Source organism: Cyanistes caeruleus, unplaced genomic scaffold (assembly GCF_971803275.1).
Source record: "Cyanistes caeruleus unplaced genomic scaffold, bCyaCae1.hap1.1 HAP1_SCAFFOLD_202, whole genome shotgun sequence".
NCBI classification, from domain to species: domain Eukaryota; kingdom Metazoa; phylum Chordata; class Aves; order Passeriformes; family Paridae; genus Cyanistes; species Cyanistes caeruleus.
Window position 1 is genome coordinate 11106 of NW_028255989.1, and position 71075 is coordinate 82180.

The 71075-nt window shown below is 49.5% G+C and overlaps 2 long non-coding RNA genes across 2 annotated transcripts; both read right to left on the reverse strand.

Annotated features, from left to right (window-relative positions):
* Nucleotides 1–32633: 32633 nt before the first annotated feature.
* On the reverse strand, nt 32634–36161 carry LOC147645655 (uncharacterized). The gene is made up of 3 exons (XR_015282230.1): nt 33524–36161; nt 33201–33434; nt 32634–32909 (listed from the first exon to the last, which is right to left on the reverse strand). It is a non-coding gene; the product is annotated as an uncharacterized LOC147645655 (long non-coding RNA).
* Nucleotides 36162–38120: 1959 nt separating this feature from the next.
* LOC147645656 (uncharacterized) lies at nt 38121–43027 on the reverse strand. Its single transcript, XR_015282229.1, has 3 exons — nt 39832–43027; nt 39504–39737; nt 38121–39212 (listed from the first exon to the last, which is right to left on the reverse strand). It is a non-coding gene; the product is annotated as an uncharacterized LOC147645656 (long non-coding RNA).
* Between the last annotated feature and the right edge of the window lie 28048 nt (nt 43028–71075).

Genomic DNA, 71075 nt, shown 5'->3' on the forward strand with positions numbered 1-71075 from the left:
ATTAAGAGCAAGAAAGGCAGAAGCCTCGATTCCGGAGTTCGCAGAAGGTAACCGCAAGAGGCGAACCTACCTCGGCAGAAGCTGCTTTCCGGAGTTCTTGGCAACCGGCCGAAATACCATGTGTGTCTGAGAGAGAGTGCCGGTCAGCGCGCGGGCGGTGGAAAGCGCGAGCGCTGCGGGCAGGCGAATAAGGAAGGTGTTTAAAAGGCATCTGGTGCGCGAGACTTTCAGACTGCAAGTGTAAAGCGTCTGCCACTCGCACGCTTGCTGATTAGTAGCTAGTTGTCGTGTGGAAGAAGTAAGATCACTACTTCCTTCTGCTGCTCCCTACTGCTGTTGCTGCTCTCTGCGACAACAATTGCTCTTTCCCTTTACTTCCAGATGCAGAGAAATGCCCTGCGCAGCACAGAAACCTGTCACACCATGAGTGGCATAGGGTGTTGCAAATTCGGGCTTACATCAGTGGCAGGGGTATACTGCACAAACATGTGCTGTCCTGTCACACGTTCTCCTCGCTAGACACAGTGCAGAAGCTTTCCGCTTGCTCTAAGAGCAAGAAAGGCAGAAGCCTCGATTCCGGAGTTCGGAGAGGGTAACCGCAAGAGGCGAGCCTCCTTCGGCAGAAGCTGCTTTCCGGAGTTCTTGGCAACCGGCCGAAATACCATGTGTGTCTGAGAGAGAGTGCCGGTCAGCGCGCGGGCGGTGGAAAGCGCGAGCGCTGCGGGCAGGCGAATAAGGAAGGTGTTTATAAGGCATCTGGTGCGCGAGACTTTCAGACTGCAAGTGGAAAGCGTCTGCCACTCGCACGCTTGCTGATTAGTAGCTAGTTGTCGTGTGGAAGAAGTAAGATCACTACTTCCTTCTGCTGCTCCCTACTGCTGTTGCTGCTCTCTGCGACAACAATTGCTCTTTCCCTTTACTTCCAGATGCAGAGAAATGCCCTGAGCAGCACAGAAACCTGTCACACCATGGGTGGCATAGGGTGCTGCAAATTCGTGCTTACATCAGTGGCAGGGGTATACTGCACAAACATGTGCTGTCCTGTCACTCGTTCTCCTCGCTAGACACAGTGCAAAAGCTTTCCGCTTGCATTGAGAGCAAGAAAGGCAGAAGCCGGGACTCCGCAGTTCGGAGAAAGTAACCGCAAGAGGCGAGTCTCCTTTGATCCCTGAGGTGCATCACTGGAATTGCTGCAAGTTTTACTTACCACAATTTTAACCAAAATCTGTCTTAAATCATGTTATATCTCTTTAGATGGAGGAAGACAGACACGAACAAAACAACCCACAAACAAAAAAAAAAAAAAAACAAAGCCCCAAAACCACAAATACTTCACAGCCCAGTAATACATAGAAAGGCACCTGATAATATCATTAGTAGCTGATATCTACAGCATCCTAAGTGTACTTAAGGAATCAAGATGAATTTTAAAAATATCATGAAATACAAGAATTGCTGGCATTCAAAATGTAACTCTAGCCTATGTAGCAAGTCACTAAAATGACGTGCAGTTGTAAATCATTAAGTGTGCAAAACTATACAGTTTTGCATAAAGTGCTGTATGTACCCCAGTTTGCTAAGCTTGACAATATGACACAAAATGATGAAGTTAAGGATGTATCTTACCTATCTCATCTATCCTTTTCCTTTCCCTCCATCACCCACTGTCCTTTAAACTGTACATTTAAAAATTACACAAAGACCTTTTCAGGAATTGTAGTTCAGAAAAATGTTTCAGGTATATTTATCTTTCAGTGTAAACTTAGGGATACTATGGTTCAATTTTCACAAGCTCTACATACTTACAGCTTCTCTTGATTCAATTTGATTTGCAATTATTTCAGTCTGTTCAATACTTCTGGCAAAGGAGTATTTCCTATTACTCATTTTACTCCTATTTAAGGAGTGCTGAAATCCATGCTGTAACTTGTCCAGATTTAAATCTAAACATGACACAATTATAGAAAAACAGAGTAATACTTTATCTGATCACTTGGGCTCACAAAACCAAGTCCTACCATATCTGTTCATACAGACTCATTCTAGGCATTGTACACAGATCTTTAACACTTGAATTCAAGTTACTATAGTACAGCAGTTTCTCTTGCAGGAATTGTGCAGTACACTTAAAAGTATACAACGGGTCTCTTCTTTACTCTGTATTTTAGTGATCCGTATCGTATCTGAGGGGAAAAACAAAATTATAATGAAGTACTAAGTCACATGAAATGGAAATATAATTCAGCTCCCCACTAATCCTATTTAGCAAATGTTTTCCAATGTGCTTTGGACACCCGGTTTCACTAAGAGAATCTACCTATGACTGAATAAGATAAAGTTTCAACAGAATTGGGCAAGAAGAGTAAGTATCAATTGTTTTCCTGGAATGACCCAAAAACTTTTATGAGACTTCACAGAGATTTATACTAGAGTATCTTTAAATTTTGTGATGCATGCACTAGGATGCTAACTAGGATCTTCTCTTTGTAAATCACAAAGAGTCAGGCTGTTTGTCTATGGCAACTAAAAAATTCTGAATATTCTTTATCTATTAAACAGCAGATGTTTAAGTGTGCACAACACACAGATAATATTATTGTTATTCATACCCTTTTCAAGGCGAACACTTCCTGAAATTAGGCTTGGTGGTGCCAAAATTAGCATTTCAAATACAGAGTCTGTTTCGTCTCCTCTCCCTTGCTCCTTGCTTCATTAATTTCATACATATATTTCCCCTAAACACATCAAACTACAAAAGCTCCAAACTTAGATATTGTTGTCACATGCTTTCTTCCCCATTTAGCATTCTGGAACCCAGTTACTGTTGACAAATTCTCCAATATTAAAAATAAAAATAAATTTCTGCACTATGAATAATGCCAATATACACTGAAAGAACAAACTCAATTAACCAGGATTATACTTGCTTCTTTACGGCCTTTAATAGTTTTCACAGACTTCCTACTCTGAGTTCTGCGAAGGCCTCTCTGAGCAAACATTTCATCCTCTGAATGTGTCCCCTCCATCTCTTCATCTGTTTTATCATCTCCAGGATTTTTTTCCAGTGGGGTTTTGTAACCTTTAGAAAAAAAATATTTAAAAAATAGTAGCTGTAACTTTTTGACTTCTAAGAAAGCAGCGATTTTTATCTTGATTTATGCTTTTAGATGATGTGCTTATTTCAAAACAGAAACATCTCCTTTGCCACGAGTTTGGTACTTCTAATCCTGCCACTTGGTTCCACAGGTATGTAATGCAGTGCTTCTTCAGTTGTCAAGACTGAAATCACAAGTTTGCTGACATCTTCTGCTTTACACTGAACTGCAAAAACTTGAGTGATCGTCTAAAGAAGTACCTAAGATTTTAGGACACAATCCACATGAGAAGGTGGTTACACTTATAATAAACCTTTAAAGATCCCTCCCAATACAAACCACTTGATGACTTGTATTCATAGGATCTTTCTTCATACACTCATCCTCCTGCATTTTTAATACCAAAGCTACTTTCATTTCGGTAACACACCAAAGTACTGTTAAGAGTTGTTAACATACTACAAAACCAGGACCAAGATTATTACCTAAGACTCTCACTAGAGGGCACTAACTGCTTAAAAATACACTCCGAAAGCTCCTTGGGGTCCAACAGCCCCGAATCTCCACCACAGACCTATCGCAAAGCTACCAAATCCAGTCTGATTCCTTCCTCCACTGAACACTCCTTTTATCCCAGAATCTACTGGCTGTAACACTCAGGAACACCTTTTAGACTCTAAACCAAATTTTATCAATGACCTGTGTACATTTTATCTTAAGCCAATATTTTATTTAGGCTTATCTAATATTTTTCATCAATTTTTTTCCCTAGAAATTAGAATCACATCATCCATTCCACAGCTACTTGAGACAAACATCCGGTCATTCTCTTCTGCCATTTTAGAGGCAACATGTCTCTGCTTCCAGTACAGTTTCAATTAATGTTTTTCAATACAGAAGATTTGAATCACATCTCTTACTCTGTTTCAGAGTAGCAGTGTTTGCAGTGACATCAATACTTTTTTATCTGCATTTGTAATACCTGATGCATCGGCATCCCATCTGCCTTTTTCAGAGCAAGAGTACTGCCAGCTCAGCATCATCCTATAATCCACATCCTACAACTAGGCCTTTTAAATCAATTTGCACAGAACTCCTGGCCCAGACAAAAAATAAGATCCAGCTCAGCACAAGAGAATATTGCTACACAGTGTTCCTAAATCTATGTATACTTTTGATCTTTTTTAAGTTCCTAATGCTGAAGAAAATTCAAAGAAAACATGAGAGGTGTATGCTAGATGAGACCAGGACCAGAAAAAATAAATTAAGTTTAACTAACTGTAAGAAAGCTTTTTGACATTTGAGATTGAATCTCACAATCGGTGATTATTTATATAGTATAAACTGAAGAATTTTTTAAAAAAAATTAGAGCATTTTTAAGCTATTTCAGATAGGTAAATAATGCTCTCTTACTGAGGAACAGATCCTGCACAACAGCTGCAGTGACATTATCTCTAGTGCAGCTCTTTGTGAATTCTTGGCTTTCTCTCCAGCCAGAGGCTTCAGTTCACACTGCCCTGCACAGGATACTTTTTGGAAACTCCAATTCAGATTAGGTCCCTTCAGCTGGTCACCTATTCCTTAGAATGGGCTAGCACACTATTCATGAAATTCCTTGGACCCCACAAATGCTATCCCTCCCCAAAATGGGGGGATGAGAAGGAATGACAGTCTTAAGTGAAAAGAAATAGCCCAGACCCACTTCTTTTGTAGGAAACAGCAGTTCCTATACATCACAGTCTTGCTATTTAAAAATTACGTAGTTAGCAGACCTTCAGCAAAACCTTCCTTCAAGCATCACAAGCTCAAGGGCAAAGTGATGATGACAATAACAGTATATGTAACATAATAATGAAATAATACTATCTTTCAACAAAACCATATATTGATCACCACACACCATCTTCTGAGCGTTAATAGACATCAGTCTATTATGACAACTTGACGCCTTTATTATTCGTATCACCATACACAATTTTACATTTTGATCTATTACTACAATGCTGTCTGTGCATTTGCAAGTTTCTTGTTCCTACCCTGTTTACTCCCCTACCTAATCAAGACAGTGACTACCACAGTACAAGCAAGCATCCAGATCCCTGAAATAAAAGACAAGAAGCAGGCCAGGATCATGTTAATGGAAACCCAAAGTCAAGATCGAGAGCACAAAACTGCCAGGGAAATATATGAGCAATATCGAGAATTAAGAGATAAATATTCCCAAGAGCCAGAAGTTAATGGTTGATGCGGGCTAGAGCCCGATCAAAATATAAGAGGGGGGATATTGTTAAGAATAATATGTTACAGTTGCTGTTTGTAAACTCCTTACTTACCTTGTACCCCTGTCCCAGGTTTACTTACCTTGTACCCCTGTCGCAAATTGCTGTACCCCATATTTTTTTATTCCTTGTTCAGCCAGGCCCTGCTCCCTCTCCCAAGTTGCTGTACCCTGTGTTTCTTGTTCTGTGTTCAGCCAGGCACTGCCCCCACTGCTCCGAGACTCCCACATGGCAACATTGTATCCTTTTCCCGAGTTGCTGTACCGTCCTGAGGAGGAAGATGACATACGGACTTTTATGCAAACGAGAGAGACCAGAGACTTATGGGATGCACCCAGACTGGAAAAAACCCCAAAACAACGAGCCACGCAAAAGGGAAGGAATAGAACCAGCACCATCTAACAAGGAAGACCCAGAGGAGTCCCCTGGCTTCTTTCCGAGGACGACATAACCTCGAGGAGACTCGACTAGGATGACAGCCTAGACTACAAGGCCTAAAGAAGGAGTCTTCCCGGGGACTCCCGTGAGGGAGGAAGGCCCAGCTCTGCCCCACTGACAGAGCTGTACGGATTCTCCTCTTTTGCGGTGTCCAGTGGAAGCAGTGGCGGTGTGCGCAACCCCTCGGGCCCCCACCCCAGAGCTGTGCTGCTTAATAATGGCCTTTTTAAAAGGAGCTGGCCTCCTGGCCCATTTATCACAATCGTGATCCTGGGGAATGCAGCTAAAGCCAGCCAAAAGCAATTTCTGGAAAGTCAAGCCTGCTTTACGTTTTCTGGAGTTTGGTTGTGCCAACTTCACCAGTCATTTCTAAAAAAGGAAAAGAAACTCCAAGCAAAAGAGAGAAAAACACAAAGAAACCAACCCAAAGAAACCAATCAAACAAACAGATAAAACACCCCCAATCAAACCAAAGGCAATGAGAAGTTAGGACTAGTTGTAAGGATATCACAGCAGGCGAATGGCTGCTTCTTACTTGGATCACCATCCAAAGCCACCTAGAACAACTTCTCCAAAACATATCCAACAGGACAAATGGAAAAAGTGATCCATGGCAGCTCTGCATTGTGGTGAAGGATGAGCATGCAGTGGTCCAGATGCAGCATTGCCCACCCTCCAGGCTGCTGTTTGCTCTGCTGAAAGACTCTTGCAGGACTGTGGCCCCTCTCCATGCAAAGGAAATCCTTGCCACAGCTCTCAGTTGAGGCACTGGCATTTCCAGAGCCAGATTCAGGCACAATCCTACTGCCTGCTGAGCATCTGGGAAAGGTGCTGAGCATCTTCAGGCCTAGAAGCACAAAAGAGCTCAGGCTCTCCCCGAACTGGGTTTTCAGGGCAGCTTTCCATATCTCTGCAAGATTTCTTCATCCCTCAACACGTCTGACTTTATTATGTCCAACGATGCATTTGGGTTTCTTCCGTCCTCTTGTGTGCCCGTGAGTAACCTTCCACGTGGATGAAGGAGATTGTGTACAGGACAATTGATTGTGGCATTGCCATTTGGCTTCACTGTCACTCAGTTGAACACGGTCCTTATCTAAGAAGGACTTCCAAGAAATGGGTAGGAGTTTTGGCTGTGAGAGGAGCAGAAAGCAAATTTTCTACAGCAAATTGCTAGCTGATGCACTTTCCTCCCTGCCAAAATAGTGATTGCCATTCATCTTCCTGGGAAGAATGTAAAGACCCATTCAGAGATGCCAGGTTCAGCTGGCCTGTGGCTTTGTGTGCCTCATTTCACATGTCCAATTTCAAGGGCCACTAAAAGAGGCTCATGTTTGCCTTGCTACCCACAAGTGCTGTAGGTATTTCCAGGAGAAGAGGGAAAACATCGCTGTCCTGTGGTGTGGTAGAAATGCCACCACAACTGTGATTGTGTGAGCAAAGCCAGCCAGTGCTTTTTGGGGCAGCAGCAGCAGCTGAGAGTGTGGCAGAGCGGTTGTGATACTCTTTTTAGAGTCCTGCAATCATTGTTCCCGAAACAACCCACAGCTTTGCAAATGTGCCCGAAGAAAATGCAAAGAGAACTGGGGTGTGAAAATCAAAGACTGTTTATCTGTAGAAGAAAAGGAACAAGAATGAACTACACCACATATTTACACTGTAAGAATATTGGTAACAACAACAACAACCACAACAACAACAACAAACTATAGAACCTATTTACCTGAGAAGAGATCTAACAAAACTCTATGAAACGTATTTACAGACAACTTAAACTCTAAAACCTCTATCCTGAACACAACAACTGTAAAACGTATGTACAGCAGGGTGGCATCTGTGTCTGTGATGTCCCTAAGTTCTGGAAGAAAAACAAGTAGCACGGTCAGTGCAGTCAGGCACGGAAGGGTGTTCCATGTGCTGCCGGGCTGGGACACTGGCCCAGTGGGACTCTGCTGCCAGAAGGGAACCTGGCTGGGGGCTGTGGCCCAGGCACTGGAACAGGGCTTGTGTGGCCCACAGCAAGCCCAGGCCAGGCCAGGGATGGCCAGCAGAATCCAGTGCATGGGCTAGCGTGTCCCTGAGCAGGAAGTGCCCAGCCCGGCCCCAGGCTGGCAGCAGGGGCCCCACTCTGCCTGTGGGGAGCACCTGCCTGTTCTGCTGCTGGCATCGGTCTTCATCCCAAGACCATGTCTTCCTCCTTGTCTTTTAGATCAATATCCATCTCTTCAATATAATCTTTCGTTTCCACCTCCATCTCTTCCTCTGTCTCGTACATATCCGCATCCTTCTCTTCCTCTCCAGTATCCTCTCCGTCCACTTCCATGGTTTCTTCTCTATCAGTCTGTGTATCGACGTCCGTCTCCTCCTCTCGGTCTGTGCCAGCCTGCAGAGGTAGCAAAATTTCCCAGCCTGTCCCACAGAGCTCCAGCCCAGCCAGGCAGCTGCGGGGTGTCCGCCTCCGTGGAATAGTACCATAGCTCTTTTGGAACAAATGCAGACATCCTGCAGGGATGGAGAGCAAAATCCAAGCGATGGGGAGCTTTGGGGACTGCTGGGGGAATCAGGGAGCAGGTGGCAACAAGGTGACAGGGGTAGGCTTGGAGCAGGGTGAATGAAGAGCGTGCTGGCACAAGGAGCCAAGGGTTGTGTTGTGGCCGTTGCTGGATGCTGGAAGTTCTAGCTGGAGCGTGCACTGTGACATCACCGCCAAGAGTTCAGGCCCAGGCTGAAGTGGACAACGGAGACCGTAGAATGAATGATGGAATCCCTGGGTGCTTGGGCTTGGAAGGGACCCTAAAGACCATCTTGTTCCAAGCGGAGCGATCTTCCCCTAGAATAGGTTGCTCAGAGCCCTGCTCCCAGCTGGCCTTGGATGTTGCCAAGGATGGAGCATCCCCAGCCTCTGTGCACAGCCTGGGCCAGTGGCCCAGCAGCCGGAGTGGAAAAGAGCAGCTTCATTAGATCCAACTTCAAGCTCACTCCTGCAGTTGAAAGGCTTCTCCTCCCTGTGCCCATCTTTCCTAGAGCTGCAGGGAGGCCTCGCCAGCCCCCTTCTCTTTCCAGGCTGAGCATCCCCAGCCCCACACGGACAGCAGTCCGATGCGTGGCAGTCAAGGCTAAAGGGTAGCAAATGGCTACATCAGGAAGTGAGAGATGGAAGCTTTTGGAGATGGAAGCTTTACCTCTAAATGTAGAAAAGAAAGAAAAGTGGAGGGGGAAATGGTGGGACTCTGGCTCTGTTCTAACTGGCGAAGATTTTCTTTTCTTCTTTTCTGTCGTGCTAACCCAAGTTTTGTTGTTTGAAAGGAGGTTTAGCAAAATATCCATCGTCTTCTCCACTGCTGAAACACTGAACAACACCTGGGCAGGCTGAGGATGCAGAGCAAAACCTGCAAATATCTACTGCTGATCGTGATCCTGGGGAATGCAGCTAAAGCCAGCCAAAAGCAATTTCTGGAAAGTCAAGCCTGCTTTACGTTTTCTGGAGTTTGGTTGTGCCAACTTCACCAGTCATTTCTAAAAACGGAAAAGAAACTCCAAGCAAAACAGAGAAAAACACAAAGAAACCAACCCAAAGAAACCAATCAAACAAACAGATAAAACACCCCCAATCAAACCAAAGGCAATGAGAAGTTAGGACTAGTTGTAAGGATATCACAGCAGGCGAATGGCTGCTTCCTACTTGGATCACCATCCAAAGCCACCTAGAACAACTTCTCCAAAACATATCCAACAGGACAAATGGAAAAAGTGATCCATGGCAGCTCTGCATTGTGGTGAAGGATGAGCATGCAGTGGTCCAGATGCAGCACTGCCCACCCTCCAGGCTGCTGTTTGCTCTGCTGAAAGACTCTTGCAGGACTCTTGTGGCCCCTCTCCATGCAATGGAAATCCTTGCCACAGCTCTCAGTTGAGGCACTGGCATTTCCAGAGCCAGATTCAGGCACAATCCTACTGCCTGCTGAGCATCTGGGAAAGGTGCTGAGCATCTTCAGGCCTAGAAGCACAAAAGAGCTCAGGCTCTCCCCGAACTGGGTTTTCAGGGCAGCTTTCCATAACTCTGCAAGATTTCTTCATCCCTCAACACGTCTGACTTTATTATGTCCAACGATGCATTTGGGTTTCTTCCGTCCTCTTGTGTGCCCGTGAGTAACCTTCCACGTGGATGAAGGAGATTGTGTACAGGACAATTGATTGTGGCATTGCCATTTGGCTTCACTGTCACTCAGTTGAACACGGTCCTTATCTAAGAAGGACTTCCAAGAAATGGGTAGGAGTTTTGGCTGTGAGAGGAGCAGAAAGCACATTTTCTACAGCAAATTGCTAGCTGATGCACTTTCCTCCCTGCCAAAATAGTGATTGCCATTCATCTTCCTGGGAAGAATGTAAAGACCCATTCAGAGATGCCAGGTTCAGCTGGCCTGTGGCTTTGTGTGCCTCATTTCACATGTCCAATTTCAAGGGCCACTAAAAGAGGCTCATGTTTGCCTTGCTACCCACAAGTGCTGTAGGTATTTCCAGGAGAAGAGGGAAAACATCGCTGTCCTGTGGTGTGGTAGAAATGCCACCACAACTGTGATTGTGTGAGCAAAGCCAGCCAGTGCTTTTTGGGGCAGCAGCAGCAGCTGAGAGTGTGGCAGAGCGGTTGTGATACTCTTTTTAGAGTCCTGCAAACATTGTTCCCGAAACAACCCACAGCTTTGCAAATGTGCCCGAAGAAAATGCAAAGAGAACTGGGGTGTGAAAATCAAAGACTGTTTATCTGTAGAAGAAAAGGAACAAGAATGAACTACACCACATATTTACACTGTAAGAATATTGGTAACAACAACAACAACAACAACCACAACAACAACAAACTATAGAACCTATTTACCTGAGAACAGCTCTAACAAAACTCTATGAAACGTATTTACAGACAACTTAAACAAACTCTAAAACCTCTATCTTGAACACAACAACTGTAAAACGTATGTACAGCAGGGTGGCATCTGTGTCTGTGATGTCCCTAAGTCCTGGAAGAAAAACAAGTAGCACGGTCAGTGCAGTCAGGCACGGAAGGGTGTTCCATGTGCTGCCGGGCTGGGACACTGGCCCAGTGGGACTCTGCTGCCAGAAGGGAACCTGGCTGGGGGCTGTGGCCCAGGCACTGGAACAGGGCTTGTGTGGCCCACAGCAAGCCCAGGCCAGGCCAGGGATGGCCAGCAGAATCCAGTGCATGGGCTAGCATGTCCCTGAGCAGGAAGTGCCCAGCCCGGCCCCAGGCTGGCAGCAGGGGCCCCACTCTGCCTGTAGGGAGCACCTGCCTGTTCTGCTGCTGGCATCGGTCTTCATCCCAAGACCATGTCTTCCTCCTTGTCTTTTAGATCAATATCCATCTCTTCAATATAATCTTTCGTTTCCACCTCCATCTCTTCCTCTGTCTCGTACATATCCGCATCCTTCTCTTCCTCTCCAGTATCCTCTCCGTCCACTTCCATGGTTTCTTCTCTATCAGTCTGTGTATCGACGTCCGTCTCCTCCTCTCGGTCTGTGCCAGCCTGCAGAGGTAGCAAAATTTCCCAGCCTGTCCCACAGAGCTCCAGCCCAGCCAGGCAGCTGCGGGGTGTCCGCCTCCGTGGAATAGTACCATAGCTCTTTTGGAACAAATGCAGACATCCTGCAGGGATGGAGAGCAAAATCCAAGCGATGGGGAGCTTTGGGGACTGCTGGGGGAATCAGGGAGCAGGTGGCAACAAGGTGACAGGGGTAGGCTTGGAGCAGGGTGAATGAAGAGCGTGCTGGCACAAGGAGCCAAGGGTTGTGTTGTGGCCGTTGCTGGATGCTGGAGGTTCTAGCTGGAGCGTGCACTGTGACATCACCGCCAAGAGTTCAGGCCCAGGCTGAAGTGGACAACGGAGACCGTAGAATGAATGATGGAATCCCTGGGTGCTTGGGCTTGGAAGGGACCCTAAAGACCATCTTGTTCCAAGCGGAGCGATCTTCCCCTAGAATAGGTTGCTCAGAGCCCCGCTCCCAGCTGGCCTTGGATGTTGCCAAGGATGGAGCATCCCCAGCCTCTGTGCACAGCCTGGGCCAGTGGCCCAGCAGCCGGAGTGGAAAAGAGCAGCTTCATTAGATCCAACTTCAAGCTCACTCCTGCAGTTGAAAGGCTTCTCCTCCCTGTGCCCATCTTTCCTAGAAGCTGCAGGGAGGCCTCGCCAGCCCCCTTCTCTTTCCAGGCTGAGCATCCCCAGCCCCACACGGACAGCAGTCCGATGCGTGGCAGTCAAGGCTAAAGGGTAGCAAATGGCTACATCAGGAAGTGAGAGATGGAAGCTTTTGGAGATGGAAGCTTTACCTCTAAATGTAGAAAAGAAAGAGAAGTGGAGGGGGAAATGGTGGGACTCTGGCTCTGTTCTAACTGGCGAAGATTTTCTTTTCTTCTTTTCTGTCGTGCTAACCCAAGTTTTGTTGTTTGAAAGGAGGTTTAGCAAAATATCCATCGTCTTCTCCACTGCTGAAACACTGAACAACACCTGGGCAGGCTGAGGATGCAGAGCAAAACCTGCAAATATCTACTGCTGATCGTGATCCTGGGGAATGCAGCTAAAGCCAGCCAAAAGCAATTTCTGGAAAGTCAAGCCTGCTTTACGTTTTCTGGAGTTTGGTTGTGCCAACTTCACCAGTCATTTCTAAAAAAGGAAAAGAAACTCCAAGCAAAACAGAGAAAAACACAAAGAAACCAACCCAAAGAAACCAATCAAACAAACAGATAAAACACCCCCAATCAAACCAAAGGCAATGAGAAGTTAGGACTAGTTGTAAGGATATCACAGCAGGCGAATGGCTGCTTCCTACTTGGATCACCATCCAAAGCCACCTAGAACAACTTCTCCAAAACATATCCAACAGGACAAATGGAAAAAGTGATCCATGGCAGCTCTGCATTGTGGTGAAGGATGAGCATGCAGTGGTCCAGATGCAGCACTGCCCACCCTCCAGGCTGCTGTTTGCTCTGCTGAAAGACTCTTGCAGGACTCTTGTGGCCCCTCTCCATGCAATGGAAATCCTTGCCACAGCTCTCAGTTGAGGCACTGGCATTTCCAGAGCCAGATTCAGGCACAATCCTACTGCCTGCTGAGCATCTGGGAAAGGTGCTGAGCATCTTCAGGCCTAGAAGCACAAAAGAGCTCAGGCTCTCCCCGAACTGGGTTTTCAGGGCAGCTTTCCATAACTCTGCAAGATTTCTTCATCCCTCAACACGTCTGACTTTATTATGTCCAACGATGCATTTGGGTTTCTTCCGTCCTCTTGTGTGCCCGTGAGTAACCTTCCACGTGGATGAAGGAGATTGTGTACAGGACAATTGATTGTGGCATTGCCATTTGGCTTCACTGTCACTCAGTTGAACACGGTCCTTATCTAAGAAGGACTTCCAAGAAATGGGTAGGAGTTTTGGCTGTGAGAGGAGCAGAAAGCACATTTTCTACAGCAAATTGCTAGCTGATGCACTTTCCTCCCTGCCAAAATAGTGATTGCCATTCATCTTCCTGGGAAGAATGTAAAGACCCATTCAGAGATGCCAGGTTCAGCTGGCCTGTGGCTTTGTGTGCCTCATTTCACATGTCCAATTTCAAGGGCCACTAAAAGAGGCTCATGTTTGCCTTGCTACCCACAAGTGCTGTAGGTATTTCCAGGAGAAGAGGGAAAACATCGCTGTCCTGTGGTGTGGTAGAAATGCCACCACAACTGTGATTGTGTGAGCAAAGCCAGCCAGTGCTTTTTGGGGCAGCAGCAGCAGCTGAGAGTGTGGCAGAGCGGTTGTGATACTCTTTTTAGAGTCCTGCAAACATTGTTCCCGAAACAACCCACAGCTTTGCAAATGTGCCCGAAGAAAATGCAAAGAGAACTGGGGTGTGAAAATCAAAGACTGTTTATCTGTAGAAGAAAAGGAACAAGAATGAACTACACCACATATTTACACTGTAAGAATATTGGTAACAACAACAACAACAACCACAACAACAACAACAAACTATAGAACCTATTTACCTGAGAAGAGATCTAACAAAACTCTATGAAACGTATTTACAGACAACTTAAACTCTAAAACCTCTATCCTGAACACAACAACTGTAAAACGTATGTACAGCAGGGTGGCATCTGTGTCTGTGATGTCCCTAAGTTCTGGAAGAAAAACAAGTAGCACGGTCAGTGCAGTCAGGCACGGAAGGGTGTTCCATGTGCTGCCGGGCTGGGACACTGGCCCAGTGGGACTCTGCTGCCAGAAGGGAACCTGGCTGGGGGCTGTGGCCCAGGCACTGGAACAGGGCTTGTGTGGCCCACAGCAAGCCCAGGCCAGGCCAGGGATGGCCAGCAGAATCCAGTGCATGGGCTAGCATGTCCCTGAGCAGGAAGTGGCCAGCCCGGCCCCAGGCTGGCAGCAGGGGCCCCACTCTGCCTGTAGGGAGCACCTGCCTGTTCTGCTGCTGGCATCGGTCTTCATCCCAAGACCATGTCTTCCTCCTTGTCTTTTAGATCAATATCCATCTCTTCAATATAATCTTTCGTTTCCACCTCCATCTCTTCCTCTGTCTCGTACATATCCGCATCCTTCTCTTCCTCTCCACTATCCTCTCCGTCCACTTCCATGGTTTCTTCTCTATCAGTCTGTGTATCGACGTCCGTCTCCTCCTCTCGGTCTGTGCCAGCCTGCAGAGGTAGCAAAATTTCCCAGCCTGTCCCACAGAGCTCCAGCCCAGCCAGGCAGCTGCGGGGTGTCCGCCTCCGTGGAATAGTACCATAGCTCTTTTGGAACAAATGCAGACATCCTGCAGGGATGGAGAGCAAAATCCAAGCGATGGGGAGCTTTGGGGACTGCTGGGGGAATCAGGGAGCAGGTGGCAACAAGGTGACAGGGGTAGGCTTGGAGCAGGGTGAATGAAGAGCGTGCTGGCACAAGGAGCCAAGGGTTGTGTTGTGGCCGTTGCTGGATGCTGGAGGTTCTAGCTGGAGCGTGCACTGTGACATCACCGCCAAGAGTTCAGGCCCAGGCTGAAGTGGACAACGGAGACCGTAGAATGAATGATGGAATCCCTGGGTGCTTGGGCTTGGAAGGGACCCTAAAGACCATCTTGTTCCAAGCGGAGCGATCTTCCCCTAGAATAGGTTGCTCAGAGCCCCGCTCCCAGCTGGCCTTGGATGTTGCCAAGGATGGAGCATCCCCAGCCTCTGTGCACAGCCTGGGCCAGTGGCCCAGCAGCCGGAGTGGAAAAGAGCAGCTTCATTAGATCCAACTTCAAGCTCACTCCTGCAGTTGAAAGGCTTCTCCTCCCTGTGCCCATCTTTCCTAGAGCTGCAGGGAGGCCTCGCCAGCCCCCTTCTCTTTCCAGGCTGAGCATCCCCAGCCCCACACGGACAGCAGTCCGATGCGTGGCAGTCAAGGCTAAAGGGTAGCAAATGGCTACATCAGGAAGTGAGAGATGGAAGCTTTTGGAGATGGAAGCTTTACCTCTAAATGTAGAAAAGAAAGAGAAGTGGAGGGGGAAATGGTGGGACTCTGGCTCTGTTCTAACTGGCGAAGATTTTCTTTTCTTCTTTTCTGTCGTGCTAACCCAAGTTTTGTTGTTTGAAAGGAGGTTTAGCAAAATATCCATCGTCTTCTCCACTGCTGAAACACTGAACAACACCTGGGCAGGCTGAGGATGCAGAGCAAAACCTGCAAATATCTACTGCTGATGGTGATCCTGGGGAATGCAGCTAAAGCCAGCCAAAAGCAATTTCTGGAAAGTCAAGCCTGCTTTACGTTTTCTGGAGTTTGGTTGTGCCAACTTCACCAGTCATTTCTAAAAAAGGAAAAGAAACTCCAAGCAAAACAGAGAAAAACACAAAGAAACCAACCCAAAGAAACCAATCAAACAAACAGATAAAACACCCCCAATCAAACCAAAGGCAATGAGAAGTTAGGACTAGTTGTAAGGATATCACAGCAGGCGAATGGCTGCTTCCTACTTGGATCACCATCCAAAGCCACCTAGAACAACTTCTCCAAAACATATCCAACAGGACAAATGGAAAAAGTGATCCATGGCAGCTCTGCATTGTGGTGAAGGATGAGCATGCAGTGGTCCAGATGCAGCATTGCCCACCCTCCAGGCTGCTGTTTGCTCTGCTGAAAGACTCTTGCAGGACTGTGGCCCCTCTCCATGCAAAGGAAATCCTTGCCACAGCTCTCAGTTGAGGCACTGGCATTTCCAGAGCCAGATTCAGGCACAATCCTACTGCCTGCTGAGCATCTGGGAAAGGTGCTGAGCATCTTCAGGCCTAGAAGCACAAAAGAGCTCAGGCTCTCCCCGAACTGGGTTTTCAGGGCAGCTTTCCATAACTCTGCAAGATTTCTTCATCCCTCAACACGTCTGACTTTATGATGTCCAACGATGCATTTGGGTTTCTTCCGTCCTCTTGTGTGCCCGTGAGTAACCTTCCACGTGGATGAAGGAGATTGTGTACAGGACAATTGATTGTGGCATTGCCATTTGGCTTCACTGTCACTCAGTTGAACACGGTCCTTATCTAAGAAGGACTTCCAAGAAATGGGTAGGAGTTTTGGCTGTGAGAGGAGCAGAAAGCACATTTTCTACAGCAAATTGCTAGCTGATGCACTTTCCTCCCTGCCAAAATAGTGATTGCCATTCATCTTCCTGGGAAGAATGTAAAGACCCATTCAGAGATGCCAGGTTCAGCTGGCCTGTGGCTTTGTGTGCCTCATTTCACATGTCCAATTTCAAGGGCCACTAAAAGAGGCTCATGTTTGCCTTGCTACCCACAAGTGCTGTAGGTATTTCCAGGAGAAGAGGGAAAACATCGCTGTCCTGTGGTGTGGTAGAAATGCCACCACAACTGTGATTGTGTGAGCAAAGCCAGCCAGTGCTTTTTGGGGCAGCAGCAGCAGCTGAGAGTGTGGCAGAGCGGTTGTGATACTCTTTTTAGAGTCCTGCAAACATTGTTCCCGAAACAACCCACAGCTTTGCAAATGTGCCCGAAGAAAATGCAAAGAGAACTGGGGTGTGAAAATCAAAGACTGTTTATCTGTAGAAGAAAAGGAACAAGAATGAACTACACCACATATTTACACTGTAAGAATATTGGTAACAACAACAACAACAACAACCACAACAACAACAAACTATAGAACCTATTTACCTGAGAACAGCTCTAACAAAACTCTATGAAACGTATTTACAGACAACTTAAACAAACTCTAAAACCTCTATCTTGAACACAACAACTGTAAAACGTATGTACAGCAGGGTGGCATCTGTGTCTGTGATGTCCCTAAGTCCTGGAAGAAAAACAAGTAGCACGGTCAGTGCAGTCAGGCACGGAAGGGTGTTCCATGTGCTGCCGGGCTGGGACACTGGCCCAGTGGGACTCTGCTGCCAGAAGGGAACCTGGCTGGGGGCTGTGGCCCAGGCACTGGAACAGGGCTTGTGTGGCCCACAGCAAGCCCAGGCCAGGCCAGGGATGGCCAGCAGAATCCAGTGCATGGGCTAGCGTGTCCCTGAGCAGGAAGTGCCCAGCCCGGCCCCAGGCTGGCAGCAGGGGCCCCACTCTGCCTGTGGGGAGCACCTGCCTGTTCTGCTGCTGGCATCGGTCTTCATCCCAAGACCATGTCTTCCTCCTTGTCTTTTAGATCAATATCCATCTCTTCAATATAATCTTTCGTTTCCACCTCCATCTCTTCCTCTGTCTCGTACATATCCGCATCCTTCTCTTCCTCTCCAGTATCCTCTCCGTCCACTTCCATGGTTTCTTCTCTATCAGTCTGTGTATCGACGTCCGTCTCCTCCTCTCGGTCTGTGCCAGCCTGCAGAGGTAGCAAAATTTCCCAGCCTGTCCCACAGAGCTCCAGCCCAGCCAGGCAGCTGCGGGGTGTCCGCCTCCGTGGAATAGTACCATAGCTCTTTTGGAACAAATGCAGACATCCTGCAGGGATGGAGTGCAAAATCCAAGCGATGGGGAGCTTTGGGGACTGCTGGGGGAATCAGGGAGCAGGTGGCAACAAGGTGACAGGGGTAGGCTTGGAGCAGGGTGAATGAAGAGCGTGCTGGCACAAGGAGCCAAGGGTTGTGTTGTGGCCGTTGCTGGATGCTGGAAGTTCTAGCTGGAGCGTGCACTGTGACATCACCGCCAGGAGTTCAGGCCCAGGCTGAAGTGGACAACGGAGACCGTAGAATGAATGATGGAATCCCTGGGTGCTTGGGCTTGGAAGGGACCCTAAAGACCATCTTGTTCCAAGCGGAGCGATCTTCCCCTAGAATAGGTTGCTCAGAGCCCCGCTCCCAGCTGGCCTTGGATGTTGCCAAGGATGGAGCATCCCCAGCCTCTGTGCACAGCCTGGGCCAGTGCCCCAGCAGCCGGAGTGGAAAAGAGCAGCTTCATTAGATCCAACTTCAAGCTCACTCCTGCAGTTGAAAGGCTTCTCCTCCCTGTGCCCATCTTTCCTAGAGCTGCAGGGAGGCCTCGCCAGCCCCCTTCTCTTTCCAGGCTGAGCATCCCCAGCCCCACACGGACAGCAGTCCGATGCGTGGCAGTCAAGGCTAAAGGGTAGCAAATGGCTACATCAGGAAGTGAGAGATGGAAGCTTTTGGAGATGGAAGCTTTACCTCTAAATGTAGAAAAGAAAGAGAAGTGGAGGGGGAAATGGTGGGACTCTGGCTCTGTTCTAACTGGCGAAGATTTTCTTTTCTTCTTTTCTGTCGTGCTAACCCAAGTTTTGTTGTTTGAAAGGAGGTTTAGCAAAATATCCATCGTCTTCTCCACTGCTGAAACACTGAACAACACCTGGGCAGGCTGAGGATGCAGAGCAAAACCTGCAAATATCTACTGCTGATCGTGATCCTGGGGAATGCAGCTAAAGCCAGCCAAAAGCAATTTCTGGAAAGTCAAGCCTGCTTTACGTTTTCTGGAGTTTGGTTGTGCCAACTTCACCAGTCATTTCTAAAAAAGGAAAAGAAACTCCAAGCAAAACAGAGAAAAACACAAAGAAACCAACCCAAAGAAACCAATCAAACAAACAGATAAAACACCCCCAATCAAACCAAAGGCAATGAGAAGTTAGGACTAGTTGTAAGGATATCACAGCAGGCGAATGGCTGCTTCCTACTTGGATCACCATCCAAAGCCACCTAGAACAACTTCTCCAAAACATATCCAACAGGACAAATGGAAAAAGTGATCCATGGCAGCTCTGCATTGTGGTGAAGGATGAGCATGCAGTGGTCCAGATGCAGCATTGCCCACCCTCCAGGCTGCTGTTTGCTCTGCTGAAAGACTCTTGCAGGACTGTGGCCCCTCTCCATGCAAAGGAAATCCTTGCCACAGCTCTCAGTTGAGGCACTGGCATTTCCAGAGCCAGATTCAGGCACAATCCTACTGCCTGCTGAGCATCTGGGAAAGGTGCTGAGCATCTTCAGGCCTAGAAGCACAAAAGAGCTCAGGCTCTCCCCGAACTGGGTTTTCAGGGCAGCTTTCCATAACTCTGCAAGATTTCTTCATCCCTCAACACGTCTGACTTTATTATGTCCAACGATGCATTTGGGTTTCTTCCGTCCTCTTGTGTGCCCGTGAGTAACCTTCCACGTGGATGAAGGAGATTGTGTACAGGACAATTGATTGTGGCATTGCCATTTGGCTTCACTGTCACTCAGTTGAACACGGTCCTTATCTAAGAAGGACTTCCAAGAAATGGGTAGGAGTTTTGGCTGTGAGAGGAGCAGAAAGCACATTTTCTACAGCAAATTGCTAGCTGATGCACTTTCCTCCCTGCCAAAATAGTGATTGCCATTCATCTTCCTGGGAAGAATGTAAAGACCCATTCAGAGATGCCAGGTTCAGCTGGCCTGTGGCTTTGTGTGCCTCATTTCACATGTCCAATTTCAAGGGCCACTAAAAGAGGCTCATGTTTGCCTTGCTACCCACAAGTGCTGTAGGTATTTCCAGGAGAAGAGGGAAAACATCGCTGTCCTGTGGTGTGGTAGAAATGCCACCACAACTGTGATTGTGTGAGCAAAGCCAGCCAGTGCTTTTTGGGGCAGCAGCAGCAGCTGAGAGTGTGGCAGAGCGGTTGTGATACTCTTTTTAGAGTCCTGCAAACATTGTTCCCGAAACAACCCACAGCTTTGCAAATGTGCCCGAAGAAAATGCAAAGAGAACTGGGGTGTGAAAATCAAAGACTGTTTATCTGTAGAAGAAAAGGAACAAGAATGAACTACACCACATATTTACACTGTAAGAATATTGGTAACAACAACAACAACAACCACAACAACAACAACAAACTATAGAACCTATTTACCTGAGAACAGCTCTAACAAAACTCTATGAAACGTATTTACAGACAACTTAAACTCTAAAACCTCTATCCTGAACACAACAACTGTAAAACGTATGTACAGCAGGGTGGCATCTGTGTCTGTGATGTCCCTAAGTTCTGGAAGAAAAACAAGTAGCACGGTCAGTGCAGTCAGGCACGGAAGGGTGTTCCATGTGCTGCCGGGCTGGGACACTGGCCCAGTGGGACTCTGCTGCCAGAAGGGAACCTGGCTGGGGGCTGTGGCCCAGGCACTGGAACAGGGCTTGTGTGGCCCACAGCAAGCCCAGGCCAGGCCAGGGATGGCCAGCAGAATCCAGTGCATGGGCTAGCGTGTCCCTGAGCAGGAAGTGCCCAGCCCGGCCCCAGGCTGGCAGCAGGGGCCCCACTCTGCCTGTGGGGAGCACCTGCCTGTTCTGCTGCTGGCATCGGTCTTCATCCCAAGACCATGTCTTCCTCCTTGTCTTTTAGATCAATATCCATCTCTTCAATATAATCTTTCGTTTCCACCTCCATCTCTTCCTCTGTCTCGTACATATCCGCATCCTTCTCTTCCTCTCCAGTATCCTCTCCGTCCACTTCCATGGTTTCTTCTCTATCAGTCTGTGTATCGACGTCCGTCTCCTCCTCTCGGTCTGTGCCAGCCTGCAGAGGTAGCAAAATTTCCCAGCCTGTCCCACAGAGCTCCAGCCCAGCCAGGCAGCTGCGGGGTGTCCGCCTCCGTGGAATAGTACCATAGCTCTTTTGGAACAAATGCAGACATCCTGCAGGGATGGAGAGCAAAATCCAAGCGATGGGGAGCTTTGGGGACTGCTGGGGGAATCAGGGAGCAGGTGGCAACAAGGTGACAGGGGTAGGCTTGGAGCAGGGTGAATGAAGAGCGTGCTGGCACAAGGAGCCAAGGGTTGTGTTGTGGCCGTTGCTGGATGCTGGAAGTTCTAGCTGGAGCGTGCACTGTGACATCACCGCCAAGAGTTCAGGCCCAGGCTGAAGTGGACAACGGAGACCGTAGAATGAATGATGGAATCCCTGGGTGCTTGGGCTTGGAAGGGACCCTAAAGACCATCTTGTTCCAAGCGGAGCAATCTTCCCCTAGAATAGGTTGCTCAGAGCCCCGCTCCCAGCTGGCCTTGGATGTTGCCAAGGATGGAGCATCCCCAGCCTCTGTGCACAGCCTGGGCCAGTGGCCCAGCAGCCGGAGTGGAAAAGAGCAGCTTCATTAGATCCAACTTCAAGCTCACTCCTGCAGTTGAAAGGCTTCTCCTCCCTGTGCCCATCTTTCCTAGAGCTGCAGGGAGGCCTCGCCAGCCCCCTTCTCTTTCCAGGCTGAGCATCCCCAGCCCCACACGGACAGCAGTCCGATGCGTGGCAGTCAAGGCTAAAGGGTAGCAAATGGCTACATCAGGAAGTGAGAGATGGAAGCTTTTGGAGATGGAAGCTTTACCTCTAAATGTAGAAAAGAAAGAGAAGTGGAGGGGGAAATGGTGGGACTCTGGCTCTGTTCTAACTGGCGAAGATTTTCTTTTCTTCTTTTCTGTCGTGCTAACCCAAGTTTTGTTGTTTGAAAGGAGGTTTAGCAAAATATCCATCGTCTTCTCCACTGCTGAAACACTGAACAACACCTGGGCAGGCTGAGGATGCAGAGCAAAACCTGCAAATATCTACTGCTGATCGTGATCCTGGGGAATGCAGCTAAAGCCAGCCAAAAGCAATTTCTGGAAAGTCAAGCCTGCTTTACGTTTTCTGGAGTTTGGTTGTGCCAACTTCACCAGTCATTTCTAAAAACGGAAAAGAAACTCCAAGCAAAACAGAGAAAAACACAAAGAAACCAACCCAAAGAAACCAATCAAACAAACAGATAAAACACCCCCAATCAAACCAAAGGCAATGAGAAGTTAGGACTAGTTGTAAGGATATCACAGCAGGCGAATGGCTGCTTCCTACTTGGATCACCATCCAAAGCCACCTAGAACAACTTCTCCAAAACATATCCAACAGGACAAATGGAAAAAGTGATCCATGGCAGCTCTGCATTGTGGTGAAGGATGAGCATGCAGTGGTCCAGATGCAGCACTGCCCACCCTCCAGGCTGCTGTTTGCTCTGCTGAAGGACTCTTGCAGGACTCTTGTGGCCCCTCTCCATGCAATGGAAATCCTTGCCACAGCTCTCAGTTGAGGCACTGGCATTTCCAGAGCCAGATTCAGGCACAATCCTACTGCCTGCTGAGCATCTGGGAAAGGTGCTGAGCATCTTCAGGCCTAGAAGCACAAAAGAGCTCAGGCTCTCCCCGAACTGGGTTTTCAGGGCAGCTTTCCATAACTCTGCAAGATTTCTTCATCCCTCAACACGTCTGACTTTATGATGTCCAACGATGCATTTGGGTTTCTTCCGTCCTCTTGTGTGCCCGTGAGTAACCTTCCACGTGGATGAAGGAGATTGTGTACAGGACAATTGATTGTGGCATTGCCATTTGGCTTCACTGTCACTCAGTTGAACACGGTCCTTATCTAAGAAGGACTTCCAAGAAATGGGTAGGAGTTTTGGCTGTGAGAGGAGCAGAAAGCACATTTTCTACAGCAAATTGCTAGCTGATGCACTTTCCTCCCTGCCAAAATAGTGATTGCCATTCATCTTCCTGGGAAGAATGTAAAGACCCATTCAGAGATGCCAGGTTCAGCTGGCCTGTGGCTTTGTGTGCCTCATTTCACATGTCCAATTTCAAGGGCCACTAAAAGAGGCTCATGTTTGCCTTGCTACCCACAAGTGCTGTAGGTATTTCCAGGAGAAGAGGGAAAACATCGCTGTCCTGTGGTGTGGTAGAAATGCCACCACAACTGTGATTGTGTGAGCAAAGCCAGCCAGTGCTTTTTGGGGCAGCAGCAGCAGCTGAGAGTGTGGCAGAGCGGTTGTGATACTCTTTTTAGAGTCCTGCAAACATTGTTCCCGAAACAACCCACAGCTTTGCAAATGTGCCCGAAGAAAATGCAAAGAGAACTGGGGTGTGAAAATCAAAGACTGTTTATCTGTAGAAGAAAAGGAACAAGAATGAACTACACCACATATTTACACTGTAAGAATATTGGTAACAACAACAACAACAACAACCACAACAACAACAAACTATAGAACCTATTTACCTGAGAACAGCTCTAACAAAACTCTATGAAACGTATTTACAGACAACTTAAACAAACTCTAAAACCTCTATCTTGAACACAACAACTGTAAAACGTATGTACAGCAGGGTGGCATCTGTGTCTGTGATGTCCCTAAGTCCTGGAAGAAAAACAAGTAGCACGGTCAGTGCAGTCAGGCACGGAAGGGTGTTCCATGTGCTGCCGGGCTGGGACACTGGCCCAGTGGGACTCTGCTGCCAGAAGGGAGCCTGGCTGGGGGCTGTGGCCCAGGCACTGGAACAGGGCTTGTGTGGCCCACAGCAAGCCCAGGCCAGGCCAGGGATGGCCAGCAGAATCCAGTGCATGGGCTAGCGTGTCCCTGAGCAGGAAGTGCCCAGCCCGGCCCCAGGCTGGCAGCAGGGGCCCCACTCTGCCTGTGGGGAGCACCTGCCTGTTCTGCTGCTGGCATCGGTCTTCATCCCAAGACCATGTCTTCCTCCTTGTCTTTTAGATCAATATCCATCTCTTCAACATAATCTTTCGTTTCCACCTCCATCTCTTCCTCTGTCTCGTACATATCCACATCCATCTCTTCCTCTCCAGTATGCTCTCCGTCCACTTCCATGGCTTCTTCTCTATCAGTCTGTGTATCGACGTCCGTCTCCTCCTCTCCGTCTGTGCCAGCCTGCAGAGGTAGCAAAATTTCCCACCCTGTCCCACAGAGCTCCAGCCCAGCCAGGCAGCTGCGGGGTGTCCGCCTCCGTGGAATAGTACCATAGCTCTTTTGGAACAAATGCAGACATCCTGCAGGGATGGAGAGCAAAATCCAAGCGATGGGGAGCTTTGGGGACTGCTGGGGGAATCAGGGAGCAGGTGGCAACAAGGTGACAGGGGTAGGCTTGGAGCAGGGTGAATGAAGAGCGTGCTGGCACAAGGAGCCAAGGGTTGTGTTGTGGCCGTTGCTGGATGCTGGAAGTTCTAGCTGGAGCGTGCACTGTGACATCACCGCCAGGAGTTCAGGCCCAGGCTGAAGTGGACAACGGAGACCGTAGAATGAATGATGGAATCCCTGGGTGCTTGGGCTTGGAAGGGACCCTAAAGACCATCTTGTTCCAAGCGGAGCGATCTTCCCCTAGAATAGGTTGCTCAGAGCCCCGCTCCCAGCTGGCCTTGGATGTTGCCAAGGATGGAGCATCCCCAGCCTCTGTGCACAGCCTGGGCCAGTGGCCCAGCAGCCGGAGTGGAAAAGAGCAGCTTCATTAGATCCAACTTCAAGCTCACTCCTGCAGTTGAAAGGCTTCTCCTCCCTGTGCCCATCTTTCCTAGAGCTGCAGGGAGGCCTCGCCAGCCCCCTTCTCTTTCCAGGCTGAGCATCCCCAGCCCCACACGGACAGCAGTCCGATGCGTGGCAGTCAAGGCTAAAGGGTAGCAAATGGCTACATCAGGAAGTGAGAGATGGAAGCTTTTGGAGATGGAAGCTTTACCTCTAAATGTAGAAAAGAAAGAGAAGTGGAGGGGGAAATGGTGGGACTCTGGCTCTGTTCTAACTGGCGAAGATTTTCTTTTCTTCTTTTCTGTCGTGCTAACCCAAGTTTTGTTGTTTGAAAGGAGGTTTAGCAAAATATCCATCGTCTTCTCCACTGCTGAAACACTGAACAACACCTGGGCAGGCTGAGGATGCAGAGCAAAACCTGCAAATATCTACTGCTGATGGTGATCCTGGGGAATGCAGCTAAAGCCAGCCAAAAGCAATTTCTGGAAAGTCAAGCCTGCTTTACGTTTTCTGGAGTTTGGTTGTGCCAACTTCACCAGTCATTTCTAAAAAAGGAAAAGAAACTCCAAGCAAAACAGAGAAAAACACAAAGAAACCAACCCAAAGAAACCAATCAAACAAACAGATAAAACACCCCCAATCAAACCAAAGGCAATGAGAAGTTAGGACTAGTTGTAAGGATATCACAGCAGGCGAATGGCTGCTTCCTACTTGGATCACCATCCAAAGCCACCTAGAACAACTTCTCCAAAACATATCCAACAGGACAAATGGAAAAAGTGATCCATGGCAGCTCTGCATTGTGGTGAAGGATGAGCATGCAGTGGTCCAGATGCAGCATTGCCCACCCTCCAGGCTGCTGTTTGCTCTGCTGAAAGACTCTTGCAGGACTGTGGCCCCTCTCCATGCAAAGGAAATCCTTGCCACAGCTCTCAGTTGAGGCACTGGCATTTCCAGAGCCAGATTCAGGCACAATCCTACTGCCTGCTGAGCATCTGGGAAAGGTGCTGAGCATCTTCAGGCCTAGAAGCACAAAAGAGCTCAGGCTCTCCCCGAACTGGGTTTTCAGGGCAGCTTTCCATAACTCTGCAAGATTTCTTCATCCCTCAACACGTCTGACTTTATGATGTCCAACGATGCATTTGGGTTTCTTCCGTCCTCTTGTGTGCCCGTGAGTAACCTTCCACGTGGATGAAGGAGATTGTGTACAGGACAATTGATTGTGGCATTGCCATTTGGCTTCACTGTCACTCAGTTGAACACGGTCCTTATCTAAGAAGGACTTCCAAGAAATGGGTAGGAGTTTTGGCTGTGAGAGGAGCAGAAAGCACATTTTCTACAGCAAATTGCTAGCTGATGCACTTTCCTCCCTGCCAAAATAGTGATTGCCATTCATCTTCCTGGGAAGAATGTAAAGACCCATTCAGAGATGCCAGGTTCAGCTGGCCTGTGGCTTTGTGTGCCTCATTTCACATGTCCAATTTCAAGGGCCACTAAAAGAGGCTCATGTTTGCCTTGCTACCCACAAGTGCTGTAGGTATTTCCAGGAGAAGAGGGAAAACATCGCTGTCCTGTGGTGTGGTAGAAATGCCACCACAACTGTGATTGTGTGAGCAAAGCCAGCCAGTGCTTTTTGGGGCAGCAGCAGCAGCTGAGAGTGTGGCAGAGCGGTTGTGATACTCTTTTTAGAGTCCTGCAAACATTGTTCCCGAAACAACCCACAGCTTTGCAAATGTGCCCGAAGAAAATGCAAAGAGAACTGGGGTGTGAAAATCAAAGACTGTTTATCTGTAGAAGAAAAGGAACAAGAATGAACTACACCACATATTTACACTGTAAGAATATTGGTAACAACAACAACAACAACAACCACAACAACAACAAACTATAGAACCTATTTACCTGAGAACAGCTCTAACAAAACTCTATGAAACGTATTTACAGACAACTTAAACAAACTCTAAAACCTCTATCTTGAACACAACAACTGTAAAACGTATGTACAGCAGGGTGGCATCTGTGTCTGTGATGTCCCTAAGTCCTGGAAGAAAAACAAGTAGCACGGTCAGTGCAGTCAGGCACGGAAGGGTGTTCCATGTGCTGCCGGGCTGGGACACTGGCCCAGTGGGACTCTGCTGCCAGAAGGGAACCTGGCTGGGGGCTGTGGCCCAGGCACTGGAACAGGGCTTGTGTGGCCCACAGCAAGCCCAGGCCAGGCCAGGGATGGCCAGCAGAATCCAGTGCATGGGCTAGCGTGTCCCTGAGCAGGAAGTGCCCAGCCCGGCCCCAGGCTGGCAGCAGGGGCCCCACTCTGCCTGTGGGGAGCACCTGCCTGTTCTGCTGCTGGCATCGGTCTTCATCCCAAGACCATGTCTTCCTCCTTGTCTTTTAGATCAATATCCATCTCTTCAATATAATCTTTCGTTTCCACCTCCATCTCTTCCTCTGTCTCGTACATATCCGCATCCTTCTCTTCCTCTCCAGTATCCTCTCCGTCCACTTCCATGGTTTCTTCTCTATCAGTCTGTGTATCGACGTCCGTCTCCTCCTCTCGGTCTGTGCCAGCCTGCAGAGGTAGCAAAATTTCCCAGCCTGTCCCACAGAGCTCCAGCCCAGCCAGGCAGCTGCGGGGTGTCCGCCTCCGTGGAATAGTACCATAGCTCTTTTGGAACAAATGCAGACATCCTGCAGGGATGGAGTGCAAAATCCAAGCGATGGGGAGCTTTGGGGACTGCTGGGGGAATCAGGGAGCAGGTGGCCACAAGGTGACAGGGGTAGGCTTGGAGCAGGGTGAATGAAGAGCGTGCTGGCACAAGGAGCCAAGGGTTGTGTTGTGGCCGTTGCTGGATGCTGGAAGTTCTAGCTGGAGCGTGCACTGTGACATCACCGCCAGGAGTTCAGGCCCAGGCTGAAGTGGACAACGGAGACCGTAGAATGAATGATGGAATCCCTGGGTGCTTGGGCTTGGAAGGGACCCTAAAGACCATCTTGTTCCAAGCGGAGCGATCTTCCCCTAGAATAGGTTGCTCAGAGCCCCGCTCCCAGCTGGCCTTGGATGTTGCCAAGGATGGAGCATCCCCAGCCTCTGTGCACAGCCTGGGCCAGTGGCCCAGCAGCCGGAGTGGAAAAGAGCAGCTTCATTAGATCCAACTTCAAGCTCACTCCTGCAGTTGAAAGGCTTCTCCTCCCTGTGCCCATCTTTCCTAGAGCTGCAGGGAGGCCTCGCCAGCCCCCTTCTCTTTCCAGGCTGAGCATCCCCAGCCCCACACGGACAGCAGTCCGATGCGTGGCAGTCAAGGCTAAAGGGTAGCAAATGGCTACATCAGGAAGTGAGAGATGGAAGCTTTTGGAGATGGAAGCTTTACCTCTAAATGTAGAAAAGAAAGAGAAGTGGAGGGGGAAATGGTGGGACTCTGGCTCTGTTCTAACTGGCGAAGATTTTCTTTTCTTCTTTTCTGTCGTGCTAACCCAAGTTTTGTTGTTTGAAAGGAGGTTTAGCAAAATATCCATCGTCTTCTCCACTGCTGAAACACTGAACAACACCTGGGCAGGCTGAGGATGCAGAGCAAAACCTGCAAATATCTACTGCTGATCGTGATCCTGGGGAATGCAGCTAAAGCCAGCCAAAAGCAATTTCTGGAAAGTCAAGCCTGCTTTACGTTTTCTGGAGTTTGGTTGTGCCAACTTCACCAGTCATTTCTAAAAAAGGAAAAGAAACTCCTAGCAAAACAGAGAAAAACACAAAGAAACCAACCCAAAGAAACCAATCAAACAAACAGATAAAACACCCCCAATCAAACCAAAGGCAATGAGAAGTTAGGACTAGTTGTAAGGATATCACAGCAGGCGAATGGCTGCTTCCTACTTGGATCACCATCCAAAGCCACCTAGAACAACTTCTCCAAAACATATCCAACAGGACAAATGGAAAAAGTGATCCATGGCAGCTCTGCATTGTGGTGAAGGATGAGCATGCAGTGGTCCAGATGCAGCACTGCCCACCCTCCAGGCTGCTGTTTGCTCTGCTGAAAGACTCTTGCAGGACTCTTGTGGCCCCTCTCCATGCAATGGAAATCCTTGCCACAGCTCTCAGTTGAGGCACTGGCATTTCCAGAGCCAGATTCAGGCACAATCCTACTGCCTGCTGAGCATCTGGGAAAGGTGCTGAGCATCTTCAGGCCTAGAAGCACAAAAGAGCTCAGGCTCTCCCCGAACTGGGTTTTCAGGCAGCTTTCCATAACTCTGCAAGATTTCTTCATCCCTCAACACGTCTGACTTTATGATGTCCAACGATGCATTTGGGTTTCTTCCGTCCTCTTGTGTGCCCGTGAGTAACCTTCCACGTGGATGAAGGAGATTGTGTACAGGACAATTGATTGTGGCATTGCCATTTGGCTTCACTGTCACTCAGTTGAACACGGTCCTTATCTAAGAAGGACTTCCAAGAAATGGGTAGGAGTTTTGGCTGTGAGAGGAGCAGAAAGCACATTTTCTACAGCAAATTGCTAGCTGATGCACTTTCCTCCCTGCCAAAATAGTGATTGCCATTCATCTTCCTGGGAAGAATGTAAAGACCCATTCAGAGATGCCAGGTTCAGCTGGCCTGTGGCTTTGTGTGCCTCATTTCACATGTCCAATTTCAAGGGCCACTAAAAGAGGCTCATGTTTGCCTTGCTACCCACAAGTGCTGTAGGTATTTCCAGGAGAAGAGGGAAAACATCGCTGTCCTGTGGTGTGGTAGAAATGCCACCACAACTGTGATTGTGTGAGCAAAGCCAGCCAGTGCTTTTTGGGGCAGCAGCAGCAGCTGAGAGTGTGGCAGAGCGGTTGTGATACTCTTTTTAGAGTCCTGCAAACATTGTTCCCGAAACAACCCACAGCTTTGCAAATGTGCCCGAAGAAAATGCAAAGAGAACTGGGGTGTGAAAATCAAAGACTGTTTATCTGTAGAAGAAAAGGAACAAGAATGAACTACACCACATATTTACACTGTAAGAATATTGGTAACAACAACAACAACAACAACCACAACAACAACAAACTATAGAACCTATTTACCTGAGAACAGCTCTAACAAAACTCTATGAAACGTATTTACAGACAACTTAAACAAACTCTAAAACCTCTATCTTGAACACAACAACTGTAAAACGTATGTACAGCAGGGTGGCATCTGTGTCTGTGATGTCCCTAAGTCCTGGAAGAAAAACAAGTAGCACGGTCAGTGCAGTCAGGCACGGAAGGGTGTTCCATGTGCTGCCGGGCTGGGACACTGGCCCAGTGGGACTCTGCTGCCAGAAGGGAACCTGGCTGGGGGCTGTGGCCCAGGCACTGGAACAGGGCTTGTGTGGCCCACAGCAAGCCCAGGCCAGGCCAGGGATGGCCAGCAGAATCCAGTGCATGGGCTAGCGTGTCCCTGAGCAGGAAGTGCCCAGCCCGGCCCCAGGCTGGCAGCAGGGGCCCCACTCTGCCTGTGGGGAGCACCTGCCTGTTCTGCTGCTGGCATCGGTCTTCATCCCAAGACCATGTCTTCCTCCTTGTCTTTTAGATCAATATCCATCTCTTCAATATAATCTTTCGTTTCCACCTCCATCTCTTCCTCTGTCTCGTACATATCCGCATCCTTCTCTTCCTCTCCAGTATCCTCTCCGTCCACTTCCATGGTTTCTTCTCTATCAGTCTGTGTATCGACGTCCGTCTCCTCCTCTCGGTCTGTGCCAGCCTGCAGAGGTAGCAAAATTTCCCAGCCTGTCCCACAGAGCTCCAGCCCAGCCAGGCAGCTGCGGGGTGTCCGCCTCCGTGGAATAGTACCATAGCTCTTTTGGAACAAATGCAGACATCCTGCAGGGATGGAGTGCAAAATCCAAGCGATGGGGAGCTTTGGGGACTGCTGGGGGAATCAGGGAGCAGGTGGCAACAAGGTGACAGGGGTAGGCTTGGAGCAGGGTGAATGAAGAGCGTGCTGGCACAAGGAGCCAAGGGTTGTGTTGTGGCCGTTGCTGGATGCTGGAAGTTCTAGCTGGAGCGTGCACTGTGACATCACCGCCAGGAGTTCAGGCCCAGGCTGAAGTGGACAACGGAGACCGTAGAATGAATGATGGAATCCCTGGGTGCTTGGGCTTGGAAGGGACCCTAAAGACCATCTTGTTCCAAGCGGAGCGATCTTCCCCTAGAATAGGTTGCTCAGAGCCCCGCTCCCAGCTGGCCTTGGATGTTGCCAAGGATGGAGCATCCCCAGCCTCTGTGCACAGCCTGGGCCAGTGCCCCAGCAGCCGGAGTGGAAAAGAGCAGCTTCATTAGATCCAACTTCAAGCTCACTCCTGCAGTTGAAAGGCTTCTCCTCCCTGTGCCCATCTTTCCTAGAGCTGCAGGGAGGCCTCGCCAGCCCCCTTCTCTTTCCAGGCTGAGCATCCCCAGCCCCACACGGACAGCAGTCCGATGCGTGGCAGTCAAGGCTAAAGGGTAGCAAATGGCTACATCAGGAAGTGAGAGATGGAAGCTTTTGGAGATGGAAGCTTTACCTCTAAATGTAGAAAAGAAAGAGAAGTGGAGGGGGAAATGGTGGGACTCTGGCTCTGTTCTAACTGGCGAAGATTTTCTTTTCTTCTTTTCTGTCGTGCTAACCCAAGTTTTGTTGTTTGAAAGGAGGTTTAGCAAAATATCCATCGTCTTCTCCACTGCTGAAACACTGAACAACACCTGGGCAGGCTGAGGATGCAGAGCAAAACCTGCAAATATCTACTGCTGATCGTGATCCTGGGGAATGCAGCTAAAGCCAGCCAAAAGCAATTTCTGGAAAGTCAAGCCTGCTTTACGTTTTCTGGAGTTTGGTTGTGCCAACTTCACCAGTCATTTCTAAAAAAGGAAAAGAAACTCCAAGCAAAACAGAGAAAAACACAAAGAAACCAACCCAAAGAAACCAATCAAACAAACAGATAAAACACCCCCAATCAAACCAAAGGCAATGAGAAGTTAGGACTAGTTGTAAGGATATCACAGCAGGCGAATGGCTGCTTCCTACTTGGATCACCATCCAAAGCCACCTAGAACAACTTCTCCAAAACATATCCAACAGGACAAATGGAAAAAGTGATCCATGGCAGCTCTGCATTGTGGTGAAGGATGAGCATGCAGTGGTCCAGATGCAGCACTGCCCACCCTCCAGGCTGCTGTTTGCTCTGCTGAAAGACTCTTGCAGGACTCTTGTGGCCCCTCTCCATGCAATGGAAATCCTTGCCACAGCTCTCAGTTGAGGCACTGGCATTTCCAGAGCCAGATTCAGGCACAATCCTACTGCCTGCTGAGCATCTGGGAAAGGTGCTGAGCATCTTCAGGCCTAGAAGCACAAAAGAGCTCAGGCTCTCCCCGAACTGGGTTTTCAGGCAGCTTTCCATAACTCTGCAAGATTTCTTCATCCCTCAACACGTCTGACTTTATGATGTCCAACGATGCATTTGGGTTTCTTCCGTCCTCTTGTGTGCCCGTGAGTAACCTTCCACGTGGATGAAGGAGATTGTGTACAGGACAATTGATTGTGGCATTGCCATTTGGCTTCACTGTCACTCAGTTGAACACGGTCCTTATCTAAGAAGGACTTCCAAGAAATGGGTAGGAGTTTTGGCTGTGAGAGGAGCAGAAAGCACATTTTCTACAGCAAATTGCTAGCTGATGCACTTTCCTCCCTGCCAAAATAGTGATTGCCATTCATCTTCCTGGGAAGAATGTAAAGACCCATTCAGAGATGCCAGGTTCAGCTGGCCTGTGGCTTTGTGTGCCTCATTTCACATGTCCAATTTCAAGGGCCACTAAAAGAGGCTCATGTTTGCCTTGCTACCCACAAGTGCTGTAGGTATTTCCAGGAGAAGAGGGAAAACATCGCTGTCCTGTGGTGTGGTAGAAATGCCACCACAACTGTGATTGTGTGAGCAAAGCCAGCCAGTGCTTTTTGGGGCAGCAGCAGCAGCTGAGAGTGTGGCAGAGCGGTTGTGATACTCTTTTTAGAGTCCTGCAAACATTGTTCCCGAAACAACCCACAGCTTTGCAAATGTGCCCGAAGAAAATGCAAAGAGAACTGGGGTGTGAAAATCAAAGACTGTTTATCTGTAGAAGAAAAGGAACAAGAATGAACTACACCACATATTTACACTGTAAGAATATTGGTAACAACAACAACAACAACAACCACAACAACAACAAACTATAGAACCTATTTACCTGAGAACAGCTCTAACAAAACTCTATGAAACGTATTTACAGACAACTTAAACAAACTCTAAAACCTCTATCTTGAACACAACAACTGTAAAACGTATGTACAGCAGGGTGGCATCTGTGTCTGTGATGTCCCTAAGTCCTGGAAGAAAAACAAGTAGCACGGTCAGTGCAGTCAGGCACGGAAGGGTGTTCCATGTGCTGCCGGGCTGGGACACTGGCCCAGTGGGACTCTGCTGCCAGAAGGGAGCCTGGCTGGGGGCTGTGGCCCAGGCACTGGAACAGGGCTTGTGTGGCCCACAGCAAGCCCAGGCCAGGCCAGGGATGGCCAGCAGAATCCAGTGCATGGGCTAGCGTGTCCCTGAGCAGGAAGTGCCCAGCCCGGCCCCAGGCTGGCAGCAGGGGCCCCACTCTGCCTGTGGGGAGCACCTGCCTGTTCTGCTGCTGGCATCGGTCTTCATCCCAAGACCATGTCTTCCTCCTTGTCTTTTAGATCAATATCCATCTCTTCAACATAATCTTTCGTTTCCACCTCCATCTCTTCCTCTGTCTCGTACATATCCACATCCATCTCTTCCTCTCCAGTATGCTCTCCGTCCACTTCCATGGCTTCTTCTCTATCAGTCTGTGTATCGACGTCCGTCTCCTCCTCTCGGTCTGTGCCAGCCTGCAGAGGTAGCAAAATTTCCCACCCTGTCCCACAGAGCTCCAGCCCAGCCAGGCAGCTGCGGGGTGTCCGCCTCCGTGGAATAGTACCATAGCTCTTTTGGAACAAATGCAGACATCCTGCAGGGATGGAGAGCAAAATCCAAGCGATGGGGAGCTTTGGGGACTGCTGGGGGAATCAGGGAGCAGGTGGCAACAAGGTGACAGGGGTAGGCTTGGAGCAGGGTGAATGAAGAGCGTGCTGGCACAAGGAGCCAAGGGTTGTGTTGTGGCCGTTGCTGGATGCTGGAAGTTCTAGCTGGAGCGTGCACTGTGACATCACCGCCAGGAGTTCAGGCCCAGGCTGAAGTGGACAACGGAGACCGTAGAATGAATGATGGAATCCCTGGGTGCTTGGGCTTGGAAGGGACCCTAAAGACCATCTTGTTCCAAGCGGAGCGATCTTCCCCTAGAATAGGTTGCTCAGAGCCCCGCTCCCAGCTGGCCTTGGATGTTGCCAAGGATGGAGCATCCCCAGCCTCTGTGCACAGCCTGGGCCAGTGGCCCAGCAGCCGGAGTGGAAAAGAGCAGCTTCATTAGATCCAACTTCAAGCTCACTCCTGCAGTTGAAAGGCTTCTCCTCCCTGTGCCCATCTTTCCTAGAGCTGCAGGGAGGCCTCGCCAGCCCCCTTCTCTTTCCAGGCTGAGCATCCCCAGCCCCACACGGACAGCAGTCCGATGCGTGGCAGTCAAGGCTAAAGGGTAGCAAATGGCTACATCAGGAAGTGAGAGATGGAAGCTTTTGGAGATGGAAGCTTTACCTCTAAATGTAGAAAAGAAAGAGAAGTGGAGGGGGAAATGGTGGGACTCTGGCTCTGTTCTAACTGGCGAAGATTTTCTTTTCTTCTTTTCTGTCGTGCTAACCCAAGTTTTGTTGTTTGAAAGGAGGTTTAGCAAAATATCCATCGTCTTCTCCACTGCTGAAACACTGAACAACACCTGGGCAGGCTGAGGATGCAGAGCAAAACCTGCAAATATCTACTGCTGATCGTGATCCTGGGGAATGCAGCTAAAGCCAGCCAAAAGCAATTTCTGGAAAGTCAAGCCTGCTTTACGTTTTCTGGAGTTTGGTTGTGCCAACTTCACCAGTCATTTCTAAAAACGGAAAAGAAACTCCAAGCAAAACAGAGAAAAACACAAAGAAACCAACCCAAAGAAACCAATCAAACAAACAGATAAAACACCCCCAATCAAACCAAAGGCAATGAGAAGTTAGGACTAGTTGTAAGGATATCACAGCAGGCGAATGGCTGCTTCCTACTTGGATCACCATCCAAAGCCACCTAGAACAACTTCTCCAAAACATATCCAACAGGACAAATGGAAAAAGTGATCCATGGCAGCTCTGCATTGTGGTGAAGGATGAGCATGCAGTGGTCCAGATGCAGCATTGCCCACCCTCCAGGCTGCTGTTTGCTCTGCTGAAAGACTCTTGCAGGACTGTGGCCCCTCTCCATGCAAAGGAAATCCTTGCCACAGCTCTCAGTTGAGGCACTGGCATTTCCAGAGCCAGATTCAGGCACAATCCTACTGCCTGCTGAGCATCTGGGAAAGGTGCTGAGCATCTTCAGGCCTAGAAGCACAAAAGAGCTCAGGCTCTCCCCGAACTGGGTTTTCAGGGCAGCTTTCCATAACTCTGCAAGATTTCTTCATCCCTCAACACGTCTGACTTTATGATGTCCAACGATGCATTTGGGTTTCTTCCGTCCTCTTGTGTGCCCGTGAGTAACCTTCCACGTGGATGAAGGAGATTGTGTACAGGACAATTGATTGTGGCATTGCCATTTGGCTTCACTGTCACTCAGTTGAACACGGTCCTTATCTAAGAAGGACTTCCAAGAAATGGGTAGGAGTTTTGGCTGTGAGAGGAGCAGAAAGCACATTTTCTACAGCAAATTGCTAGCTGATGCACTTTCCTCCCTGCCAAAATAGTGATTGCCATTCATCTTCCTGGGAAGAATGTAAAGACCCATTCAGAGATGCCAGGTTCAGCTGGCCTGTGGCTTTGTGTGCCTCATTTCACATGTCCAATTTCAAGGGCCACTAAAAGAGGCTCATGTTTGCCTTGCTACCCACAAGTGCTGTAGGTATTTCCAGGAGAAGAGGGAAAACATCGCTGTCCTGTGGTGTGGTAGAAATGCCACCACAACTGTGATTGTGTGAGCAAAGCCAGCCAGTGCTTTTTGGGGCAGCAGCAGCAGCTGAGAGTGTGGCAGAGCGGTTGTGATACTCTTTTTAGAGTCCTGCAAACATTGTTCCCGAAACAACCCACAGCTTTGCAAATGTGCCCGAAGAAAATGCAAAGAGAACTGGGGTGTGAAAATCAAAGACTGTTTATCTGTAGAAGAAAAGGAACAAGAATGAACTACACCACATATTTACACTGTAAGAATATTGGTAACAACAACAACAACAACCACAACAACAACAACAAACTATAGAACCTATTTACCTGAGAAGAGATCTAACAAAACTCTATGAAACGTATTTACAGACAACTTAAACTCTAAAACCTCTATCCTGAACACAACAACTGTAAAACGTATGTACAGCAGGGTGGCATCTGTGTCTGTGATGTCCCTAAGTCCTGCAAGAAAAACAAGTAGCACGGTCAGTGCAGTCAGGCACGGAAGGGTGTTCCATGTGCTGCCGGGCTGGGACACTGGCCCAGTGGGACTCTGCTGCCAGAAGGGAACCTGGCTGGGGGCTGTGGCCCAGGCACTGGAACAGGGCTTGTGTGGCCCACAGCAAGCCCAGGCCAGGCCAGGGATGGCCAGCAGAATCCAGTGCATGGGCTAGCGTGTCCCTGAGCAGGAAGTGCCCAGCCCGGCCCCAGGCTGGCAGCAGGGGCCCCACTCTGCCTGTGGGGAGCACCTGCCTGTTCTGCTGCTGGCATCGGTCTTCATCCCAAGACCATGTCTTCCTCCTTGTCTTTTAGATCAATATCCATCTCTTCAATATAATCTTTCGTTTCCACCTCCATCTCTTCCTCTGTCTCGTACATATCCGCATCCTTCTCTTCCTCTCCAGTATCCTCTCCGTCCACTTCCATGGTTTCTTCTCTATCAGTCTGTGTATCGACGTCCGTCTCCTCCTCTCGGTCTGTGCCAGCCTGCAGAGGTAGCAAAATTTCCCAGCCTGTCCCACAGAGCTCCAGCCCAGCCAGGCAGCTGCGGGGTGTCCGCCTCCGTGGAATAGTACCATAGCTCTTTTGGAACAAATGCAGACATCCTGCAGGGATGGAGAGCAAAATCCAAGCGATGGGGAGCTTTGGGGACTACTGGGGGAATCAGGGAGCAGGTGGCAACAAGGTGACAGGGGTAGGCTTGGAGCAGGGTGAATGAAGAGCGTGCTGGCACAAGGAGCCAAGGGTTGTGTTGTGGCCGTTGCTGGATGCTGGAAGTTCTAGCTGGAGCGTGCACTGTGACATCACCGCCAGGAGTTCAGGCCCAGGCTGAAGTGGACAACGGAGACCGTAGAATGAATGATGGAATCCCTGGGTGCTTGGGCTTGGAAGGGACCCTAAAGACCATCTTGTTCCAAGCGGAGCGATCTTCCCCTAGAATAGGTTGCTCAGAGCCCCGCTCCCAGCTGGCCTTGGATGTTGCCAAGGATGGAGCATCCCCAGCCTCTGTGCACAGCCTGGGCCAGTGGCCCAGCAGCCGGAGTGGAAAAGAGCAGCTTCATTAGATCCAACTTCAAGCTCACTCCTGCAGTTGAAAGGCTTCTCCTCCCTGTGCCCATCTTTCCTAGAGCTGCAGGGAGGCCTCGCCAGCCCCCTTCTCTTTCCAGGCTGAGCATCCCCAGCCCCACACGGACAGCAGTCCGATGCGTGGCAGTCAAGGCTAAAGGGTAGCAAATGGCTACATCAGGAAGTGAGAGATGGAAGCTTTTGGAGATGGAAGCTTTACCTCTAAATGTAGAAAAGAAAGAGAAGTGGAGGGGGAAATGGTGGGACTCTGGCTCTGTTCTAACTGGCGAAGATTTTCTTTTCTTCTTTTCTGTCGTGCTAACCCAAGTTTTGTTGTTTGAAAGGAGGTTTAGCAAAATATCCATCGTCTTCTCCACTGCTGAAACACTGAACAACACCTGGGCAGGCTGAGGATGCAGAGCAAAACCTGCAAATATCTACTGCTGATGGTGATCCTGGGGAATGCAGCTAAAGCCAGCCAAAAGCAATTTCTGGAAAGTCAAGCCTGCTTTACGTTTTCTGGAGTTTGGTTGTGCCAACTTCACCAGTCATTTCTAAAAACGGAAAAGAAACTCCAAGCAAAACAGAGAAAAACACAAAGAAACCAACCCAAAGAAACCAATCAAACAAACAGATAAAACACCCCCAATCAAACCAAAGGCAATGAGAAGTTAGGACTAGTTGTAAGGATATCACAGCAGGCGAATGGCTGCTTCCTACTTGGATCACCATCCAAAGCCACCTAGAACAACTTCTCCAAAACATATCCAACAGGACAAATGGAAAAAGTGATCCATGGCAGCTCTGCATTGTGGTGAAGGATGAGCATGCAGTGGTCCAGATGCAGCACTGCCCACCCTCCAGGCTGCTGTTTGCTCTGCTGAAAGACTCTTGCAGGACTCTTGTGGCCCCTCTCCATGCAATGGAAATCCTTGCCACAGCTCTCAGTTGAGGCACTGGCATTTCCAGAGCCAGATTCAGGCACAATCCTACTGCCTGCTGAGCATCTGGGAAAGGTGCTGAGCATCTTCAGGCCTAGAAGCACAAAAGAGCTCAGGCTCTCCCCGAACTGGGTTTTCAGGGCAGCTTTCCATAACTCTGCAAGATTTCTTCATCCCTCAACACGTCTGACTTTATGATGTCCAACGATGCATTTGGGTTTCTTCCGTCCTCTTGTGTGCCCGTGAGTAACCTTCCACGTGGATGAAGGAGATTGTGTACAGGACAATTGATTGTGGCATTGCCATTTGGCTTCACTGTCACTCAGTTGAACACGGTCCTTATCTAAGAAGGACTTCCAAGAAATGGGTAGGAGTTTTGGCTGTGAGAGGAGCAGAAAGCACATTTTCTACAGCAAATTGCTAGCTGATGCACTTTCCTCCCTGCCAAAATAGTGATTGCCATTCATCTTCCTGGGAAGAATGTAAAGACCCATTCAGAGATGCCAGGTTCAGCTGGCCTGTGGCTTTGTGTGCCTCATTTCACATGTCCAATTTCAAGGGCCACTAAAAGAGGCTCATGTTTGCCTTGCTACCCACAAGTGCTGTAGGTATTTCCAGGAGAAGAGGGAAAACATCGCTGTCCTGTGGTGTGGTAGAAATGCCACCACAACTGTGATTGTGTGAGCAAAGCCAGCCAGTGCTTTTTGGGGCAGCAGCAGCAGCTGAGAGTGTGGCAGAGCGGTTGTGATACTCTTTTTAGAGTCCTGCAATCATTGTTCCCGAAACAACCCACAGCTTTGCAAATGTGCCCGAAGAAAATGCAAAGAGAACTGGGGTGTGAAAATCAAAGACTGTTTATCTGTAGAAGAAAAGGAACAAGAATGAACTACACCACATATTTACACTGTAAGAATATTGGTAACAACAACAACAACAACCACAACAACAACAACAAACTATAGAACCTATTTACCTGAGAACAGCTCTAACAAAACTCTATGAAACGTATTTACAGACAACTTAAACTCTAAAACCTCTATCCTGAACACAACAACTGTAAAACGTATGTACAGCAGGGTGGCATCTGTGTCTGTGATGTCCCTAAGTTCTGGAAGAAAAACAAGTAGCACGGTCAGTGCAGTCAGGCACGGAAGGGTGTTCCATGTGCTGCCGGGCTGGGACACTGGCCCAGTGGGACTCTGCTGCCAGAAGGGAGCCTGGCTGGGGGCTGTGGCCCAGGCACTGGAACAGGGCTTGTGTGGCCCACAGCAAGCCCAGGCCAGGCCAGGGATGGCCAGCAGAATCCAGTGCATGGGCTAGCGTGTCCCTGAGCAGGAAGTGCCCAGCCCGGCCCCAGGCTGGCAGCAGGGGCCCCACTCTGCCTGTGGGGAGCACCTGCCTGTTCTGCTGCTGGCATCGGTCTTCATCCCAAGACCATGTCTTCCTCCTTGTCTTTTAGATCAATATCCATCTCTTCAATATAATCTTTCGTTTCCACCTCCATCTCTTCCTCTGTCTCGTACATATCCGCATCCTTCTCTTCCTCTCCAGTATCCTCTCCGTCCACTTCCATGGTTTCTTCTCTATCAGTCTGTGTATCGACGTCCGTCTCCTCCTCTCGGTCTGTGCCAGCCTGCAGAGGTAGCAAAATTTCCCAGCCTGTCCCACAGAGCTCCAGCCCAGCCAGGCAGCTGCGGGGTGTCCGCCTCCGTGGAATAGTACCATACCTCTTTTGGAACAAATGCAGACATCCTGCAGGGATGGAGAGCAAAATCCAAGCGATGGGGAGCTTTGGGGACTGCTGGGGGAATCAGGGAGCAGGTGGCAACAAGGTGACAGGGGTAGGCTTGGAGCAGGGTGAATGAAGAGCGTGCTGGCACAAGGAGCCAAGGGTTGTGTTGTGGCCGTTGCTGGATGCTGGAAGTTCTAGCTGGAGCGTGCACTGTGACATCACCGCCAAGAGTTCAGGCCCAGGCTGAAGTGGACAACGGAGACCGTAGAATGAATGATGGAATCCCTGGGTGCTTGGGCTTGGAAGGGACCCTAAAGACCATCTTGTTCCAAGCGGAGCGATCTTCCCCTAGAATAGGTTGCTCAGAGCCCCGCTCCCAGCTGGCCTTGGATGTTGCCAAGGATGGAGCATCCCCAGCCTCTGTGCACAGCCTGGGCCAGTGGCCCAGCAGCCGGAGTGGAAAAGAGCAGCTTCATTAGATCCAACTTCAAGCTCACTCCTGCAGTTGAAAGGCTTCTCCTCCCTGTGCCCATCTTTCCTAGAGCTGCAAGGAGGCCTCGCCAGCCCCCTTCTCTTTCCAGGCTGAGCATCCCCAGCCCCACACGGACAGCAGTCCGATGCGTGGCAGTCAAGGCTAAAGGGTAGCAAATGGCTACATCAGGAAGTGAGAGATGGAAGCTTTTGGAGATGGAAGCTTTACCTCTAAATGTAGAAAAGAAAGAGAAGTGGAGGGGGAAATGGTGGGACTCTGGCTCTGTTCTAACTGGCGAAGATTTTCTTTTCTTCTTTTCTGTCGTGCTAACCCAAGTTTTGTTGTTTGAAAGGAGGTTTAGCAAAATATCCATCGTCTTCTCCACTGCTGAAACACTGAACAACACCTGGGCAGGCTGAGGATGCAGAGCAAAACCTGCAAATATCTACTGCTGATCGTGATCCTGGGGAATGCAGCTAAAGCCAGCCAAAAGCAATTTCTGGAAAGTCAAGCCTGCTTTACGTTTTCTGGAGTTTGGTTGTGCCAACTTCACCAGTCATTTCTAAAAACGGAAAAGAAACTCCAAGCAAAACAGAGAAAAACACAAAGAAACCAACCCAAAGAAACCAATCAAACAAACAGATAAAACACCCCCAATCAAACCAAAGGCAATGAGAAGTTAGGACTAGTTGTAAGGATATCACAGCAGGCGAATGGCTGCTTCCTACTTGGATCACCATCCAAAGCCACCTAGAACAACTTCTCCAAAACATATCCAACAGGACAAATGGAAAAAGTGATCCATGGCAGCTCTGCATTGTGGTGAAGGATGAGCATGCAGTGGTCCAGATGCAGCACTGCCCACCCTCCAGGCTGCTGTTTGCTCTGCTGAAAGACTCTTGCAGGACTCTTGTGGCCCCTCTCCATGCAAAGGAAATCCTTGCCACAGCTCTCAGTTGAGGCACTGGCATTTCCAGAGCCAGATTCAGGCACAATCCTACTGCCTGCTGAGCATCTGGGAAAGGTGCTGAGCATCTTCAGGCCTAGAAGCACAAAAGAGCTCAGGCTCTCCCCGAACTGGGTTTTCAGGGCAGCTTTCCATAACTCTGCAAGATTTCTTCATCCCTCAACACGTCTGACTTTATTATGTCCAACGATGCATTTGGGTTTCTTCCGTCCTCTTGTGTGCCCGTGAGTAACCTTCCACGTGGATGAAGGAGATTGTGTACGGGACAATTGATTGTGGCATTGCCATTTGGCTTCACTGTCACTCAGTTGAACACGGTCCTTATCTAAGAAGGACTTCCAAGAAATGGGTAGGAGTTTTGGCTGTGAGAGGAGCAGAAAGCACATTTTCTACAGCAAATTGCTAGCTGATGCACTTTCCTCCCTGCCAAAATAGTGATTGCCATTCATCTTCCTGGGAAGAATGTAAAGACCCATTCAGAGATGCCAGGTTCAGCTGGCCTGTGGCTTTGTGTGCCTCATTTCACATGTCCAATTTCAAGGGCCACTAAAAGAGGCTCATGTTTGCCTTGCTACCCACAAGTGCTGTAGGTATTTCCAGGAGAAGAGGGAAAACATCGCTGTCCTGTGGTGTGGTAGAAATGCCACCACAACTGTGATTGTGTGAGCAAAGCCAGCCAGTGCTTTTTGGGGCAGCAGCAGCAGCTGAGAGTGTGGCAGAGCGGTTGTGATACTCTTTTTAGAGTCCTGCAATCATTGTTCCCGAAACAACCCACAGCTTTGCAAATGTGCCCGAAGAAAATGCAAAGAGAACTGGGGTGTGAAAATCAAAGACTGTTTATCTGTAGAAGAAAAGGAACAAGAATGAACTACACCACATATTTACACTGTAAGAATATTGGTAACAACAACAACAACAACCACAACAACAACAACAAACTATAGAACCTATTTACCTGAGAACAGCTCTAACAAAACTCTATGAAACGTATTTACAGACAACTTAAACAAACTCTAAAACCTCTATCCTGAACACAACAACTGTAAAACGTATGTACAGCAGGGTGGCATCTGTGTCTGTGATGTCCCTAAGTCCTGGAAGAAAAACAAGTAGCACGGTCAGTGCAGTCAGGCACGGAAGGGTGTTCCATGTGCTGCCGGGCTGGGACACTGGCCCAGTGGGACTCTGCTGCCAGAAGGGAGCCTGGCTGGGGGCTGTGGCCCAGGCACTGGAACAGGGCTTGTGTGGCCCACAGCAAGCCCAGGCCAGGCCAGGGATGGCCAGCAGAATCCAGTGCATGGGCTAGCGTGTCCCTGAGCAGGAAGTGCCCAGCCCGGCCCCAGGCTGGCAGCAGGGGCCCCACTCTGCCTGTGGGGAGCACCTGCCTGTTCTGCTGCTGGCATCGGTCTTCATCCCAAGACCATGTCTTCCTCCTTGTCTTTTAGATCAATATCCATCTCTTCAACATAATCTTTCGTTTCCACCTCCATCTCTTCCTCTGTCTCGTACATATCCACATCCATCTCTTCCTCTCCAGTATGCTCTCCGTCCACTTCCATGGCTTCTTCTCTATCAGTCTGTGTATCGACGTCCGTCTCCTCCTCTCCGTCTGTGCCAGCCTGCAGAGGTAGCAAAATTTCCCAGCCTGTCCCACAGAGCTCCAGCCCAGCCAGGCAGCTGCGGGGTGTCCGCCTCCGTGGAATAGTACCATAGCTCTTTTGGAACAAATGCAGACATCCTGCAGGGATGGAGAGCAAAATCCAAGCGATGGGGAGCTTTGGGGACTGCTGGGGGAATCAGGGAGCAGGTGGCAACAAGGTGACAGGGGTAGGCTTGGAGCAGGGTGAATGAAGAGCGTGCTGGCACAAGGAGCCAAGGGTTGTGTTGTGGCCGTTGCTGGATGCTGGAAGTTCTAGCTGGAGCGTGCACTGTGACATCACCGCCAAGAGTTCAGGCCCAGGCTGAAGTGGACAACGGAGACCGTAGAATGAATGATGGAATCCCTGGGTGCTTGGGCTTGGAAGGGACCCTAAAGACCATCTTGTTCCAAGCGGAGCGATCTTCCCCTAGAATAGGTTGCTCAGAGCCCCGCTCCCAGCTGGCCTTGGATGTTGCCAAGGATGGAGCATCCCCAGCCTCTGTGCACAGCCTGGGCCAGTGGCCCAGCAGCCGGAGTGGAAAAGAGCAGCTTCATTAGATCCAACTTCAAGCTCACTCCTGCAGTTGAAAGGCTTCTCCTCCCTGTGCCCATCTTTCCTAGAGCTGCAAGGAGGCCTCGCCAGCCCCCTTCTCTTTCCAGGCTGAGCATCCCCAGCCCCACACGGACAGCAGTCCGATGCGTGGCAGTCAAGGCTAAAGGGTAGCAAATGGCTACATCAGGAAGTGAGAGATGGAAGCTTTTGGAGATGGAAGCTTTACCTCTAAATGTAGAAAAGAAAGAGAAGTGGAGGGGGAAATGGTGGGACTCTGGCTCTGTTCTAACTGGCGAAGATTTTCTTTTCTTCTTTTCTGTCGTGCTAACCCAAGTTTTGTTGTTTGAAAGGAGGTTTAGCAAAATATCCATCGTCTTCTCCACTGCTGAAACACTGAACAACACCTGGGCAGGCTGAGGATGCAGAGCAAAACCTGCAAATATCTACTGCTGATCGTGATCCTGGGGAATGCAGCTAAAGCCAGCCAAAAGCAATTTCTGGAAAGTCAAGCCTGCTTTACGTTTTCTGGAGTTTGGTTGTGCCAACTTCACCAGTCATTTCTAAAAACGGAAAAGAAACTCCAAGCAAAACAGAGAAAAACACAAAGAAACCAACCCAAAGAAACCAATCAAACAAACAGATAAAACACCCCCAATCAAACCAAAGGCAATGAGAAGTTAGGACTAGTTGTAAGGATATCACAGCAGGCGAATGGCTGCTTCCTACTTGGATCACCATCCAAAGCCACCTAGAACAACTTCTCCAAAACATATCCAACAGGACAAATGGAAAAAGTGATCCATGGCAGCTCTGCATTGTGGTGAAGGATGAGCATGCAGTGGTCCAGATGCAGCACTGCCCACCCTCCAGGCTGCTGTTTGCTCTGCTGAAAGACTCTTGCAGGACTCTTGTGGCCCCTCTCCATGCAAAGGAAATCCTTGCCACAGCTCTCAGTTGAGGCACTGGCATTTCCAGAGCCAGATTCAGGCACAATCCTACTGCCTGCTGAGCATCTGGGAAAGGTGCTGAGCATCTTCAGGCCTAGAAGCACAAAAGAGCTCAGGCTCTCCCCGAACTGGGTTTTCAGGGCAGCTTTCCATAACTCTGCAAGATTTCTTCATCCCTCAACACGTCTGACTTTATTATGTCCAACGATGCATTTGGGTTTCTTCCGTCCTCTTGTGTGCCCGTGAGTAACCTTCCACGTGGATGAAGGAGATTGTGTACAGGACAATTGATTGCGGCATTGCCATTTGGCTTCACTGTCACTCAGTTGAACACGGTCCTTATCTAAGAAGGACTTCCAAGAAATGGGTAGGAGTTTTGGCTGTGAGAGGAGCAGAAAGCACATTTTCTACAGCAAATTGCTAGCTGATGCACTTTCCTCCCTGCCAAAATAGTGATTGCCATTCATCTTCCTGGGAAGAATGTAAAGACCCATTCAGAGATGCCAGGTTCAGCTGGCCTGTGGCTTTGTGTGCCTCATTTCACATGTCCAATTTCAAGGGCCACTAAAAGAGGCTCATGTTTGCCTTGCTACCCACAAGTGCTGTAGGTATTTCCAGGAGAAGAGGGAAAACATCGCTGTCCTGTGGTGTGGTAGAAATGCCACCACAACTGTGATTGTGTGAGCAAAGCCAGCCAGTGCTTTTTGGGGCAGCAGCAGCAGCTGAGAGTGTGGCAGAGCGGTTGTGATACTCTTTTTAGAGTCCTGCAAACATTGTTCCCGAAACAACCCACAGCTTTGCAAATGTGCCCGAAGAAAATGCAAAGAGAACTGGGGTGTGAAAATCAAAGACTGTTTATCTGTAGAAGAAAAGGAACAAGAATGAACTACACCACATATTTACACTGTAAGAATATTGGTAACAACAACAACAACAACCACAACAACAACAACAAACTATAGAACCTATTTACCTGAGAACAGCTCTAACAAAACTCTATGAAACGTATTTACAGACAACTTAAACAAACTCTAAAACCTCTATCCTGAACACAACAACTGTAAAACGTATGTACAGCAGGGTGGCATCTGTGTCTGTGATGTCCCTAAGTCCTGGAAGAAAAACAAGTAGCACGGTCAGTGCAGTCAGGCACGGAAGGGTGTTCCATGTGCTGCCGGGCTGGGACACTGGCCCAGTGGGACTCTGCTGCCAGAAGGGAGCCTGGCTGGGGGCTGTGGCCCAGGCACTGGAACAGGGCTTGTGTGGCCCACAGCAAGCCCAGGCCAGGCCAGGGATGGCCAGCAGAATCCAGTGCATGGGCTAGCGTGTCCCTGAGCAGGAAGTGCCCAGCCCGGCCCCAGGCTGGCAGCAGGGGCCCCACTCTGCCTGTGGGGAGCACCTGCCTGTTCTGCTGCTGGCATCGGTCTTCATCCCAAGACCATGTCTTCCTCCTTGTCTTTTAGATCAATATCCATCTCTTCAACATAATCTTTCGTTTCCACCTCCATCTCTTCCTCTGTCTCGTACATATCCACATCCATCTCTTCCTCTCCAGTATGCTCTCCGTCCACTTCCATGGCTTCTTCTCTATCAGTCTGTGTATCGACGTCCGTCTCCTCCTCTCCGTCTGTGCCAGCCTGCAGAGGTAGCAAAATTTCAGCGTGGGGTCCCTTTCCCAGCCTGTCCCACAGAGCTCCAGCCCAGCCAGGCAGCTGCGGGGTGTCCGCCTCCGTGGAATAGTACCATACCTCTTTTAGAACAAATGCAGACATCCTGCAGGGATGGAGAGCAAAATCCAAGCGATGGGGAGCTTTGGGGACTGCTGGGGGAATCAGGGAGCAGGTGGCAACAAGGTGACAGGGGTAGGCTTGGAGCAGGGTGAATGAAGAGCGTGCTGGCACAAGGAGCCAAGGGTTGTGTTGTGGCCGTTGCTGGATGCTGGAAGTTCTAGCTGGAGCGTGCACTGTGACATCACCGCCAGGAGTTCAGGCCCAGGCTGAAGTGGACAACGGAGACCGTAGAATGAATGATGGAATCCCTGGGTGCTTGGGCTTGGAAGGGACCCTAAAGACCATCTTGTTCCAAGCGGAGCGATCTTCCCCTAGAATAGGTTGCTCAGAGCCCCGCTCCCAGCTGGCCTTGGATGTTGCCAAGGATGGAGCATCCCCAGCCTCTGTGCACAGCCTGGGCCAGTGGCCCAGCAGCCGGAGTGGAAAAGAGCAGCTTCATTAGATCCAACTTCAAGCTCACTCCTGCAGTTGAAAGGCTTCTCCTCCCTGTGCCCATCTTTCCTAGAGCTGCAGGGAGGCCTCGCCAGCCCCCTTCTCTTTCCAGGCTGAGCATCCCCAGCCCCACACGGACAGCAGTCCGATGCGTGGCAGTCAAGGCTAAAGGGTAGCAAATGGCTACATCAGGAAGTGAGAGATGGAAGCTTTTGGAGATGGAAGCTTTACCTCTAAATGTAGAAAAGAAAGAGAAGTGGAGGGGGAAATGGTGGGACTCTGGCTCTGTTCTAACTGGCGAAGATTTTCTTTTCTTCTTTTCTGTCGTGCTAACCCAAGTTTTGTTGTTTGAAAGGAGGTTTAGCAAAATATCCATCGTCTTCTCCACTGCTGAAACACTGAACAACACCTGGGCAGGCTGAGGATGCAGAGCAAAACCTGCAAATATCTACTGCTGATCGTGATCCTGGGGAATGCAGCTAAAGCCAGCCAAAAGCAATTTCTGGAAAGTCAAGCCTGCTTTACGTTTTCTGGAGTTTGGTTGTGCCAACTTCACCAGTCATTTCTAAAAAAGGAAAAGAAACTCCAAGCAAAACAGAGAAAAACACAAAGAAACCAACCCAAAGAAATCAATCAAACAAACAGATAAAACACCCCCAATCAAACCAAAGGCAATGAGAAGTTAGGACTAGTTGTAAGGATATCACAGCAGGCGAATGGCTGCTTCCTACTTGGATCACCATCCAAAGCCACCTAGAACAACTTCTCCAAAACATATCCAACAGGACAAATGGAAAAAGTGATCCATGGCAGCTCTGCATTGTGGTGAAGGATGAGCATGCAGTGGTCCAGATGCAGCATTGCCCACCCTCCAGGCTGCTGTTTGCTCTGCTGAAAGACTCTTGCAGGACTGTGGCCCCTCTCCATGCAATGGAAATCATTGCCACAGCTCTCAGTTGAGGCACTGGCATTTCCAGAGCCAGATTCAGGCACAATCCTACTGCCTGCTGAGCATCTGGGAAAGGTGCTGAGCATCTTCAGGCCTAGAAGCACAAAAGAGCTCAGGCTCTCCCCGAACTGGGTTTTCAGGGCAGCTTTCCATATCTCTGCAAGATTTCTTCATCCCTCAACACGTCTGACTTTATTATGTCCAACGATGCATTTGGGTTTCTTCCGTCCTCTTGTGTGCCCGTGAGTAACCTTCCACGTGGATGAAGGAGATTGTGTACAGGACAATTGATTGTGGCATTGCCATTTGGCTTCACTGTCACTCAGTTGAACACGGTCCTTATCTAAGAAGGACTTCCAAGAAATGGGTAGGAGTTTTGGCTGTGAGAGGAGCAGAAAGCACATTTTCTACAGCAAATTGCTAGCTGATGCACTTTCCTCCCTGCCAAAATAGTGATTGCCATTCATCTTCCTGGGAAGAATGTAAAGACCCATTCAGAGATGCCAGGTTCAGCTGGCCTGTGGCTTTGTGTGCCTCATTTCACATGTCCAATTTCAAGGGCCACTAAAAGAGGCTCATGTTTGCCTTGCTACCCACAAGTGCTGTAGGTATTTCCAGGAGAAGAGGGAAAACATCGCTGTCCTGTGGTGTGGTAGAAATGCCACCACAACTGTGATTGTGTGAGCAAAGCCAGCCAGTGCTTTTTGGGGCAGCAGCAGCAGCTGAGAGTGTGGCAGAGCGGTTGTGATACTCTTTTTAGAGTCCTGCAAACATTGTTCCCGAAACAACCCACAGCTTTGCAAATGTGCCCGAAGAAAATGCAAAGAGAACTGGGGTGTGAAAATCAAAGACTGTTTATCTGTAGAAGAAAAGGAACAAGAATGAACTACACCACATATTTACACTGTAAGAATATTGGTAACAACAACAACAACAACCACAACAACAACAACAAACTATAGAACCTATTTACCTGAGAAGAGATCTAACAAAACTCTATGAAACGTATTTACAGACAACTTAAACTCTAAAACCTCTATCCTGAACACAACAACTGTAAAACGTATGTACAGCAGGGTGGCATCTGTGTCTGTGATGTCCCTAAGTCCTGCAAGAAAAACAAGTAGCACGGTCAGTGCAGTCAGGCACGGAAGGGTGTTCCATGTGCTGCCGGGCTGGGACACTGGCCCAGTGGGACTCTGCTGCCAGAAGGGAACCTGGCTGGGGGCTGTGGCCCAGGCACTGGAACAGGGCTTGTGTGGCCCACAGCAAGCCCAGGCCAGGCCAGGGATGGCCAGCAGAATCCAGTGCATGGGCTAGCGTGTCCCTGAGCAGGAAGTGCCCAGCCCGGCCCCAGGCTGGCAGCAGGGGCCCCACTCTGCCTGTGGGGAGCACCTGCCTGTTCTGCTGCTGGCATCGGTCTTCATCCCAAGACCATGTCTTCCTCCTTGTCTTTTAGATCAATATCCATCTCTTCAATATAATCTTTCGTTTCCACCTCCATCTCTTCCTCTGTCTCGTACATATCCGCATCCTTCTCTTCCTCTCCAGTATCCTCTCCGTCCACTTCCATGGTTTCTTCTCTATCAGTCTGTGTATCGACGTCCGTCTCCTCCTCTCCGTCTGTGCCAGCCTGCAGAGGTAGCAAAATTTCCCAGCCTGTCCCACAGAGCTCCAGCCCAGCCAGGCAGCTGCGGGGTGTCCGCCTCCGTGGAATAGTACCATAGCTCTTTTGGAACAAATGCAGACATCCTGCAGGGATGGAGAGCAAAATCCAAGCGATGGGGAGCTTTGGGGACTACTGGGGGAATCAGGGAGCAGGTGGCAACAAGGTGACAGGGGTAGGCTTGGAGCAGGGTGAATGAAGAGCGTGCTGGCACAAGGAGCCAAGGGTTGTGTTGTGGCCGTTGCTGGATGCTGGAAGTTCTAGCTGGAGCGTGCACTGTGACATCACCGCCAGGAGTTCAGGCCCAGGCTGAAGTGGACAACGGAGACCGTAGAATGAATGATGGAATCCCTGGGTGCTTGGGCTTGGAAGGGACCCTAAAGACCATCTTGTTCCAAGCGGAGCGATCTTCCCCTAGAATAGGTTGCTCAGAGCCCCGCTCCCAGCTGGCCTTGGATGTTGCCAAGGATGGAGCATCCCCAGCCTCTGTGCACAGCCTGGGCCAGTGGCCCAGCAGCCGGAGTGGAAAAGAGCAGCTTCATTAGATCCAACTTCAAGCTCACTCCTGCAGTTGAAAGGCTTCTCCTCCCTGTGCCCATCTTTCCTAGAGCTGCAGGGAGGCCTCGCCAGCCCCCTTCTCTTTCCAGGCTGAGCATCCCCAGCCCCACACGGACAGCAGTCCGATGCGTGGCAGTCAAGGCTAAAGGGTAGCAAATGGCTACATCAGGAAGTGAGAGATGGAAGCTTTTGGAGATGGAAGCTTTACCTCTAAATGTAGAAAAGAAAGAGAAGTGGAGGGGGAAATGGTGGGACTCTGGCTCTGTTCTAACTGGCGAAGATTTTCTTTTCTTCTTTTCTGTCGTGCTAACCCAAGTTTTGTTGTTTGAAAGGAGGTTTAGCAAAATATCCATCGTCTTCTCCACTGCTGAAACACTGAACAACACCTGGGCAGGCTGAGGATGCAGAGCAAAACCTGCAAATATCTACTGCTGATCGTGATCCTGGGGAATGCAGCTAAAGCCAGCCAAAAGCAATTTCTGGAAAGTCAAGCCTGCTTTACGTTTTCTGGAGTTTGGTTGTGCCAACTTCACCAGTCATTTCTAAAAACGGAAAAGAAACTCCAAGCAAAACAGAGAAAAACACAAAGAAACCAACCCAAAGAAACCAATCAAACAAACAGATAAAACACCCCCAATCAAACCAAAGGCAATGAGAAGTTAGGACTAGTTGTAAGGATATCACAGCAGGCGAATGGCTGCTTCCTACTTGGATCACCATCCAAAGCCACCTAGAACAACTTCTCCAAAACATATCCAACAGGACAAATGGAAAAAGTGATCCATGGCAGCTCTGCATTGTGGTGAAGGATGAGCATGCAGTGGTCCAGATGCAGCACTGCCCACCCTCCAGGCTGCTGTTTGCTCTGCTGAAAGACTCTTGCAGGACTCTTGTGGCCCCTCTCCATGCAATGGAAATCCTTGCCACAGCTCTCAGTTGAGGCACTGGCATTTCCAGAGCCAGATTCAGGCACAATCCTACTGCCTGCTGAGCATCTGGGAAAGGTGCTGAGCATCTTCAGGCCTAGAAGCACAAAAGAGCTCAGGCTCTCCCCGAACTGGGTTTTCAGGGCAGCTTTCCATAACTCTGCAAGATTTCTTCATCCCTCAACACGTCTGACTTTATGATGTCCAACGATGCATTTGGGTTTCTTCCGTCCTCTTGTGTGCCCGTGAGTAACCTTCCACGTGGATGAAGGAGATTGTGTACAGGACAATTGATTGTGGCATTGCCATTTGGCTTCACTGTCACTCAGTTGAACACGGTCCTTATCTAAGAAGGACTTCCAAGAAATGGGTAGGAGTTTTGGCTGTGAGAGGAGCAGAAAGCACATTTTCTACAGCAAATTGCTAGCTGATGCACTTTCCTCCCTGCCAAAATAGTGATTGCCATTCATCTTCCTGGGAAGAATGTAAAGACCCATTCAGAGATGCCAGGTTCAGCTGGCCTGTGGCTTTGTGTGCCTCATTTCACATGTCCAATTTCAAGGGCCACTAAAAGAGGCTCATGTTTGCCTTGCTACCCACAAGTGCTGTAGGTATTTCCAGGAGAAGAGGGAAAACATCGCTGTCCTGTGGTGTGGTAGAAATGCCACCACAACTGTGATTGTGTGAGCAAAGCCAGCCAGTGCTTTTTGGGGCAGCAGCAGCAGCTGAGAGTGTGGCAGAGCGGTTGTGATACTCTTTTTAGAGTCCTGCAATCATTGTTCCCGAAACAACCCACAGCTTTGCAAATGTGCCCGAAGAAAATGCAAAGAGAACTGGGGTGTGAAAATCAAAGACTGTTTATCTGTAGAAGAAAAGGAACAAGAATGAACTACACCACATATTTACACTGTAAGAATATTGGTAACAACAACAACAACAACCACAACAACAACAACAAACTATAGAACCTATTTACCTGAGAACAGCTCTAACAAAACTCTATGAAACGTATTTACAGACAACTTAAACTCTAAAACCTCTATCCTGAACACAACAACTGTAAAACGTATGTACAGCAGGGTGGCATCTGTGTCTGTGATGTCCCTAAGTTCTGGAAGAAAAACAAGTAGCACGGTCAGTGCAGTCAGGCACGGAAGGGTGTTCCATGTGCTGCCGGGCTGGGACACTGGCCCAGTGGGACTCTGCTGCCAGAAGGGAGCCTGGCTGGGGGCTGTGGCCCAGGCACTGGAACAGGGCTTGTGTGGCCCACAGCAAGCCCAGGCCAGGCCAGGGATGGCCAGCAGAATCCAGTGCATGGGCTAGCGTGTCCCTGAGCAGGAAGTGCCCAGCCCGGCCCCAGGCTGGCAGCAGGGGCCCCACTCTGCCTGTGGGGAGCACCTGCCTGTTCTGCTGCTGGCATCGGTCTTCATCCCAAGACCATGTCTTCCTCCTTGTCTTTTAGATCAATATCCATCTCTTCAATATAATCTTTCGTTTCCACCTCCATCTCTTCCTCTGTCTCGTACATATCCGCATCCTTCTCTTCCTCTCCAGTATCCTCTCCGTCCACTTCCATGGTTTCTTCTCTATCAGTCTGTGTATCGACGTCCGTCTCCTCCTCTCGGTCTGTGCCAGCCTGCAGAGGTAGCAAAATTTCCCAGCCTGTCCCACAGAGCTCCAGCCCAGCCAGGCAGCTGCGGGGTGTCCGCCTCCGTGGAATAGTACCATAGCTCTTTTGGAACAAATGCAGACATCCTGCAGGGATGGAGAGCAAAATCCAAGCGATGGGGAGCTTTGGGGACTGCTGGGGGAATCAGGGAGCAGGTGGCAACAAGGTGACAGGGGTAGGCTTGGAGCAGGGTGAATGAAGAGCGTGCTGGCACAAGGAGCCAAGGGTTGTGTTGTGGCCGTTGCTGGATGCTGGAAGTTCTAGCTGGAGCGTGCACTGTGACATCACCGCCAAGAGTTCAGGCCCAGGCTGAAGTGGACAACGGAGACCGTAGAATGAATGATGGAATCCCTGGGTGCTTGGGCTTGGAAGGGACCCTAAAGACCATCTTGTTCCAAGCGGAGCGATCTTCCCCTAGAATAGGTTGCTCAGAGCCCCGCTCCCAGCTGGCCTTGGATGTTGCCAAGGATGGAGCATCCCCAGCCTCTGTGCACAGCCTGGGCCAGTGGCCCAGCAGCCGGAGTGGAAAAGAGCAGCTTCATTAGATCCAACTTCAAGCTCACTCCTGCAGTTGAAAGGCTTCTCCTCCCTGTGCCCATCTTTCCTAGAGCTGCAAGGAGGCCTCGCCAGCCCCCTTCTCTTTCCAGGCTGAGCATCCCCAGCCCCACACGGACAGCAGTCCGATGCGTGGCAGTCAAGGCTAAAGGGTAGCAAATGGCTACATCAGGAAGTGAGAGATGGAAGCTTTTGGAGATGGAAGCTTTACCTCTAAATGTAGAAAAGAAAGAGAAGTGGAGGGGGAAATGGTGGGACTCTGGCTCTGTTCTAACTGGCGAAGATTTTCTTTTCTTCTTTTCTGTCGTGCTAACCCAAGTTTTGTTGTTTGAAAGGAGGTTTAGCAAAATATCCATCGTCTTCTCCACTGCTGAAACACTGAACAACACCTGGGCAGGCTGAGGATGCAGAGCAAAACCTGCAAATATCTACTGCTGATCGTGATCCTGGGGAATGCAGCTAAAGCCAGCCAAAAGCAATTTCTGGAAAGTCAAGCCTGCTTTACGTTTTCTGGAGTTTGGTTGTGCCAACTTCACCAGTCATTTCTAAAAACGGAAAAGAAACTCCAAGCAAAACAGAGAAAAACACAAAGAAACCAACCCAAAGAAACCAATCAAACAAACAGATAAAACACCCCCAATCAAACCAAAGGCAATGAGAAGTTAGGACTAGTTGTAAGGATATCACAGCAGGCGAATGGCTGCTTCCTACTTGGATCACCATCCAAAGCCACCTAGAACAACTTCTCCAAAACATATCCAACAGGACAAATGGAAAAAGTGATCCATGGCAGCTCTGCATTGTGGTGAAGGATGAGCATGCAGTGGTCCAGATGCAGCACTGCCCACCCTCCAGGCTGCTGTTTGCTCTGCTGAAAGACTCTTGCAGGACTCTTGTGGCCCCTCTCCATGCAAAGGAAATCCTTGCCACAGCTCTCAGTTGAGGCACTGGCATTTCCAGAGCCAGATTCAGGCACAATCCTACTGCCTGCTGAGCATCTGGGAAAGGTGCTGAGCATCTTCAGGCCTAGAAGCACAAAAGAGCTCAGGCTCTCCCCGAACTGGGTTTTCAGGGCAGCTTTCCATAACTCTGCAAGATTTCTTCATCCCTCAACACGTCTGACTTTATTATGTCCAACGATGCATTTGGGTTTCTTCCGTCCTCTTGTGTGCCCGTGAGTAACCTTCCACGTGGATGAAGGAGATTGTGTACGGGACAATTGATTGTGGCATTGCCATTTGGCTTCACTGTCACTCAGTTGAACACGGTCCTTATCTAAGAAGGACTTCCAAGAAATGGGTAGGAGTTTTGGCTGTGAGAGGAGCAGAAAGCACATTTTCTACAGCAAATTGCTAGCTGATGCACTTTCCTCCCTGCCAAAATAGTGATTGCCATTCATCTTCCTGGGAAGAATGTAAAGACCCATTCAGAGATGCCAGGTTCAGCTGGCCTGTGGCTTTGTGTGCCTCATTTCACATGTCCAATTTCAAGGGCCACTAAAAGAGGCTCATGTTTGCCTTGCTACCCACAAGTGCTGTAGGTATTTCCAGGAGAAGAGGGAAAACATCGCTGTCCTGTGGTGTGGTAGAAATGCCACCACAACTGTGATTGTGTGAGCAAAGCCAGCCAGTGCTTTTTGGGGCAGCAGCAGCAGCTGAGAGTGTGGCAGAGCGGTTGTGATACTCTTTTTAGAGTCCTGCAATCATTGTTCCCGAAACAACCCACAGCTTTGCAAATGTGCCCGAAGAAAATGCAAAGAGAACTGGGGTGTGAAAATCAAAGACTGTTTATCTGTAGAAGAAAAGGAACAAGAATGAACTACACCACATATTTACACTGTAAGAATATTGGTAACAACAACAACAACAACCACAACAACAACAACAAACTATAGAACCTATTTACCTGAGAACAGCTCTAACAAAACTCTATGAAACGTATTTACAGACAACTTAAACAAACTCTAAAACCTCTATCCTGAACACAACAACTGTAAAACGTATGTACAGCAGGGTGGCATCTGTGTCTGTGATGTCCCTAAGTCCTGGAAGAAAAACAAGTAGCACGGTCAGTGCAGTCAGGCACGGAAGGGTGTTCCATGTGCTGCCGGGCTGGGACACTGGCCCAGTGGGACTCTGCTGCCAGAAGGGAGCCTGGCTGGGGGCTGTGGCCCAGGCACTGGAACAGGGCTTGTGTGGCCCACAGCAAGCCCAGGCCAGGCCAGGGATGGCCAGCAGAATCCAGTGCATGGGCTAGCGTGTCCCTGAGCAGGAAGTGCCCAGCCCGGCCCCAGGCTGGCAGCAGGGGCCCCACTCTGCCTGTGGGGAGCACCTGCCTGTTCTGCTGCTGGCATCGGTCTTCATCCCAAGACCATGTCTTCCTCCTTGTCTTTTAGATCAATATCCATCTCTTCAACATAATCTTTCGTTTCCACCTCCATCTCTTCCTCTGTCTCGTACATATCCACATCCATCTCTTCCTCTCCAGTATGCTCTCCGTCCACTTCCATGGCTTCTTCTCTATCAGTCTGTGTATCGACGTCCGTCTCCTTCTCTCCGTCTGTGCCAGCCTGCAGAGGTAGCAAAATTTCCCAGCCTGTCCCACAGAGCTCCAGCCCAGCCAGGCAGCTGCGGGGTGTCCGCCTCCGTGGAATAGTACCATAGCTCTTTTGGAACAAATGCAGACATCCTGCAGGGATGGAGAGCAAAATCCAAGCGATGGGGAGCTTTGGGGACTGCTGGGGGAATCAGGGAGCAGGTGGCAACAAGGTGACAGGGGTAGGCTTGGAGCAGGGTGAATGAAGAGCGTGCTGGCACAAGGAGCCAAGGGTTGTGTTGTGGCCGTTGCTGGATGCTGGAAGTTCTAGCTGGAGCGTGCACTGTGACATCACCGCCAAGAGTTCAGGCCCAGGCTGAAGTGGACAACGGAGACCGTAGAATGAATGATGGAATCCCTGGGTGCTTGGGCTTGGAAGGGACCCTAAAGACCATCTTGTTCCAAGCGGAGCGATCTTCCCCTAGAATAGGTTGCTCAGAGCCCCGCTCCCAGCTGGCCTTGGATGTTGCCAAGGATGGAGCATCCCCAGCCTCTGTGCACAGCCTGGGCCAGTGGCCCAGCAGCCGGAGTGGAAAAGAGCAGCTTCATTAGATCCAACTTCAAGCTCACTCCTGCAGTTGAAAGGCTTCTCCTCCCTGTGCCCATCTTTCCTAGAGCTGCAAGGAGGCCTCGCCAGCCCCCTTCTCTTTCCAGGCTGAGCATCCCCAGCCCCACACGGACAGCAGTCCGATGCGTGGCAGTCAAGGCTAAAGGGTAGCAAATGGCTACATCAGGAAGTGAGAGATGGAAGCTTTTGGAGATGGAAGCTTTACCTCTAAATGTAGAAAAGAAAGAGAAGTGGAGGGGGAAATGGTGGGACTCTGGCTCTGTTCTAACTGGCGAAGATTTTCTTTTCTTCTTTTCTGTCGTGCTAACCCAAGTTTTGTTGTTTGAAAGGAGGTTTAGCAAAATATCCATCGTCTTCTCCACTGCTGAAACACTGAACAACACCTGGGCAGGCTGAGGATGCAGAGCAAAACCTGCAAATATCTACTGCTGATCGTGATCCTGGGGAATGCAGCTAAAGCCAGCCAAAAGCAATTTCTGGAAAGTCAAGCCTGCTTTACGTTTTCTGGAGTTTGGTTGTGCCAACTTCACCAGTCATTTCTAAAAACGGAAAAGAAACTCCAAGCAAAACAGAGAAAAACACAAAGAAACCAACCCAAAGAAACCAATCAAACAAACAGATAAAACACCCCCAATCAAACCAAAGGCAATGAGAAGTTAGGACTAGTTGTAAGGATATCACAGCAGGCGAATGGCTGCTTCCTACTTGGATCACCATCCAAAGCCACCTAGAACAACTTCTCCAAAACATATCCAACAGGACAAATGGAAAAAGTGATCCATGGCAGCTCTGCATTGTGGTGAAGGATGAGCATGCAGTGGTCCAGATGCAGCACTGCCCACCCTCCAGGCTGCTGTTTGCTCTGCTGAAAGACTCTTGCAGGACTCTTGTGGCCCCTCTCCATGCAAAGGAAATCCTTGCCACAGCTCTCAGTTGAGGCACTGGCATTTCCAGAGCCAGATTCAGGCACAATCCTACTGCCTGCTGAGCATCTGGGAAAGGTGCTGAGCATCTTCAGGCCTAGAAGCACAAAAGAGCTCAGGCTCTCCCCGAACTGGGTTTTCAGGGCAGCTTTCCATAACTCTGCAAGATTTCTTCATCCCTCAACACGTCTGACTTTATTATGTCCAACGATGCATTTGGGTTTCTTCCGTCCTCTTGTGTGCCCGTGAGTAACCTTCCACGTGGATGAAGGAGATTGTGTACAGGACAATTGATTGTGGCATTGCCATTTGGCTTCACTGTCACTCAGTTGAACACGGTCCTTATCTAAGAAGGACTTCCAAGAAATGGGTAGGAGTTTTGGCTGTGAGAGGAGCAGAAAGCACATTTTCTACAGCAAATTGCTAGCTGATGCACTTTCCTCCCTGCCAAAATAGTGATTGCCATTCATCTTCCTGGGAAGAATGTAAAGACCCATTCAGAGATGCCAGGTTCAGCTGGCCTGTGGCTTTGTGTGCCTCATTTCACATGTCCAATTTCAAGGGCCACTAAAAGAGGCTCATGTTTGCCTTGCTACCCACAAGTGCTGTAGGTATTTCCAGGAGAAGAGGGAAAACATCGCTGTCCTGTGGTGTGGTAGAAATGCCACCACAACTGTGATTGTGTGAGCAAAGCCAGCCAGTGCTTTTTGGGGCAGCAGCAGCAGCTGAGAGTGTGGCAGAGCGGTTGTGATACTCTTTTTAGAGTCCTGCAAACATTGTTCCCGAAACAACCCACAGCTTTGCAAATGTGCCCGAAGAAAATGCAAAGAGAACTGGGGTGTGAAAATCAAAGACTGTTTATCTGTAGAAGAAAAGGAACAAGAATGAACTACACCACATATTTACACTGTAAGAATATTGGTAACAACAACAACAACAACCACAACAACAACAACAAACTATAGAACCTATTTACCTGAGAACAGCTCTAACAAAACTCTATGAAACGTATTTACAGACAACTTAAACAAACTCTAAAACCTCTATCCTGAACACAACAACTGTAAAACGTATGTACAGCAGGGTGGCATCTGTGTCTGTGATGTCCCTAAGTCCTGGAAGAAAAACAAGTAGCACGGTCAGTGCAGTCAGGCACGGAAGGGTGTTCCATGTGCTGCCGGGCTGGGACACTGGCCCAGTGGGACTCTGCTGCCAGAAGGGAGCCTGGCTGGGGGCTGTGGCCCAGGCACTGGAACAGGGCTTGTGTGGCCCACAGCAAGCCCAGGCCAGGCCAGGGATGGCCAGCAGAATCCAGTGCATGGGCTAGCGTGTCCCTGAGCAGGAAGTGCCCAGCCCGGCCCCAGGCTGGCAGCAGGGGCCCCACTCTGCCTGTGGGGAGCACCTGCCTGTTCTGCTGCTGGCATCGGTCTTCATCCCAAGACCATGTCTTCCTCCTTGTCTTTTAGATCAATATCCATCTCTTCAACATAATCTTTCGTTTCCACCTCCATCTCTTCCTCTGTCTCGTACATATCCACATCCATCTCTTCCTCTCCAGTATGCTCTCCGTCCACTTCCATGGCTTCTTCTCTATCAGTCTGTGTATCGACGTCCGTCTCCTCCTCTCCGTCTGTGCCAGCCTGCAGAGGTAGCAAAATTTCCCAGCCTGTCCCACAGAGCTCCAGCCCAGCCAGGCAGCTGCGGGGTGTCCGCCTCCGTGGAATAGTACCATAGCTCTTTTGGAACAAATGCAGACATCCTGCAGGGATGGAGAGCAAAATCCAAGCGATGGGGAGCTTTGGGGACTGCTGGGGGAATCAGGGAGCAGGTGGCAACAAGGTGACAGGGGTAGGCTTGGAGCAGGGTGAATGAAGAGCGTGCTGGCACAAGGAGCCAAGGGTTGTGTTGTGGCCGTTGCTGGATGCTGGAAGTTCTAGCTGGAGCGTGCACTGTGACATCACCGCCAGGAGTTCAGGCCCAGGCTGAAGTGGACAACGGAGACCGTAGAATGAATGATGGAATCCCTGGGTGCTTGGGCTTGGAAGGGACCCTAAAGACCATCTTGTTCCAAGCGGAGCGATCTTCCCCTAGAATAGGTTGCTCAGAGCCCCGCTCCCAGCTGGCCTTGGATGTTGCCAAGGATGGAGCATCCCCAGCCTCTGTGCACAGCCTGGGCCAGTGGCCCAGCAGCCGGAGTGGAAAAGAGCAGCTTCATTAGATCCAACTTCAAGCTCACTCCTGCAGTTGAAAGGCTTCTCCTCCCTGTGCCCATCTTTCCTAGAGCTGCAGGGAGGCCTCGCCAGCCCCCTTCTCTTTCCAGGCTGAGCATCCCCAGCCCCACACGGACAGCAGTCCGATGCGTGGCAGTCAAGGCTAAAGGGTAGCAAATGGCTACATCAGGAAGTGAGAGATGGAAGCTTTTGGAGATGGAAGCTTTACCTCTAAATGTAGAAAAGAAAGAGAAGTGGAGGGGGAAATGGTGGGACTCTGGCTCTGTTCTAACTGGCGAAGATTTTCTTTTCTTCTTTTCTGTCGTGCTAACCCAAGTTTTGTTGTTTGAAAGGAGGTTTAGCAAAATATCCATCGTCTTCTCCACTGCTGAAACACTGAACAACACCTGGGCAGGCTGAGGATGCAGAGCAAAACCTGCAAATATCTACTGCTGATCGTGATCCTGGGGAATGCAGCTAAAGCCAGCCAAAAGCAATTTCTGGAAAGTCAAGCCTGCTTTACGTTTTCTGGAGTTTGGTTGTGCCAACTTCACCAGTCATTTCTAAAAAAGGAAAAGAAACTCCAAGCAAAACAGAGAAAAACACAAAGAAACCAACCCAAAGAAATCAATCAAACAAACAGATAAAACACCCCCAATCAAACCAAAGGCAATGAGAAGTTAGGACTAGTTGTAAGGATATCACAGCAGGCGAATGGCTGCTTCCTACTTGGATCACCATCCAAAGCCACCTAGAACAACTTCTCCAAAACATATCCAACAGGACAAATGGAAAAAGTGATCCATGGCAGCTCTGCATTGTGGTGAAGGATGAGCATGCAGTGGTCCAGATGCAGCATTGCCCACCCTCCAGGCTGCTGTTTGCTCTGCTGAAAGACTCTTGCAGGACTGTGGCCCCTCTCCATGCAATGGAAATCATTGCCACAGCTCTCAGTTGAGGCACTGGCATTTCCAGAGCCAGATTCAGGCACAATCCTACTGCCTGCTGAGCATCTGGGAAAGGTGCTGAGCATCTTCAGGCCTAGAAGCACAAAAGAGCTCAGGCTCTCCCCGAACTGGGTTTTCAGGGCAGCTTTCCATATCTCTGCAAGATTTCTTCATCCCTCAACACGTCTGACTTTATTATGTCCAACGATGCATTTGGGTTTCTTCCGTCCTCTTGTGTGCCCGTGAGTAACCTTCCATGTGGATGAAGGAGATTGTGTACAGGACAATTGATTGTGGCATTGCCATTTGGCTTCACTGTCACTCAGTTGAACACGGTCCTTATCTAAGAAGGACTTCCAAGAAATGGGTAGGAGTTTTGGCTGTGAGAGGAGCAGAAAGCACATTTTCTACAGCAAATTGCTAGCTGATGCACTTTCCTCCCTGCCAAAATAGTGATTGCCATTCATCTTCCTGGGAAGAATGTAAAGACCCATTCAGAGATGCCAGGTTCAGCTGGCCTGTGGCTTTGTGTGCCTTATTTCACATGTCCAATTTCAAGGGCCACTAAAAGAGGCTCATGTTTGCCTTGCTACCCACAAGTGCTGTAGGTATTTCCAGGAGAAGAGGGAAAACATCGCTGTCCTGTGGTGTGGTAGAAATGCCACCACAACTGTGATTGTGTGAGCAAAGCCAGCCAGTGCTTTTTGGGGCAGCAGCAGCAGCTGAGAGTGTGGCAGAGCGGTTGTGATACTCTTTTTAGAGTCCTGCAAACATTGTTCCCGAAACAACCCACAGCTTTGCAAACGTGACCGAAGAAAATGCAAAGAGAACGGGGGTGTGAAAATCAAAGACTGTTTATCTGTAGAAGAAAAGGAACAAGAATGAACTACACCACATATTTACACTGTAAGAATATTGGTAACAACAACAACAACAACCACAACAACAACAACAAACTATAGAACCTATTTACCTGAGAAGAGATCTAACAAAACTCTATGAAACGTATTTACAGACAACTTAAACAAACTCTAAAACCTCTATCCTGAACACAACAACTGTAAAACGTATGTACAGCAGGGTGGCATCTGTGTCTGTGATGTCCCTAAGTCCTGCAAGAAAAACAAGTAGCACGGTCAGTGCAGTCAGGCACGGAAGGGTGTTCCATGTGCTGCCGGGCTGGGACACTGGCCCAGTGGGACTCTGCTGCCAGAAGGGAGCCTGGCTGGGGGCTGTGGCCCAGGCACTGGAACAGGGCTTGTGTGGCCCACAGCAAGCCCAGGCCAGGCCAGGGATGGCCAGCAGAATCCAGTGCATGGGCTAGCGTGTCCCTGAGCAGGAAGTGCCCAGCCCGGCCCCAGGCTGGCAGCAGGGGCCCCACTCTGCCTGTGGGGAGCACCTGCCTGTTCTGCTGCTGGCATCGGTCTTCATCCCAAGACCATGTCTTCCTCCTTGTCTTTTAGATCAATATCCATCTCTTCAATATAATCTTTCGTTTCCACCTCCATCTCTTCCTCTGTCTCGTACATATCCACATCCATCTCTTCCTCTCCAGTATCCTCTCCGTCCACTTCCATGGCTTCTTCTCTATCAGTCTGTGTATCGACGTCCATCTCCTCCTCTCCGTCTGTGCCAGCCTGCAGAGGTAGCAAAATTTCCCAGCCTGTCCCACAGAGCTCCAGCCCAGCCAGGCAGCTGCGGGGTGTCCGCCTCCGTGGAATAGTACCATACCTCTTTTGGAACAAATGCAGACATCCTGCAGGGATGGAGAGCAAAATCCAAGCGATGGGGAGCTTTGGGGACTGCTGGGGGAATCAGGGAGCAGGTGGCAACAAGGTGACAGGGGTAGGCTTGGAGCAGGGTGAATGAAGAGCGTGCTGGCACAAGGAGCCAAGGGTTGTGTTGTGGCCGTTGCTGGATGCTGGAAGTTCTAGCTGGAGCGTGCACTGTGACATCACCGCCAGGAGTTCAGGCCCAGGCTGAAGTGGACAACGGAGACCGTAGAATGAATGATGGAATCCCTGGGTGCTTGGGCTTGGAAGGGACCCTAAAGACCATCTTGTTCCAAGCGGAGCAATCTTCGCCCAGAATAGTTTGCTCAGAGCCCCGCTCCCAGCTGTCCTTGGATGTTGCCAAGGATGGAGCATCCCCAGCCTCTGTGCACAGCCCGGGCCAGTGCCCCAGCAGCCGGAGTGGAAAAGAGCAGCTTCATTAGATCCAACTTCAAGCTCACTCCTGCAGTTGAAAGGCTTCTCCTCTCTGTGCCCATCTTTCCTAGAGCTGCAGGGAGGCCTCGCCAGCCCCCTTCTCTTTCCAGGCTGAGCATCCCCAGCCCCACACGGACAGCAGTCCGATGCGTGGCAGTCAAGGCTAAAGGGTAGCAAATGGCTACATCAGGAAGTGAGAGATGGAAGCTTTTGGAGATGGAAGCTTTACCTCTAAATGTAGAAAAGAAAGCAAAGTGGAGGGGGAAATGGTGGGACTCTGGCTCTGTTCTAACTGGCGAAGATTTTCTTTTCTTCTTTTCTGTCGTGCTAACCCAAGTTTTGTTGTTTGAAAGGAGGTTTAGCAAAATATCCATCGTCTTCTCCATTGCTGAAACACTGAACAACACCTGGGCAGGCTGAGGATGCAGAGCAAAACCTGCAAATATCTACTGCTGATCGTGATCCTGGGGAATGCAGCTAAAGCCAGCCAAAAGCAATTTCTGGAAAGTCAAGCCTGCTTTACGTTTTCTGGAGTTTGGTTGTGCCAACTTCACCAGTCATTTCTAAAAAAAGAAAAGAAACTCCAAGCAAAAGAGAGAAAAACACAAAGAAACCAACCCAAAGAAACCAATCAAACAAACAGATAAAACACCCCCAATCAAACCAAAGGCAATGAGAAGTTAGGACTAGTTGTAAGGATATCACAGCAGGCGAATGGCTGCTTCCTACTTGGATCACCATCCAAAGCCACCTAGAAAAACTTCTCCAAAACATACCCAAAAGGAGAAATGGAAAAAGTGATCCATGGCAGCTCTGCATTGTGGTGAAGGATGAGCATGTAGTGGTCCAGATTGCCCACCCTCCAGGCTGCTGTTTGCTCTGCTGAAAGACTCTTGTAGGACTCTTGTGGCCCCTCTCCATGCAATGGAAATCATTGCCACAGCTCTCAGTTGAGGCACTGGCATTTCCAGAGCCAGATTCAGGCACAATCCTACTGCCTGCTGAGCATCTGGGAAAGCTGCTAAGCATCTTCAGGCCTAGAAGCACAAAAGAGCTCAGGCTCTCCCCGAACTGGGTTTTCAGGGCAGCTTTCCATATCTCTGCAAGATTTCTTCATCCCTCAACACGTCTGACTTTATTATGTCCAACGATGCATTTGGGTTTCTTCCGTCCTCTTGTGTGCCCGTGAGTAACCTTCCACGTGGATGAAGGAGATTGTGTACAGGACAATTGATTGCGGCATTGCCATTTGGCTTCACTGTCACTCAGTTGAACACGGTCCTTATCTAAGAAGGACTTCCAAGAAATGGGTAGGAGTTTTGGCTGTGAGAGGAACAGAAAGCACATTTTCTACAGCAAATTGCTAGCTGATGCACTTTCCTCCCTGCCAAAATAGTGATTGCCATTCATCTTCCTGGGAAGAATGTAAAGACCCATTCAGAGATGCCAGGTTCAGCTGGCCTGTGGCTTTGTGTGCCTCATTTCACATGTCCAATTTCAAGGGCCACTAAAAGAAGCTCATGTTTGCCTTGCTACCCACAAGTGCTGTAGGTATTTCCAGGAGAAGAGGGAAAACATCGCTGTCCTGTGGTGTGGTAGAAATGCCACCACAACTGTGATTGTGTGAGCAAAGCCAGCCAGTGCTTTTTGGGGCAGCAGCAGCAGCTGAGAGTGTGGCAGAGCGGTTGTGATACTCTTTTTAGAGTCCTGCAAACATTGTTCCCGAAACAACCCACAGCTTTGCAAACGTGACCGAAGAAAATGCAAAGAGAACGGGGGTGTGAAAATCAAAGACTGTTTATCTGTAGAAGAAAAGGAACAAGAATGAACTACACCACATATTTACACTGTAAGAATATTGGTAACAACAACAACAACAACCACAACAACAACAACAAACTATAGAACCTATTTACCTGAGAAGAGATCTAACAAAACTCTATGAAACGTATTTACAGACAACTTAAACAAACTCTAAAACCTCTATCCTGAACACAACAACTGTAAAACGTATGTACAGCAGGGTGGCATCTGTGTCTGTGATGTCCCTAAGTCCTGCAAGAAAAACAAGTAGCACGGTCAGTGCAGTCAGGCACGGAAGGGTGTTCCATGTGCTGCCGGGCTGGGACACTGGCCCAGTGGGACTCTGCTGCCAGAAGGGAGCCTGGCTGGGGGCTGTGGCCCAGGCACTGGAACAGGGCTTGTGTGGCCCACAGCAAGCCCAGGCCAGGCCAGGGATGGCCAGCAGAATCCAGTGCATGGGCTAGCGTGTCCCTGAGCAGGAAGTGCCCAGCCCGGCCCCAGGCTGGCAGCAGGGGCCCCACTCTGCCTGTGGGGAGCACCTGCCTGTTCTGCTGCTGGCATCGGTCTTCATCCCAAGACCATGTCTTCCTCCTTGTCTTTTAGATCAATATCCATCTCTTCAATATAATCTTTCGTTTCCACCTCCATCTCTTCCTCTGTCTCGTACATATCCACATCCATCTCTTCCTCTCCAGTATCCTCTCCGTCCACTTCCATGGCTTCTTCTCTATCAGTCTGTGTATCGACGTCCATCTCCTCCTCTCCGTCTGTGCCAGCCTGCAGAGGTAGCAAAATTTCCCAGCCTGTCCCACAGAGCTCCAGCCCAGCCAGGCAGCTGCGGGGTGTCCGCCTCCGTGGAATAGTACCATACCTCTTTTGGAACAAATGCAGACATCCTGCAGGGATGGAGAGCAAAATCCAAGCGATGGGGAGCTTTGGGGACTGCTGGGGGAATCAGGGAGCAGGTGGCAACAAGGTGACAGGGGTAGGCTTGGAGCAGGGTGAATGAAGAGCGTGCTGGCACAAGGAGCCAAGGGTTGTGTTGTGGCCGTTGCTGGATGCTGGAAGTTCTAGCTGGAGCGTGCACTGTGACATCACCGCCAGGAGTTCAGGCCCAGGCTGAAGTGGACAACGGAGACCGTAGAATGAATGATGGAATCCCTGGGTGCTTGGGCTTGGAAGGGACCCTAAAGACCATCTTGTTCCAAGCGGAGCAATCTTCGCCCAGAATAGTTTGCTCAGAGCCCCGCTCCCAGCTGTCCTTGGATGTTGCCAAGGATGGAGCATCCCCAGCCTCTGTGCACAGCCCGGGCCAGTGCCCCAGCAGCCGGAGTGGAAAAGAGCAGCTTCATTAGATCCAACTTCAAGCTCACTCCTGCAGTTGAAAGGCTTCTCCTCTCTGTGCCCATCTTTCCTAGAGCTGCAGGGAGGCCTCGCCAGCCCCCTTCTCTTTCCAGGCTGAGCATCCCCAGCCCCACACGGACAGCAGTCCGATGCGTGGCAGTCAAGGCTAAAGGGTAGCAAATGGCTACATCAGGAAGTGAGAGATGGAAGCTTTTGGAGATGGAAGCTTTACCTCTAAATGTAGAAAAGAAAGCAAAGTGGAGGGGGAAATGGTGGGACTCTGGCTCTGTTCTAACTGGCGAAGATTTTCTTTTCTTCTTTTCTGTCGTGCTAACCCAAGTTTTGTTGTTTGAAAGGAGGTTTAGCAAAATATCCATCGTCTTCTCCATTGCTGAAACACTGAACAACACCTGGGCAGGCTGAGGATGCAGAGCAAAACCTGCAAATATCTACTGCTGATCGTGATCCTGGGGAATGCAGCTAAAGCCAGCCAAAAGCAATTTCTGGAAAGTCAAGCCTGCTTTACGTTTTCTGGAGTTTGGTTGTGCCAACTTCACCAGTCATTTCTAAAAAAAGAAAAGAAACTCCAAGCAAAAGAGAGAAAAACACAAAGAAACCAACCCAAAGAAACCAATCAAACAAACAGATAAAACACCCCCAATCAAACCAAAGGCAATGAGAAGTTAGGACTAGTTGTAAGGATATCACAGCAGGCGAATGGCTGCTTCCTACTTGGATCACCATCCAAAGCCACCTAGAAAAACTTCTCCAAAACATACCCAAAAGGAGAAATGGAAAAAGTGATCCATGGCAGCTCTGCATTGTGGTGAAGGATGAGCATGTAGTGGTCCAGATTGCCCACCCTCCAGGCTGCTGTTTGCTCTGCTGAAAGACTCTTGTAGGACTCTTGTGGCCCCTCTCCATGCAATGGAAATCATTGCCACAGCTCTCAGTTGAGGCACTGGCATTTCCAGAGCCAGATTCAGGCACAATCCTACTGCCTGCTGAGCATCTGGGAAAGCTGCTAAGCATCTTCAGGCCTAGAAGCACAAAAGAGCTCAGGCTCTCCCCGAACTGGGTTTTCAGGGCAGCTTTCCATATCTCTGCAAGATTTCTTCATCCCTCAACACGTCTGACTTTATTATGTCCAACGATGCATTTGGGTTTCTTCCGTCCTCTTGTGTGCCCGTGAGTAACCTTCCACGTGGATGAAGGAGATTGTGTACAGGACAATTGATTGCGGCATTGCCATTTGGCTTCACTGTCACTCAGTTGAACACGGTCCTTATCTAAGAAGGACTTCCAAGAAATGGGTAGGAGTTTTGGCTGTGAGAGGAACAGAAAGCACATTTTCTACAGCAAATTGCTAGCTGATGCACTTTCCTCCCTGCCAAAATAGTGATTGCCATTCATCTTCCTGGGAAGAATGTAAAGACCCATTCAGAGATGCCAGGTTCAGCTGGCCTGTGGCTTTGTGTGCCTCATTTCACATGTCCAATTTCAAGGGCCACTAAAAGAAGCTCATGTTTGCCTTGCTACCCACAAGTGCTGTAGGTATTTCCAGGAGAAGAGGGAAAACATCGCTGTCCTGTGGTGTGGTAGAAATGCCACCACAACTGTGATTGTGTGAGCAAAGCCAGCCAGTGCTTTTTGGGGCAGCAGCAGCAGCTGAGAGTGTGGCAGAGCGGTTGTGATACTCTTTTTAGAGTCCTGCAAACATTGTTCCCGAAACAACGCACAGCTTTGCAAACGTGACCGAAGAAAATGCAAAGAGAACGGGGGTGTGAAAATCAAAGACTGTTTATCTGTAGAAGAAAAGGAACAAGAATGAACTACACCACATATTTACACTGTAAGAATATTGGTAACAACAACAACAACAACCACAACAACAACAACAAACTATAGAACCTATTTACCTGAGAAGAGATCTAACAAAACTCTATGAAATGTATTTACAGACAACTTAAACAAACTCTAAAACCTCTATCCTGAACACAACAACTGTAAAACGTATGTACAGCAGGGTGGCATCTGTGTCTGTGATGTCCCTAAGTTCTGGAAGAAAAACAAGTAGCACGGTCAGTGCAGTCAGGCACGGAAGGGTGTTCCATGTGCTGCCGGGCTGGGACACTGGCCCAGTGGGACTCTGCTGCCAGAAGGGAGCCTGGCTGGGGGCTGTGGCCCAGGCACTGGAACAGGGCTTGTGTGGCCCACAGCAAGCCCAGGCCAGGCCAGGGATGGCCAGCAGAATCCAGTGCATGGGCTAGCGTGTCCCTGAGCAGGAAGTGCCCAGCCCGGCCCCAGGCTGGCAGCAGGGGCCCCACTCTGCCTGTGGGGAGCACCTGCCTGTTCTGCTGCTGGCATCGGTCTTCATCCCAAGACCATGTCTTCCTCCTTGTCTTTTAGATCAATATCCATCTCTTCAATATAATCTTTCGTTTCCACCTCCATCTCTTCCTCTGTCTCGTACATATCCGCATCCTTCTCTTCCTCTCCAGTATCCTCTCCGTCCACTTCCATGGTTTCTTCTCTATCAGTCTGTGTATCGACGTCCGTCTCCTCCTCTCGGTCTGTGCCAGCCTGCAGAGGTAGCAAAATTTCCCAGCCTGTCCCACAGAGCTCCAGCCCAGCCAGGCAGCTGCGGGGTGTCCGCCTCCGTGGAATAGTACCATACCTCTTTTGGAACAAATGCAGACATCCTGCAGGGATGGAGAGCAAAATCCAAGCGATGGGGAGCTTTGGGGACTGCTGGGGGAATCAGGGAGCAGGTGGCAACAAGGTGACAGGGGTAGGCTTGGAGCAGGGTGAATGAAGAGCGTGCTGGCACAAGGAGCCAAGGGTTGTGTTGTGGCCGTTGCTGGATGCTGGAAGTTCTAGCTGGAGCGTGCACTGTGACATCACCGCCAAGAGTTCAGGCCCAGGCTGAAGTGGACAACGGAGACCGTAGAATGAATGATGGAATCCCTGGGTGCTTGGGCTTGGAAGGGACCCTAAAGACCATCTTGTTCCAAGCGGAGCGATCTTCCCCTAGAATAGGTTGCTCAGAGCCCCGCTCCCAGCTGGCCTTGGATGTTGCCAAGGATGGAGCATCCCCAGCCTCTGTGCACAGCCTGGGCCAGTGGCCCAGCAGCCGGAGTGGAAAAGAGCAGCTTCATTAGATCCAACTTCAAGCTCACTCCTGCAGTTGAAAGGCTTCTCCTCCCTGTGCCCATCTTTCCTAGAGCTGCAAGGAGGCCTCGCCAGCCCCCTTCTCTTTCCAGGCTGAGCATCCCCAGCCCCACACGGACAGCAGTCCGATGCGTGGCAGTCAAGGCTAAAGGGTAGCAAATGGCTACATCAGGAAGTGAGAGATGGAAGCTTTTGGAGATGGAAGCTTTACCTCTAAATGTAGAAAAGAAAGAGAAGTGGAGGGGGAAATGGTGGGACTCTGGCTCTGTTCTAACTGGCGAAGATTTTCTTTTCTTCTTTTCTGTCGTGCTAACCCAAGTTTTGTTGTTTGAAAGGAGGTTTAGCAAAATATCCATCGTCTTCTCCACTGCTGAAACACTGAACAACACCTGGGCAGGCTGAGGATGCAGAGCAAAACCTGCAAATATCTACTGCTGATCGTGATCCTGGGGAATGCAGCTAAAGCCAGCCAAAAGCAATTTCTGGAAAGTCAAGCCTGCTTTACGTTTTCTGGAGTTTGGTTGTGCCAACTTCACCAGTCATTTCTAAAAACGGAAAAGAAACTCCAAGCAAAACAGAGAAAAACACAAAGAAACCAACCCAAAGAAACCAATCAAACAAACAGATAAAACACCCCCAATCAAACCAAAGGCAATGAGAAGTTAGGACTAGTTGTAAGGATATCACAGCAGGCGAATGGCTGCTTCCTACTTGGATCACCATCCAAAGCCACCTAGAACAACTTCTCCAAAACATATCCAACAGGACAAATGGAAAAAGTGATCCATGGCAGCTCTGCATTGTGGTGAAGGATGAGCATGCAGTGGTCCAGATGCAGCACTGCCCACCCTCCAGGCTGCTGTTTGCTCTGCTGAAAGACTCTTGCAGGACTCTTGTGGCCCCTCTCCATGCAAAGGAAATCCTTGCCACAGCTCTCAGTTGAGGCACTGGCATTTCCAGAGCCAGATTCAGGCACAATCCTACTGCCTGCTGAGCATCTGGGAAAGGTGCTGAGCATCTTCAGGCCTAGAAGCACAAAAGAGCTCAGGCTCTCCCCGAACTGGGTTTTCAGGGCAGCTTTCCATAACTCTGCAAGATTTCTTCATCCCTCAACACGTCTGACTTTATTATGTCCAACGATGCATTTGGGTTTCTTCCGTCCTCTTGTGTGCCCGTGAGTAACCTTCCACGTGGATGAAGGAGATTGTGTACGGGACAATTGATTGTGGCATTGCCATTTGGCTTCACTGTCACTCAGTTGAACACGGTCCTTATCTAAGAAGGACTTCCAAGAAATGGGTAGGAGTTTTGGCTGTGAGAGGAGCAGAAAGCACATTTTCTACAGCAAATTGCTAGCTGATGCACTTTCCTCCCTGCCAAAATAGTGATTGCCATTCATCTTCCTGGGAAGAATGTAAAGACCCATTCAGAGATGCCAGGTTCAGCTGGCCTGTGGCTTTGTGTGCCTCATTTCACATGTCCAATTTCAAGGGCCACTAAAAGAGGCTCATGTTTGCCTTGCTACCCACAAGTGCTGTAGGTATTTCCAGGAGAAGAGGGAAAACATCGCTGTCCTGTGGTGTGGTAGAAATGCCACCACAACTGTGATTGTGTGAGCAAAGCCAGCCAGTGCTTTTTGGGGCAGCAGCAGCAGCTGAGAGTGTGGCAGAGCGGTTGTGATACTCTTTTTAGAGTCCTGCAATCATTGTTCCCGAAACAACCCACAGCTTTGCAAATGTGCCCGAAGAAAATGCAAAGAGAACTGGGGTGTGAAAATCAAAGACTGTTTATCTGTAGAAGAAAAGGAACAAGAATGAACTACACCACATATTTACACTGTAAGAATATTGGTAACAACAACAACAACAACCACAACAACAACAACAAACTATAGAACCTATTTACCTGAGAACAGCTCTAACAAAACTCTATGAAACGTATTTACAGACAACTTAAACAAACTCTAAAACCTCTATCCTGAACACAACAACTGTAAAACGTATGTACAGCAGGGTGGCATCTGTGTCTGTGATGTCCCTAAGTCCTGGAAGAAAAACAAGTAGCACGGTCAGTGCAGTCAGGCACGGAAGGGTGTTCCATGTGCTGCCGGGCTGGGACACTGGCCCAGTGGGACTCTGCTGCCAGAAGGGAGCCTGGCTGGGGGCTGTGGCCCAGGCACTGGAACAGGGCTTGTGTGGCCCACAGCAAGCCCAGGCCAGGCCAGGGATGGCCAGCAGAATCCAGTGCATGGGCTAGCGTGTCCCTGAGCAGGAAGTGCCCAGCCCGGCCCCAGGCTGGCAGCAGGGGCCCCACTCTGCCTGTGGGGAGCACCTGCCTGTTCTGCTGCT